Here is a 72,089-nt window from a genome sequence, read left to right on the forward strand (position 1 = left end):
TACTGTCTCAAGGACCGATATACCATCCTGCTTTACAGTCGCTGGCTTTGACGGCCTGGCTGTTGAGACCGAGGTCCTGAAGGAGAGTGGTCTCTCTCCGGAGGTCGTTCATACTTTAATCAATGCGAGGAAATCTTCCTCGGGGAAGGTTTATTACCGTACTTGGAAGGCCTATTTTGCCTGGTGTGAGTCCAGGGGGTTTTCACCCCGCACGTACTCGGTGTCCCGTGTGCTGTCTTTCCTTCAAACGGGTGTTGATCAGCGTTTGGCGCTGGCTACGATAAAGGGTCAGGTGTCTGCTCTGGCCGTTCTGTTTCAACGTCCCGTGGCTTCCAACCCATTGGTTGGCACCTTTGTTCAGGGTGTGCGGCATCTGGTTCCCCCGAGGCGGGATCCTCTGCCCCCTTGGGACTTGAATCTCGTTCTATCTGTGTTACAACGTGCTCCTTTTGAACAGATCAGGGAGATCTCGTTGTCTATGTTGTCCAAAAAGGTCGCCTTTTTGGTGGCGATCACTTCGGCTCGCAGAGTGTCGGAGCTGGCGGCTTTGTCCTGCAAGTCTCCGTACCTGGTTATTCATTTGGATAAGGTGGTCTTGCGACCTAATCCTTCTTTTCTTCCGAAACGAGTTTCGGACTTCCATCTTAATGAGGATATTGTCTTGCCTTCGTTGTGCACGAAGCCTAAACATCCAAAGGAGGTGAGATTGCACTCTCTGGATGTTGTTCGGGCGATAAGGGTTTACCTTAAATCGACTGAGTCTTTTCGAAAGACGGACTCCTTGTTTGTTCTTCCAGAGGGTCCTCGGAAGGGCATGGCGGCTTCGGCCTCTACCATCGCCAAATGGATCAGGCAGACCATTGAACAGGCCTATGCTTTGCAGGGGAAGGTTCCCCCTGTGCCTGTGAAGGCGCACTCTACTAGATCTCTGAGTACGTCTTGGGCCTGTCGTCATGGGGCTTCTGTAGCCCAGGTGTGTAAGGCGGCGACTTGGTCGACCGTGCACACTTTCACAAAATTCTACAAAGTAGATGTTCAGGCATCGGCGGATGCTTCCTTTGGCCGCAAGGTTCTTAGTGCGGCTGTTCCCTAGGGTCCCTTGTTGGGGACTCCTGGCTGTTGGGATAAGTTTTGTATCCCCTGGTTTTTTGTCTTTTCCTGGGTTGTTGCTCCTGTTGAGCACTTGTTTTTTGCTGTTGCCCAGCTGGTTTCCTTCCTTTGGTAAGGTTCCTTCTTTGATGCGGAGACTGCGTTGCCTTTCGGCGCGGATGCGTTTCCCACCCCTCATGTTTGCACTGCTTTGGGACGTCCCCATATGTGACGAATATGAAGAGGCGGCGACTGTCGGAGGACGTAAGAGAAAACGGAATTTTTGTAAAATCTTACCTGTAAAATTCCTTTCTCTGAGTCCTCCGACAGTCGCCGCCCCCGCCCCTCTTTTGGGGTTTGATTGTATACTCTACTGCTATTCCACTAAAACTGAGATATGGTTGCAGGAAGTAGGAGGGTATTGACTGAGGGGACCACCCCTTGAGGGTGGGATATGTTAAAGCTTTATTGTTAACATATTCTGTTGCCTAGCTACTCCTTCGGAGCAAAGTCTAATACCCCATATGTGACGAATATGAAGAGGCGGCGACTGTCGGAGGACTCAGAGAAAGGAATTTTACAGGTAAGATTTTACAAAAATTCTGTTTTTTCACACAAAGTTGTCCATTTAGAAGATATTTCTAAGACACAGCATGTACATATCAAAAATGACACCCCAAAATACATTCTGCTACTCCTCCTGAGTATGATGATACCACATGTGTGAGACTTTTACACAGCCTGGCCATAAACAGAGACCCAACATCCAAGTAGACACCGTCAGATGTTCTAGGAGCATGCATTTTACATGTAATTTCCTGAAACCTATCACATTTTTGAAGGCCCTTCATATTTCTAACACATAGCATGTACATGCCAATTACACCCCAAAATATATTCTGCTGAGCAAAGGGTAAACAAAAGATTACCTGTGGTTTTAGTAGTGGAGTTAGTAGAGGAGAGCATCCAGGTAGAAGGCAGGGATGAGGTCAGTGACAGCAAAAGCAATGGAACAGGCAGCAGGCAGAAATACTATCCATAGTCATTACAGGCAGCAGGCAGGGATACTAACAGCACAGCCAAAGCATTGATCCAGGTAGCAGGCAGAGGTGTGGTCTATAAAGTCCTGGTTCATTACATGCAGCGATATGGTCAGCACAGCCAAAATATTGATCCAGGGAGCAGGAAGGACCATCAAGCTTAAGGCCTCTGTCAAGAAAGAATCGGGACAGGGGTATAGGCTTCTCACACCCAAATCTCTTTGAAGCCTCCGGACTCCAGACCCTGTTCTGGGACCACAGAAAACCAAAAACGTTTTTTCCTATACTCCAAACACTATTCTGAAGCCCCTTACGTATGTGAGACCCCTGTGTACCAAAGTAGAAGGGCAAAAGATCAGTCCAAGTGGCAGGCAAAAAGCGTTGTCGATTAGCAGGCCGAGGTCAGTGCACTTGGAAGTCAGAAACTTGGTTTAAAACGGCAGGCAAAGGCATCATCAAAAAACAGACTGAGGTCGGTACACATGAAAGTCAGAAACTTGGTTTTTAAAACAGCAGGCAAAGGCATCGTCGGTAAACAGGCTGAGGTTGGTGCACGTGGATGTCAGAAACGTGGTTTTTAAAAAGACAGGCAAATGCATCCTCGGTAAACAGGCCAGGGTCAGTTGACGTGGAAGGTAGAAACATGGTAGCAGGCAAATGATCCGCACAGTTATTTGAAAATGTGAAATGGCAGTCTGTTAAAAATAAGGGGAACTAAAATGTTAAAGCTGTATGGTAAATTTTGAAGCAATCTCTGATCCATAGGCCAGGTTGGGAGGGACATTGGGGACAATGATAACTAGTTTCTCTTCTAACGCCTCATCTGCTGCACACACGACATTTCTTTTGGCGCCTTCTTCCTGATTCTGTGGGAAAATATTGCTCATGAAGTCGATTTACACAATCAGAGCGAATGCTTCCTGGGGCCAGTCCTTGCTGGTAAATTAGGGCAGTGATAATGTCTTCAATATAATTGAGGTAGATGCTGGGTTCGTTTTCTGGTGACTTTTGATAGCAGACAAATCAATTATACATGGCCATATGAAACAGGTGAAATGCAAATGTTTTATACCAGTAACGGGGCTTTCAAGTTGATAAATATGGTTGCACCATCTGGTCATTTAAATCCACCCCCTCCCCCCCTCCCCATGACCTGATTATATTCGTGGACACATTCAGGCTTTGTAATGTGGCCTTGTCTTCTGGGAATCTCCACCAAGGTGTCATTGTGGATGGTGGACATGATGTAAACATCTTTCTTGTCCCTCCACTTCATGGCCAACACTTCCTCGTTCCTCAGAAATGCGGATTCCCCCCTGTTGTAGCCTTTTTGTTACCAAATTTGGTGGGAATCCCTTCCTATTTTTTCTGGTGGCTTCACAGGCCAGGGTTTTTTCATGGAACAAATGACGAAAAAGGGGCAAGCTGGTGTAGTAATTGTCAACATAGATATGGTAGCCTTTTTTGAATAGGGGTTATGCAAGGTCCCAGACATTTTCCCCTGGTTCCGATGTATGTTGGGCATTCAGGGGGCTGGAGCCTTTACCTTCATACACGCGGAAGGCATGTACATACCCAGTGGCTCTCTCGCAGATTTTATTCAGTTTCAACCCATACCTGGCTCTCTTACTTGGGATATATTGTTTGAAGTGCAGCCGGCTAGTAAAGTGGATAAGGGATTCGTCCACACAGATATTTTTGTCTGGGACATACACTTCTGTAAATCGCTTTAAAAAAGAATTTATTAGAGGGCCTAATTTGTATAATTTGTTGTGGTTGGGATGATCTCGGGGAGGGCACTGCGAATTGTCATTAAAATGTAGAAAGTGCATTATCATGTCATACCGTGTCCTGGACATGACAGAAGAAAAAATTGGCATGTGGTGGATGGGGTGGCTGTATCAGTAAGCATGGACTTCACTTTTCTTTGTAAGCCCCATATTAAATGTAAGGTCCAAAAATATTTTGAATTTGTCTAGTGTGAGACGGCGCCAATGGAACATATGGGCGTAGGAAGAATTGGGGTTGGAGGCAATAAATTGATCTGAATAAAGATTTGTTTGGTCCACCATATATTGCAGCAAATCTTGTGGGAAAAACAAAAAAAAATCTAATAGTGAAAAATTTGTAGTGTTGGGCTGCACACCTGGCTGTGCGATGAAAGGGGGGATTATAGCTGATTCTGAGCTGCCAGGTAACCATAAGGGGTTTCCCAGGGCATTGAGAAGGTAGGTTTGGCCCCGGATTCTTCGGGTTGGATTTGTTAGTCCAGTGCTGGTACTGGGATCCTGTTCCTGGGGTGCCATTGGGGTGTATAGTGCTGCTGGTTGTAGACAGGTCTTCTGGTCTTGTTCTCCTTATTCTTTTAGGAGAGACTGTTTCCTCCTCTGATTCAATCTCCGATCCACTACCCTCTACTGACTCGAACTTTGAACCAGAATCAGATGATGAGAGCTCCCTGCTGCTCTCATCATCCGTCAGAGTAAGTATTGCATATGCCTCCTTGGCTGTAAAAAAACTTTTGGACATGATGGCGGTACTGATGGGCTGTTGGACAGGTCACAGATGGGGGTACTGAATGATGGAGGTACTGGTGGCGGGTCTGTGTGACAGGTCACTGATGGCAGTACTGTTGGCGGTACTGTGTGACAGGTCACTGATAGCAGTACTATGTGACAGGTCGCTGATGGCGGGCCTGTGTGACAGATCCAGATGTGGTCACTGATGGCGGGCCTGTGTGACAGATTTTGACAGATCCAGATGTGCTGTGACAGATCCAGATGTGCTGTGACAGATCCAGATGTGCTGTGACAGATCCAGATGTGACAGATCTAGATGGTGACAGGTTCTCTTTATTGGGGGGGGGGGGGGGGCTGTGTGGTGCACAGTAATGTGGAAAAACAGTAAAAAAGTCACTCACTCGCTGATCCTAGCTCTTCTCCTCACACAAACGGTGTGTGAGGAGAAGAAGCCGGATCAGTAGTAACAGCTGTCTTTTATTTTGATTTGTGACCGGCTGTGATTGGACGTTGCAAACAGACAATTTCATTGGCTGTTTACCCTGATCGGGGATGCGCTGTGTCCGAGGGACACGCGTCATGCCCGATCGCCGCGATGCACACTCCTGGAGTGCGCGTTACCTGCTCTTCTTGCTGGACATCATATGACGGCCAATCAGGATAGTTTAACCACTTTGCAGCCGTCATTCTTTTATATGGCAGGCGGGAAGTGGTTAAGTGAAAAAAGAAAATGTAATCTTTTCAGAAATTCAGAGCTGTCCTGTGTCCTCTGAACACTTCCTGTGCTATCTCAAGATTCTACTTAGGGTACTTTCACATGGGATTTCCGCCCCTGCAGACTCCGTTTTGCTCAGCGGGGGGTTGGATCCGCCAATCTCTGCTGAGCAGGCGGATGACAGGTCCGTCTCTGCTTACTTTGCAGAGGCAGACGTGTCAGAGCCCCACACTCCTCTATGGGAGATCGGATGAGAACGGATCGCCTGTCCTTTTTCATCCGATCCGATCTGATCCGATGTAAAATAGAGTTTCCATCCATCTGGATTTCACGGACAGGATCGGAGACCAGCGGGTGTCAGTGGAGATGTCACCGCTGACATCCGCTGCCCCATAGAGGTACATGGAGCATCCAATCAGGTCCGCCTAAAAAAAAACTGACAAGCAGACCTGATTGGAAAGCCTGTGTGAAAGGGGCCTTAGCCCTCCTTGTACTTAACATAGGACTACAAATCAATTAGTGCTGTAATTTTGAAATTAAGTGAATAAAGGGGTTTAGCAGAAGATAATTGCTCAAGGCTGACACCGGCCAGTCCACAAAAACGTTGTAAGTTGCCATTCCACAACAGGAAATTCAGAGCTGGATGTATTTCTGCCATATTGAGGGTTTTTTTCTATACAGTACTTGCTTGCACTTTGCTGTTTAAAGGAAAAACCTGGAAATGTGTTTGTATTGCAGAGATATACTGTAAAATTTTATTTTTTTATTTTGTCATGAAACTTTAAGTTGGTGAAAGGAATGAGAGCGACAAGAGAGACCAAAGACTTTTTACTAAAACAAAATGAAATGTAAATTATTTTCCTAAGATTTTTATTTTAACTTGAAAATTGTTTATTTGAAAACCTAAAGGGTCAGCCCACCAAATTATTATTTCACTTTTAGGTACATGATAACAAATTGGAACACTCAGTGACTTAATACATCTTTTGAGGAATCTAGCAGCTAGATTTTCGGTTACAGTTCTGGGCTCTGTCCTTCTTTTAACATGTAGTCTCATACCTTCAAAGGGAAATATGGACCTTGTCATAATGTCGTTAAAAAGAATATAACAAGTTAGTTGATGATTCAACATCCCAACATCTACCCAAATATAAAATATCTGCTTTGATTGGCCTGAATAAAACACATTTAAATTTAGAAATAAAAGGCTTGGCTCTTCTCCTTCATATCCTCATAAAAGCTGAAGGTCGAATTAAAAACAGGAAGGAGTGTTATCTACTGGGACTCCAAAGACTTGGACTTCACAGAGCTGGAGGTAAGTCTGCTTCCCAGGCAGGACGATGTTCACGTATCGGCCAACCATGCCGTTACACTGGAAGGATTGAGTGGCACCGTTCGGTATGTAGGTGATTTCTGAGCAGCTGTATAAAAAATATTAAAATATTAAATATAAGTGACAAGACATACAGTAACGCTAATAATGCTGTACTGATTACATTTAGCAGTCTTGTCCTCAAGTCCTCAATGTGCGGGAACTAGAGAAAGTCCAGAGAAGAGCAACAAAGCTATCAAGGGACTAGAGGATCTCAGCTATGAGGAGCGACTAGAAGTATTAAACGTATATATGATAGCGATGAACAAATACCTTACTGGTTACCTTAGCATAAGGAAAAAACTTTTCAGTGGGAGGGAGTTTAAAAAGACATGCGGCCATTCATTGAAACTGGAAGAGAAGTAGTTCAACCTTAAACTGCAAAGAGGGTAATTTACTGTCTTTATTTAACCTTACCAACTATGGTACTATGTAAAAAATACGATGGAAAGTAGAGCTGCGCTCTAACACAAACATAAATTGTGATAATTGCTCATTTGCCGTGAACCTAGGAGGTCGTTCAGCCACACTATCTTGCTGTCTGTGAGTCCCTATAAGCTATTATTCCGCTTGGGGTGATTCGCTTAATGATCCAGAGGCAACGGTACGATCAGTGTATCCTTGATACCAGTCAGCCCAGCAGTGGATTGAGCATTCCGGTTATCAACTAGCCTAGCAGAGGATGGGATTTATATTATGCTCAATATTCTTTGAGCTCTGGTAAGCCTGGTGTGAGCTCTTTGCATGTGACACCGAGGGTTGGTTTAGACACGCAGAGGTGGTGACTGAATTCCTTTTCACAACGGACACCCTTCTACGCCTTTTTCATCTGGTCTTTTTCATTTTGACTTTTGTTTGATGGACTGTATGTCTCACTATGATTGCATGATATCCAGTTGTATGATTATAGGTCCTTGATTGTGCAACACATGCTGATTTATTCTAGTCTGGATTTATGTTATTCATTTATGCTGGTTTACTCTAGCCTGTGTTTATCAATTCTATTAGTCTAGCGCAGCTCTCTCTTTACATAAATTGTGATAAACTAAATCAAACTAAACAGGATAATTGTTTTATGGTGAAGATAGATAGTGCCGCAGGACGACATCAGAGTGTGATGAAACATGTCAGCCGGAGGGACGTGCTGACGTCACTATGCTGTATGTGATCCAGGAAAGACGGGCGTTCTTGTTGTAGCTGGCCGGCCTGGTTCCATTTTATGCATAACATACTGTATGTGTAATTGATATAAGTGCAATATATATTTAAGGTGTATTAAAGTTTATGGTTTTACATTTATGGCGAGTATTATCTCTCTTTTTTGAGGGACCTCTATGAGCAAACCAAGTTGAGGGAGGATTTGGTACCTTTAACCCCTTTGGAACGCTCCTGATGAGTCATTATTGCAAGTGCTGCTTTGCCTGTGGCTTGTCCTTTTTCGGTAGGAGTTTCTATCTGCCTATCCAAATTTGTTCGATAAAGGGTCCTGGCTGGGTATTAGCTACAAGCGATTAAGACCTCCCGTAATAGGAGATCCGCTTAAGCTGGTGGAGGATGCACTTCATTGGTAGTGTTGAATCTTAATCTCACTGGAAAGGATACTTTAACAATATACTGGGACTCTTTATATTATATTATATTTTAGTATTGACTGCACTGGTGGTCAACACTAATTTACTGTATGATCTTCAACTAAGGATGGTTATCTGCTATTGGGATATCTGTCTTCACCATAAAACAATTATCATGTTTAGTTAGATTTAATTTATCACAATTTATGTTTGTGTTAGAGCGCAGCTCTACTTACCATCGCATTCTTTACTGTGTATATCTCACAGCAGAGTTGTTGCTTATAGGGATTGCTGAAGACCATAGCTCAGTTTTTATTCCTTTTTATGTAACTATGTAGCAGTCTAATATGCCCCATTCACAGGGGAGCATGGATTTTGTTGATTGGAGTACTATGTAGAAGCCACGCTGGACTGCTGTAGACTCCAACCAATGCATAATGTGTGAAGCAGCAGTCCAGCTCCTCAGCCTGCGCTGCACAAGGCAACTTAGTACAACGTTAAGCAGGAGCTCAAAAAAAAATGCTTTATTTACTTGTAATGCAGCCTGACTGCATAATAAGCATAGGTGTGCGCACAGGGTGTGACGGTTGTGCCTGGGCACACCCTAATCACCTAGTGCGCATTAGCAGTATCGTTCTGTGTAGCAGCGGGGAGATGGGGAAGGGTTTCCTCTTACCGGCTCTGCCATAAGAAGTGCTTACGCACTCTTCTTTCACTGTGCTGGCAGGGAGATCAATGCGCTAGGGCCATATACGGTATCTCACAAAAGTGAGTACACCCCTCATATTTTTGTAAATATTTTATTATATCTTTTCACGTGACAATACTGAAGAAATGCCACTTTGCTACAAGGAAGAGTAGCGAGTGTAGTGTACAGCTTGTATAACAGTGTAAATTTGCTTTCCCCTCAAAATAACTCAACACACAGCCATTAATGTCCAAACCACTGGCAACAAAAGTGAGTACACCCCTAAGTGAAAATGTCCAAATTGGGCCCAATTAGCTATTTTCCCTCCCCGGTGTTATGTGACTCGTTAGTGTTACAAGGTCTCAGGTGTGAATGGGGAGCAGGTGTGTTAAATTTGGTGTTATCACTCTCACTCTCTCATACTGGTGACTGGAAGTTCAACATGGCACCTCATGGCAAAGAACTCTCTGAGGATCTGAAAAAAAGAATTGTTGCTCTACATAAAGATGGCCTAGGCTGTAAGAAGATTGCCAAGACCCTGAAACTGAGCTGCAGCACGGTGGTCAAGACCATACAGTGGTTTAACAGGACAGGTTTCACTCAGAACAGGTCTCGTCATGGTCGACCAAAGAAGTTGAGTGCACATGCTCAGCATCATATCCAGAGGTTGTCTTTGGGAAATAGACGTATAGTGCTGGCAGCATTACTGCAGAGGTTGAAGGGGTGGGGGGTCAGCCTGTCAGTGCTCAGACCATACGCCGCGCACTGCATCAAATTGGTCTGCATGGCTGTCGTCCCAGAAGGAAGCCTCTTCTAAAGATGATACACAAGAAAGCCTGCAAACAGGTTACTGAAGACAAGCAGACTAAGGACATGGATTACTGGAACCATGTCCTGTGGTCTGATGAGACTAAGATAAATCTATTTGGTTCAAATGGTGTCAAGCATGTGTGGCGGCAACCAGGTGAGGAGTACAAAGACAAGTGTGTCTTGCCTACAGTCAAGCATGGTGGTGGGAGTGTCATGGTCTGGGGCTGCATGACTGCTGCCAGTACTGGGGAGCTACAGTTCATTGAGGGAACCATGAATGCCAACATGTACTGTGACATACTGAAGCAGAGCATGATCCCTGCCCTTCGGAGACTGGGCCGCAGAGCAGTATTCCAACATAACGACCCCAAACACACATCCAAGATGACTACTGGCTTGCTAAAGAAGCTGAGGGTTAAAGTGATATACTGACCAAGCATGTCTCCAGATCTAAACCATATTGAGCATCTGTGGGGCATCCTCAAATGGAAGGTGGGGGAGTGCAAGGTCTCTGACATCCACAAGCTCTGTAATGTCATCTTGGATGAATGGAAGAGGACTCCAGTGGCAAGCTGTGAAGCTCTGGTGAACTCAATGCCCAAGAGGGTTAAGGCAGTGCTGGAAAATAATGATGGCCACACAAAATATTGACACTTTGGGCCCAATATTGACATTTTCACTTAAGGGTGTACTCACTTTTGTTGCCAGTAGTTTAAACATTAATGGCTGTGTTTTGAGCTATTTTGAGGGGACAGCAAATTTACACTGTTATACAAGCTGTACACTTACTACATTACATTGTAGCAAAGTTTAATTTCTTCAGTGTTGTCACATGAAAAAGATAGAATAAAATATTTACAAAAATGTGAGGGGTGTACTCACTTTTGTGAGATACTGTATATATAGACACAAGCGCATGTGTGTTTGAGCTTTGGGGTGATAACAAGTAAAAAATAAAAAGCAAGACTTCGATGGGCCTTTTAGTAAAAATTAAAAAGTAGTGACCTTGGATTGTTGTTTCCATTGTTTTGCAAGGAGTTTCCAACCAGAATGACGGCTCCGTTCAGTCTCTCTCCGCAACAGTCTCCTCTGTTGGTGATGACGATTTGGGAAATTTTATGCGGCCTCAGTAGGTCCACCCTCCACCAAGGGGACACGTCAGGGTTTGTACAGGAGCACGAACCATGGTAAAAGTTGGTGTCCAAATTCCCATCAATGGCATTAATGGCGTTAGTGATCCCGCTGTACGTCGATGATTGTGTTGCTCGACCTCGAAGGGCAAGATTATGACCTGCGTGTATGAAATATAACCATATAATAAATGTGATAATGATAGACTCCCTTTACAAAGTTCAAAGATTTAGATAAAAGTCACAGTCATCATATCCAGAAATGTTTTTTCATTCTGTGCACCTCAAACAATTATGACTAAAGGCATTTGGAGCCACACTGTTTTGCATTTCTTTTAATGTTAAAGCTGAACTCTGGGATAATTTCAAAGCTACACTTGCAGTGGGGCCTCCCTGCAATGCAAAGGTAAATACTCATTTTTTTATAGGGTACCATTGAAAGCCATTTTACCACAAGTGCCCCTTGTTCCCCCAGCAGCTGGCGCTTTTCTTTTTTCTTGAACACTCCAGGTTGTAGGTGAGCCCTTAGTGACTTCACTTACAATGCAGGACTACTGGTCCTGCATTTTACATGATGATATGAGAGTGCAACCAACAGATAGAGGGCTAAAGAAAAGTGGCTTAAGGGTAATGGTCACACAGAAGAGGAAGCCTGTGGGAGTGATAAGGTAAGTTAAATTGCTTTTAAATGGTACCTTAAAAATAAATGAGCATTTAAAGTGGTTGTACCCCCCCTCTGGAAGTTGTTCCTATTGGTAAGCCTATAATAATGCTTAACTATAGGTACTGTAAATATCTTCTAAACTTGCACCATTTAGGAGATATTTACTGTATAGTGTGCCGATGTAGTAATCGGCCCAATGCGCTCTGAAGGAATGGCCGTTTCTTCAGAGCCCTGTGCCATAACAGGCGCGAGGGTGACGTCACACGGCTCCGGCCAGTAGCAAATCCGGAGTACGCAGACCTGGAAGGAAGATGGGTGAATATGGATGCGGCCTCCAGTAGGGATGGCGAGGGCTTAGTTTGGAGGTAAGTGTCACATAATGTGCTAATATGCGATGCATACTAGCACATTACGCCTTTACTTTTCAGGGGAACAAAAAAAAAAAAATCACTGGCTAACTTGCTCTTTAACATTTGATTTGCAAGAACCCTTATTGAATCGGTAGTTTTGAAATTTCCCTAAGTTCAGTTTGTGCTAGGTATCAACTAACTCAGGGTTTTTCAACCAGGAATCCATGTAACCCTAGGGTTCTTCCAGAGGTTGCAATTTCTGCCTCTCCGTGTAAGTTCCCACTGATGCAATTGATCTTTTTAGCTTTTCTGTAAGGGGGTAATTCTTCCTAATGACCACAAGTGTAAGGAGCATTTTACACACTGACCATCACACTAATGTTTCATGAGTTGAAGATATAGATATTTTTTGCAGGGGTTCCCAGAGAAGTGGAAAGTTATTTCAATGGTCCCTCTGTGTTGATAAGGTTGAGAAAGGCTGAAATAAGTGACTAAAGCCTAATGCTGTATAGCATAAATAGGCGTTCCTGGAGTTGAAGATCTCATTAGCATTTTAACAGTTACAAGCAGGTTAAAAAATCAGTTACAGGTTTGATAAATTATTAAAAATATTTTATTTAATTATGAAACCAATAAAATATTTTAACAGTTATGGCATAACTATTTTTAAACTGTATGTCCAACCTAAACTTTTTTTTGGATTAGAACCACTGTTAGGTTTATACTGTTAGCCGAAGCCTCCTTACAGAGATTTCCCTTCACTTGACATGATCACATTGACAATTATTTCGGACATAAAAAATAAAAGCTCTGTGAGTCTCCTCCAAAAAAGTTTCTCTGTGTCTGTTCTCAGAATTCCCCTCACTATTGAAGAATGTAGAAGGTCCATGTCTCCCTATCTAATAAAAAAAAAGGGTGAACAAAAGTCAGGGCCACTCCATATTTTATTCCTAAAGGAATTCATCAGCTGAGACCAGTGATCAATCCACACATATATCCAATAACGATTAAAAAAAACACCCCCACCACTTGTACACACGGCAATATACAACACCCAGCAAAGAGAAACACCACTTACTAAAACCAAATGACCTTTATGGCTGAACATCAGCAATACACAAAGTTGGAAGACAAATGATAACTGATATTTTGTTTATTACAGGTACTTATAGAGCGCCGTCAATTTACATAGCTTTTCACACATATTTTGTACATTCACATCAGTCCCTGCCCTCAAGAAGCTTACAATCTAAGTTCCTTAACTCACATTCATACATTTATTAGGGCCAATTTACCTACCAGCACTTCTTTGGAGTGTGGGAGGAAATCCACGGAGGCAGAGGGACATCATGCAAACTCAAGGCCGGTAGTGCCACGATTCAGATTTTTACTAAGGACCTTAGTGCTGCAAGGTTCAAGAGCTAACTAATTAGCCACTGTTCTATACCTGTTGAAGGTTTTTGCATTTCTGCTATCCGGTTCCTAAATTGCCACAGTCAGGCTGTTGACCTGACTTTTCACTTTTACAGTTAGGTAATACCGCTTGGTCATCTCTCTGCCCCAAAACTGTGATTCCTACTTTGTTTTTTTTTCAATGCACAGCACTTTGCGCCATGCTTTGTAGAGTCATTCATTTAGAATGCTACCCCAAACTCATAGTACAGTAGGTGCCAACATAGCTGCACTACATTAACGCTCAAAACACTGCATGTTAATGGCCATGTGGTCAGTGTTAATTTCGTTGGCTAAAATATTTGCGGCTAAAATATATTCAGGTCTCCCCTCAAGTGCTGCGGTGGGAGATCCCAGTGGATAGCTGAGCGGATTACTTTGAGGTTAGTATCCAGGTTCTGTCGGTGTGGATCGGGTTGGAATTTATCTGAGCGCAATATTTAATCTATTGAGGTGAGCACACACCCTTAAGGGGAATCATAAGAAGAAAGGGAGAACGCCACTATTACCCCCTTATATGATTGCAGTAGCAGAACATCTAGGACAGGGTTAACAGAACATTGGTGGTTGGAATGCAGTAACATCAAGGACTTTGATATTTATTTGAAACTGTGTTGCTTATTGTCTTGAATGTATTATAAGTGCCGGTTCACACTAACGCGGCACGACTTCGGGGGCAACTTGTGAAGTCGCGCGCACCGCGACTTCGGCGCGACTTGCGGGGACTTCATATAATGAATGTCTATGCAAGGCGCTCCGATGTCATCCCGAAGTAGTCGCCGAACAAGTCGCGGTAGTGTGAATGGGGTCTAATACCACAACGTATGAAAGTTTACAAAGGGTTTTCTTCCATTTAGTTTATTTCACTAGGTTCATTATTTAATATGTTTTGATACATATGTGTTGTTTATTGGGAATATCAGCACGATACACGGAGAGGTGTATATCACAACTTTTGAAATTTATGCTTTAAAATTATTTAACAGCACAAGCACATGAACACATTTAGGCTATATGCCTGGTATATTTCAGCTATCACGTTTCTATATATTTATTTCTCTACACATTTTTAATATTTTTTAATATTTTTTGGTCACTGTATTGTAATATTTATTTGTTAAAAGGATATATACCCACATTTATAATTTGAAAGCGCAGCACTTTTAATACAATTTTTAAGGAGCACTAGATATATATATATATACACACACACACGCAGTATATACACTGCCTGGTCAAAATAAAAGTCGCTGCCTGGAATTAACTAAGCAACTAACTAAACTAAGCATGCAGTAACTATCCTATTGGATAGTTACTGCATGTGCCCAAAGAATGAGGTCAGCTGACTACCTGAATATACTGAATGACCAGGTTATTCCATCAGTGGATTTTTTCTTCCCTGATGGCACGGGCATATTCCAAGATGATAATGCCAGGATTCATCAAGCTCAAACTGTGAAATAGTGGTTCAGGGAGCATGAGACATTTTCACACATGGATTGGCCACCATAGAGTCCAGAACTTTACCCCATTGAGAATCTTTGGGATGTGCTGGAGAAGGGCTTGCGCAGTGGTCCGACTCTCCAATCATCAATACAAGATCTTGGTGAAAAATGAATGCAACACTGGACGGAAATAAATCTTGTGACATTGCAGAAGCTTATCGAAACAATGCCACAGCCAATGTGTGCTGTAATTAAAGCATGCAGTATATTAAATTAATATATATATATATATATATATATATATACTGTATGCATATATACTATACACTGCTCAAAAAAATGAAAGGAACACTTTTTAATCAGAGTATAGCATCAAGTCAATTAAACTCCAGGGATATTGATTTGGTCAGTTAAGTAGCAGAGGGGGTTGTTAACCACTTAAACCCAGGAGGATTTGGCTGCTAAAAGACCAGGGGGTATTTTGCGATTCGGCACTGCGTGACTTTAACGGACAATTGCGCGGTCGTGCGATGCTGTACCTAAACGAATTTGACGTCCTTTTTTTCCCATAAACAGAGCTTTCTTTTGGTGGTATTTGATCACCTGTGCGATTTTTTGATCACGCGCTATAAACAAAAAAAGAGCGTAAATTTTGCAAAAATAACAATATTTTTCACATTTTTTTTATATGAAATTCCCCAAAAAAAAAAGTAAAAATCAAATTTTTTTAACATTTTCGGCCAATTTGTTTTATGCTACATATGTTTGGTAAAAAAAATCGCAAAAAGCGTATTTTGATTGGTTTGCGCAAAAGTTATTGCGTTTACTAACAAAGGGAAAGATTTTTGTCATTTTTGTTGTTTTTTTTTTTAACGCGTAATGGCGGCGATCTGCGTTTTTTTTTTTTGCGGTACTGCGACATTGGGGCGGACAGATCGGACCCTTGACTGACAATTTTGACACTTTTGGGGTTACCAGTGACATTTCTACAGTAATCAGTGCTATATATATTCACTGTTACTGTAAAATTACACTGGCAGTGAAGGGGTTAACTTTATTTGAGAGGGAGGGGCTGTGTGTGGCCCTAGGGGCGTGAGTCTAACTGTGATTGGCTGTGGCTTGAGCTGTAGGAACACTGATCAACGGTCCTACATAGTAGAACCGTATGATCAGTGTTTCTACACAGGGGAGAATGACAGGCAGCTTGTTTACACAAGCTGCCTGCCTTTCTCCCTCTCCCCCGATGATCGCAGAGTGAGCGGCGGACATCGGGTCCGCCGGTCACACGCGCAGGGGGGTCCGTGACCGGCGCGCGATCGCTACCCAGAGCTTCACAGGCTAGTGACGTATATTTACGTCACTTTGCCTGTGAGGGGCTGACCGCCGAAGTATATCTACTTGCGGCGGTCGGCAAGCAGTTAATCAGTTTCAGCTGCGTTGATGTTAATTAAATTCACAACAGCTGCACTAGATGGGCAACAATGAGACAACCTCCAAAACAGCAATGGTTTTACAGGTGGAGGGCACTGACATTTATTTTCCTACTTATCTTTTCTGACTGTTTTTCACTAGTTTTGCATTTGGCTAGGGTCAGTGTCACTACTGGTAGCATGATGCGATACCTGGACCCTATAGAGGTTGCACAGGCAGTCTAACTGTTCCAGGGTGGCACATCAATACGTGCCATTGCCGGAAGGTTTGCTGTATCTCCCATCACAGTCTCAAGAGCATGAAGGGGATTCAAGGAGACAGGCAGTTACTCTAGGAGAGCTGGACAGGACCGTAAAAGGTCCTTAGCCCATCAGCAGGACCAGTATCTGCTCCTTTGTGCAAGGAGGAACAGGATGAGCACTGCCAGAGCCCTACAAAATGACTTCCAGCAGGCCACTGGTGTGAATGTCTCTGACTAAACAATCAGAAGCATACTTCATGAGGGTGGCTTGAGGGCCCAACGTCCTCTAATGGGCCCTTTGCTCACTGCCCGACACCGTGGAACTTGATTGGCATTTGCCATTGAACATCAGAATTGGCAGGCCTGCCACCGGCGCCCTGTGCTTTTCACAAATGAGAGCAGGTTCACCCTGAGCACATGTGACAGGTGTGAAATGGTCTGGAGAAGCCGTGGAGAACATTATGCTGCCTTTAAATTCTTTCAGCATGACTAGTTTGGTGGTGGGTCAGTGAGGGTCTAGGGAGGCATATCCATGGAGGGACGCACAGACCTCTACAGGCTAGACAATGGCACCCTGACTGCCATTAGATATTGGGATGAAATCCTTGGCCCCATTGTCAGATCCTACGCTGGTGCAGTTGGTCCTGGGTTCCTCCTGGTGCAAGACAATGCGCGGCCTCATGTGGCGAGAGTATGCAGCCAGTTCCTGGAGGATAAAAGAATTGATACCTTTGAATGGCCCCCACGCTCGCCTGACCTAAATCCAACAGAACACATCTGGGACATTATGTTTCGGTCCATTTGATGCTGCCAGGTTGTACCTCAGTCTGTTCAGTGATGCCCTGGTCCAGATCTGGGAGGATATACCCCAGGGCACCATCCGAGTTCCATTTTGAGTTGCTGCAATGAAATTTCAGCAAAATGGACTAGCTTGCTGCATCATTTTTTCACTTTAATTTTTGGGGTGTCTTTGATTTCAGCCCTATGTAGATTGATAATTTTCATTTCCATCAAACGATGTGGCATCCTTTCATTCCTAGCACATTACCCAGCCTATATCAGTATAGATATCCAGCATGATATTTTCCCCATTGAGATCTGATGTGTTTTCAAAGTCTTCCTTTAATTTTTTTGAATAGTGTATATAGTATACACTATAGCTCAGGTATATACTATAGCTCAGGTGGTATAGATGAAAAGTATAAGCCAGCAAAAACATGCCAGTAATAAACTAATCAAGTACGGTAAATAAATAATAAAACTTACTGGGAGGAGGGGGAGGGAAGAGAGGGTTCTGAGCACAAGCTGCAGACAGGAGGCCAAAAAGAATTGCCAGGTGCAGAAATGCCATTCTTATGAGTTCCACCTAGTGAAAAACATGAAAACATTAATTGCACACAGTTGTTAATAAGTCTGGCGAGGTAATATGATTTAGACAACAACTTTAAGGAAAGGGCTGTATGCTGTTCTCATCAGTATCTTTAAAATCATTGTGTAGTTTATGTAGATTCCCATACATGTGAATCATCATTTCTCTTCATTTTTATGACAACACAAACTGACCTACAACAAAGGTAGTAAACATGGTTAGGCCCCCTGACCCCATAGACTATTTGCCCCCTATAAAGCTTCTGTAACCATTCCTTTGCCTTTACATCTTTACCTACTAGAAACCCAGTTGAGCTTCTGGATCATAAAACAAGGTTAGCCAAGGGGACCTATCACACCACTGGCTCAAGGAAATGCAGTGCAGAAAAAAAGAACATCTATTCCGTGTTGAATATGTTGAGTGCAGTGCCATCCATTTTCATGGAGGTGTCAGAGGATAAATCTGCATTCTCTAATGTTCTCTAATGTTTCTTCTATCTCGCTTTTACTCCATAAGCTATATGCAAGGGGAGCCATCTTTGCAGACACAACTTTTTACACTCTGCTGTGCTGTCCCCTTGATGTCTTTTTTAAATAGCTCCAATGTCATGGATTGGAGATGCAGAGTTTGTGTACCCTAAAAATATAATTTCTTACCTGTTATGTCTGCTTGGCAGTTTTTTGGTGCTCTGAGTCTGCACGACTGACCAGCAGAATCAGGGAGCCTACATGGCTATAAGTATGCAGCTAAACATGATACGTCACATTATTATCAAAAGCAGAATTCCTGTGGACAATAGGCAGAGCTGTTCCTTGATAATGGTTAGACATTGCATATATATAAATTGCAGAATAATCTGTTTCTGACCCAGCCTACGCAATGAGGCAAATATTTAAACTGGGGGTTCCCAACCTATATTGATAGTAAGAATGCCTATAGCTTCAAGCTGTTCAATTGTCACGACACAAGTTAAAGAGTCATTCCAGACAAAAGGGCTTTTCAGTTGAGTCTGGTGGGCTGAGTCAGCTATTGGCTCCTTATATTTCTTGGATGCTCCAACAGTAAATTATCCTTGAAGTGTAGTATATCTTCTTATCAGTTCTCCACAACAGAACACAAGTTCCCTCTCCCAGCTGGGGGCGCCAGTATGTAATTATTGTTCTAATAAGGTGGATACAGTAGGAGGGTCCTTTTCTTCCCAAGTTGATTGTGGCCAGGTTTACCAGTAGAGTTGGCCCAAGCATGAGTTCGGGCCGAACATTGGCTGTTTGCTGAACACCAGAATTATCAAGGTGTTCAATCATTTGTTCAGCCCGCTGAACGACCTCAATACACTGCACCGTCAAATTGAGATGGGCCGAAAGACCCCCTGTTCGGTTCGCGGCAGAACTCTCAAACATCGCAAACCCCCAATGAAGTCGTTAGGAAAAAACAAAAAAGTCCCTTTTGAAGGCTTATATGCAAGTAATTGGGCATACAAAGGGTATGGAGGTCCGGATACTGCCCTGGGGGACATGTATCAATAAAATAAAAAGTTTGTAAAAAACACATTTTTTAAATTAGCAGTGATTTACTGATGCTTAAAGTGAAACCGTAAAAATGAAAAATAACAATAAAAATAAAAAAATCCTTCAAATATAGTGCCTGGGGGTTTCCCTTAGTCTGTCTGTAAAGTGGCACATCTGTACCGTATATAGAACATGATGCAGCAATAATGACATTTATAAAGCCCAAAAAATGACATTTTCCATTCAAGCTTTCTTTATTTTATAAACAAAGGCTTGGGGAGCCAGTCTGCATGATAAGACCACAATTTTGTGCACTCGAAATAAGATTATATATTTTCTGGATAAATTCTGTTCTCGCTTTTGCAGACTTTAGATAGAAGTAACAGGTGTGGAAAAATTCGGCTTTGGGTGTTGGCGGTGCCTTCACGCTGTACCCCTACAGAGGTACTCTTGATGAAAGCCTTGCTGCCAAAAATGAAAGTTAAACGTGCAGTAACGCAATGAATTATACAGCTATAAACGTGCAGTAATGCACTGAACTATACTGTATTAAACATGCAGTAATGCACTGAAATATACAACGATAAACGTGCAGTAACATACTGAGATATACAGCGTTAAATGTGCAGTAACACACTGAAATATACTTTGTTAAAGGTGCACTAACACACTGAACTATACTGCGTTAAACATTCAGAAATGCACTGAAATATACAGCATGAAACGTGCAGTAAGGCATTGAAATATACTTAATTAAGTTACAGTAACGCACTGACATTTACAGCTTTAAATGTGCAGTAATGCACTGAAATATATTGCGTTAAATGCGCAGTAACGTGTTGATATATACTTCATATACTTCATTAAGGGCACTTACACAAATGGGCACTTTTGATTTTTCCAGTTCAGGTCCCATAGACTTCAATGGGATTCGTTATTCGGTTCCGAACGTTTGCAATGTTCGAAAGTTCTGCTGCGAACAAAACAGGAGGTCATTCGGCCCATCTTTATTTACCAGGCTTGTCCCTGTTTGAAGTCAGAGCTCTCCCTAAGAACTAATGCCTTTCTGATGGGAATGGTGCTGCATTTGCCTAGCCATGAGCTGGGCTGAAAAAACCTGCAGTGCTTGTGCCCCTGGAGTGGCAGTCCAGGGGCACCGAAAAAATTCACCGTGGGATAATTCACTGCATTTTTAGTATGGCACCTTGGTCACCACACACATGCATGTTTTTTTCCATACCTGCCTCCTGGGCTGGCCCGTTTGGCTAGGACAGGAGGAATTTGTATACTCACCACAAGGCTGGCCACTGTCTAGCACTTTGGCACCCAAAGTCACTTATTTATTTTGCACTTTTTTGCACAGCACATATGCACCTTTAATTACTAGAGTGTAGGTACTCGAAATTCCCCTGAAAGTCTTAGGGAGAGGACAGGTGCCATGGCATGTTATCCTTGATACATCTATTTTGGGATGGTGTTTTTTTTTTTTGTGCTTTTACCTCCCCTTGTTTTGGGATATGTAAGTTTGGATTTTGGCCAAGTATATATATATATATATATATATATATATATATATACACACACAGTATATAGATTGAAGTTTATTATATTTTTTTAATATATTTGTGACTTAAAGATTTTTCTTTTAGACATGGTTTCCCCACTGGCACACCAAATTTGGCCAACTCCTGATGAAGAGGGCGCTGTCCCATGAAACTTGAGTTTGAGATTCCAGTCCAAACGTACATTCTCTGAAATATGTCTGTAACATTGTTCATATCCTTTTTATGTATATCAACATATGTACATCATGTCTGTGCTATGACACATGTATTGTCCATGTTTTCTACACAATTTGATTTTAACTTCAATATGGATTAAAATATTTTGTACATTTTAACCACTTGCCGACCGTGCTATAGCCGAATGATGGCTACAGCAAGAGCGACTAGTTCTGGGAGGCTGGCATTTGACAGCCTTCCGTGCTTGTGCTTCTCCAGCGCTCCCTGGGATGCTCAGCCAGAAGTGTCTGTGATGGCTGGACCCTCGGGACCCAGCGCCTCAGGGTAAAGGGCCAGTCACAGCAGCCCTTTACCACGTGATCGCTCAATCCAATGAAGAAGCAATCACTTATCAACAAACCGGCATCATGGCCTCATTCTCATCAGCACCCCTACAGTGCCAACAGTGCTCATCAGTGCCATATCATTGCTAAAGTGCACATCAGTGCCCATAAAGTGCCAACAGTGCTCATCAGTGCCCCTACAGTGCCACATCAGTGCCCCTACAGTGTCAACAGTGCTCATCAGTGCCACATCATTGCTAACAGTGCTCATCAATGCCCCTACAGGGCCCTCAGTGCTCATTAGTGCCACATCATTGCCAACAGTGCCCCTACAACAGGGCTCATTAGTGCCCCATCAGTGCTCCTGCAGTGCCAATACACTCATCAGTGCAACATCAGTGCCCCTACAGTGCCAACAGTGCTCATCAGTGCCACATCATTGCCAACAGTGCTCATCAGTGCCATCAGTGCCCCTACAATGCTATCAGTGCCTGCAGTGCTCATTAGTGTCACTACAGTGCTTATCTGTGACATCAGTGCCACTGCAGTGCTCATCGTTGCCCTACAGTGTCACTACAGTGCTTTTCAGTGCCACTACAGTGCTCATCAGTGCAACTACGGTGCCATTACAGTGCTTATAAGTGCTCCAAAATGACATGTTCCAAAGACTCATAATGCCTCATAGAATATATGTTGGGGTAGCTTCCTAAAATGGGGTAATTTTGTAATTTTGTGGGCGTTTCCATTCTCTGGTGCTCCAGGGCCTTCAAAAGTGTGATAGGTAGTCAGGAAATTAGATGTGTAATTTATGCTCCCAGAATGTCTGAAGGTGTTCCTTGAATGTTGGGCCTCTCTATGTGGCCAGGCTGTGGAAAAATCTCACACATGTAGTATTGCCATACTCAGAAAGAGTAGCAGAATGTATTTTGGGGTGTAATTTTTGCTATGTACATGCTATGTGTTAGAAATATCGTACAAATGGACAACTTTGCGTAAAGAAAATGTGTTTTCATTTTCTTTCCACATTTTCCAAAAACTTGTGAAAAAAATGACATGCTCAAAAAACTAATTATGCCTCATAGAATTTCCATTGGGGTGTTTTCTTTCCAAAATGGGGTCATTTTGTGGGCATTTCCATTGTTATGGTTCTCCAGGGCCTTCAAAAGTGTAATAGGTAATCCAGAAGTTGGATGTGTCATTTAGAGTATGCTCCTAGAACACCTGACAACATACTCCCTGCATGTTGGGCCTCTCTATGTGGCTAGGCTGTTAAAAAGTCTCACACATGTGGTATCACCATACTCAGGAGGAGTAACAGAATGTGTTTTGGGGTGTAGTTGCAAGTATGCATATGCCATTTGAGAGAAATAACCTGTTAATATGACAATTTTGATATAATTGTGGGAAAAAAAGTAAAGCTTAAAAAAACTCACAATGCCTCTTACTAAATACACTAGAATGTCTACTTTTCAAAAAGGGGTAATTTGGGGGTTATTTGTACTTTCCTGGCTTGTTAGTGTCTAAAGAGATGAGATAGGCCGTCAGTATATCAGGTGTAATCAATTTTTTTATAATTGGCACCATAGTTTGTAGACTCTATAACCTTCACAAAGACCAAATAGTATACACTAATTTGGGTTAGTTTTACCCATGTTTCTCTATAAATTTTGGTCAGAAATTTTGAAGAAAAATTACTAATTTGCAAAATTATAACAGAAATGAGGAAAAATCAATATTTTTTACAATATTTTTGGTCTTTTTTTTAATTATAGCACAAGAAAATAAAAAATAAACAGTGGTGATTAAATACCGCCAAAAGAAAGCTCTATTTGTGTGAAAAAGGACAAAAATGTCATATAGGTACAGTGTTTCATGACTGAGTAATTGTCATTCAAAGTGTGAGAGCACTGAAAACTGAAAATTGGCCTGGTTAGGAAGGGGGTATAAGTGGCAGGTGGGCAAATGGTTAAGGAAATGTTACTCTATATTATTGGCACAACTCAGTAATGTCCCAAGGGCAAAAACTTTTTCAGGTTTGTGTATGGTTTAAGGGATTGAGTCCTGCCGTTGTCTCAGCACTTACAGCCTTTTCTAATTAGTACTTGCGTGGACCTTGCCTATGCAGGTCCCCTGAAGAATGGGGTCCACCTTGTTTTCAGCCAGGTAGACCACGATTACTCCAGGCCCATAAGGTGTCTTGCCCCTTGAGGATCAGGGCCAGAGTTCTTTATCTTTAGAGGAGGACCATGTGTACAGCCTGTGCACTTCTTTGTACGCTCACTTTTATTTGCTCCTGGTGTTAATTTTAAAATGTGTATACTAGGTCAAATTCAGGTTCCTAGACTGCTTTTATTTAAAAAAAAAAAAAAAATACATTTAGTAATATCTGCCTGGAATTCAGCTTTAACATCTCTAAACCACCAAGCTATACTGTGTATAGACTGGGTGTTTAGCATGAAACGTGAGGACAAACACAGATTGAAGAATAAATTTCTGCAGAATTGTTTGAAAATCATGTCCAATATTTGCCTACACTTCACCTCCCCTGCGTCTCAGTATCAGGGATTTGTTTAATCAAAACTGATAAGGAAAAAAAAAGCTGTAACGTGATAAAACACGGGTGTTCACCAGAGCTCTGATCAATATGTAGGTGTAGGCACATATGTAAATACAGTATAGTACAAAAGGTCATTAACAGACCACTATGGTGGAGTCAGTACCATAGCACCAACATAGGACAAAGTACTGTACATTAAACCTCGGAGGGTTTTTGTCATGCTGCTTGTCCAATCAAACATTGCCCACACTTAATTTCTAGGGTTAAAATGATATGAACCTGTGAAGTTACCTGGAGACCTATTAACTTAAAGAGTTAGTTCACTTTTAGGGCTGGGGGGGAGCTGAAAACACGTGGCTGAGCTGTTGATTTACCAACCCCCAGCTAGCTGATAGAATTCTAATATTACAGCCTGACAGAGCTGTACACATGCAATGGCTGGTACATTATTGTCCCATACTGCAGATGGCACCACCTGTCAAACTTGCTCACTGAGATCAATGTTGCTGCACCATAACTGCGAGCCACAAAGTAACATTTCCATTAGGCAATAACAAAAAAAAACACAAAAACAGGTGTCTAGAGGCAGCAGTAGTGCCTCCTGCCACCTGCTACTCTACCACCCTTTAAAAAGTTAACCATGCATTGCTTTCCAGAGGTTGATAAGCATTACTGCATGTCAATGTCCTATGCAGGTAATAAACATCATTCCACATTCCATAACCGTAAACTCAACAGATTTAAAAAATAGGCATTTAAAAATAGGCATTTGTGCTCATTCCATACCTAGAGGTCATTTACACAATGAGTGAAGCCAGTTTTCATATCTCTCTTAAACAATGAAGCCGGCTACTCGGTATGGTAACATCCATTGCAACAATTCTTTATTAACTACATGGCTGGATTCAGCAATAACACACTAACACACTGCAGCCAAAGCTCATAAGTAAGACTTTGGCCAAAACACGTTAGGGTGTTCTTGCTGTATCCTGACACGTAGCCAATAAAGAATTGTTGCAATGGATGTTACTAGGGCTTTTTTTCAGTTGGAACTTGGGGGAACTTATTCCACCACCTTTGACTCAGGCCCTTGGCTCCCTGCTAATGACTATCACTTGTAAACACAGAAACCTGGCTTCTGTATTTACAATTGACAGCTTGTCTCACAATGACTTCCATAGATCTGATCTCCTGAGTGGCCCCCACTAAGTGCAGGATGGGGACAAGGAACATGCAGGTGCCCAGGGTGCAGTGAGGATGTGGATGCAGACTAATGGATGATCTCCCTGCAAGAGAGAGCGGCGGAGCCACCCACAGTGTGCAGAGAGGTACTAGAGAAGAAGAGGGGTGAAAGTGAGATGTGGATGGGAATACAGAGGTAAGTAGCTATGGAAGAAGGCTGAGGTCTGCACTATGTGTGTAGCACACCCCTGAACTCTGCACTCTGTGTGTAGCGACTAAGCGGACGTTTTCCATGAAACGCGTCAACCGCTGTGTACCCCCCCCTGTGTCTCTGGCTATTATGGATGTACTTTGAGATGTTTTTATCATTTTTTTGGATACAAATAAACAGATTTTTATTCATCTTCATCTTGAACTCGGAGTGCGGCTTTTTCTCCTTACACACAACTATTGTCTGGATTGCAGATCCTTGCCTGCACCTGTTCTTGGTTGTTTTTGGGATTACTGCATCACCGGAGCGGTTTTCTTTGCCCTTGATCTGTGAGGATGTGGATGCAGACTAATGGATGATCTCCCTGCAAGAGAGAGCGGCGGAGCCACCCACAGTGTGCTGAGAGGTACTAGAGAAGAAGAGGGGTGAATGTGAGATGTGGATGGGAATACAGAGGTAAGTAGCTATGGAAGAAGGCTGAGGTCTGCACTATGTGTGTAGCACACCCCTGAACTTTGCACTCTATGTGTAGCGCACCCCTGAACTCTGCACTCTGTGTGTAGCTCACTCCCGAACTCTGCATTCTGTACATAAAGCACACCTGGTATTTAATGCCACTTTAAGACCCTCCCACTGTTATTGAAATTTGACCATACCCACTATTTGATGCAGTTTGGAAGGTGTATGCAACGGGGGGGAGGGGGTTTTGGGAGCTCGTCGTTAAGTCCCTGTACTTATTTTCTGAGAAAAAAAGTCCTGGATGTTGCCAAGAAGCCAGCTTCATTGTATTATACCATTATTGCTACAATACAAAGCATCTAGCCCAGAGCACCCAGAGCACTTTCAGAATCAACATTTTCTATGTTAATTGCAACCAAGATTTGTTAATTTGCACACACAAAAAAGTATTTTTCTAACAAATTTATTCAAGACCATGTTGTAAAAATGAATACACCTGTCAGTTTTTTTTGGCAGATCTGAACGGATGCCCCATGCATCTCTATGGGGCATCGGATGTCAGCGGAGACATGTCCGCTGACATCCGTCAAATCTGTACGGATGGAAAATAGGATTTCCAACCGTCCAGCGGATCGGATCAGATCAGATGAGAATGGACAGATGGTCCATTCTCATCCGATTCCCCCATAGAGAACAGCGGGGACCTGACAGCTCTGTCTCTGCACAAAGCGCGGAGACAGAGCTGCCACCCGTCTGCTCAGTAGGGGATTGATGGGTCGATTCCCGCTGAGAAAAACGTAGTCTGCCGTCGGACTCCTATGTGTGAAAGGGGCCTTAGAAACAAAGCTAAAGTTTAGACACCAAAATCCGAATGAACAAGAATCCAACTACAGGTGAGTCTAATTATTCATTAAACAGGTTAAGTTGACATTAAGCATTAAGCAGACAGTTGATTATAAAAGGGCATTACTTAACAAAGAAATTCCCTTCCCATTTCATGCTGTCAGCAATGGCACCACATGGAAGAGAAATGTCACAAGGCCTGAGAAAGAAAATAATTTCTTTACAAAAAGATCAGCAAAGCTTTACTTATCAGTCAGAATACTGTATGAAAAGTGATACAAAAACCTAACAAAGATGGAACTGCAACCATCTTACAGAGATGTCCTGGCCATTGACGGAAGTTAACACCTCGACAGGAGAGTCTTCTGATGAGAAGGGTTGAAGAAAATTACCATGCAAGTTCACTGCAGCTAACTAAAGAAGTAGAAAGCCAATGGTGTACACTGCAGAGGAATGGCAAGCATGGGTGACATCCATGAAGGAAGACTCTCCTAATGCCCTACTAATGGGCTGTCGCAAAGGTGAGGAGTACAAAGAAAAATGCATGGTGCCTACAGTGGAACATGGTGGTGGCAGTGTCCTTCTGTGGGGCTACATGAGTGTTGCTGGTGTCGGGGAGCTGCATTTCATTGATGGTATCATGAATTCACAGATGTACGGCTCTACTTTGAAACAGAAGATGCTACCATCAATCCGTGCCCTTGGTCGTTGTACACTTTTCTAACATGACAATGATCCAAAACACACATCTAAGGCCACTGTTGCATTTCTGAAGAAGAACAGAGTGAAAGTGATTCAGTGGCCAAGTATGTCTCTGATCTGAACCCAATCCAACACCTATGGGGAACAAGTTGAGCATCACTCTCCATTCAGCATCCAGGCTCTAAAAGAGGTCCTTCTTGAAGAATGGAAAAACATAGATGTTACAATATGTCACCAACTTGTTAATTCCATGCCTAGAAGACTTGGTGCTGTCCTTACATATCATGCAGGTCATACAAAATACTAGATGTAGTGGTTTTTGTTGTGGGGTGTATTCATTTTTGCATCCACTAATTATATTCTTATGTGAACTATGTGACGGCACCTACTCCTAACTCAATACAAATTGCAAATATAAATTGCTACCCCCCTTTAAATGTGATGAACTCATACATAAATAGGTGAAAAAATAAATAAAGGTAAAGGAGGCGCTGTTTCAAACACTAAATCTGTGATAGATATACAGTATATCACTAGCAACCTATATTCTATATAGATGAGTGCACATAAATTCACATAAGTGAATTACATCAATAAGTGAATCCAATCAATATGAATATTAAATGTTAAACAATTCAAAATACATATACGTGATAAATCATTCTTCCAAAGTTTAATAAAAAATATTGACTAAGTCCTTAGTGCATGCTAGGTGAATAAAAACAGTCCACCTGAAAGAACGTTGCAAATTAAGGTGAATATAGTCCTATAGCCATAAGATAGGAATCAATATTTGCTAAAACACTCACACCGTGCCTGTAGAGAGATGGTGGAACACTTTTCACCCAGTGGGTAAAATAAAACAATATATGCTCACCAAAAGACTTTAGGCCACAAGGACCTATATCACTTTGGAAATTAAATGGGTGTCAAGTCTCCAATCACACCCTCTCTGGCGGCTTCCAGGTTTGGTACACTCGGGCGTCCAGCTCTCAACGTGGAGTTGGTTCTGATGTATCATATCGCAGCATGTGCAGGCTGGAACGCAGAGCACGTAAGCGGGAGGAGGTACAAGGCTCCAACCCACCCGGAACATCATGACCACATGTCCTGGATTGTGCGTAACAATCCCACAATTGGCAGGTCTGTCCTGGTTCCTGAGCTACTTCATTCCGGGACAATACAGTGTCCCGGAATTGCCCCCTGGCCCTGAGCTGACCTAAAATAGCCTTTGCATAGTTGCTCTCACTCATTGTCAGCCTGTGGTGGACTGCTGGCTGGTGGAGACCCATTTTACATTGTTCATCACTGGCTCACTGCCCAAACTGTTTGCTAGTCGCGGCCTCTCTGGCATCTAGCAACCAGTGAGGTCACGGGGAGGAGAGAGAGGCCTGAGGTCCCAGCATTCAGAGTGGGGGAGGATTTATCTTTCACCACCTCCATGCCTACTGCTTAGCTCCACCCACCTCCTCCCTGTATCTTCTCCTGTAGCATGCAGAAAAAACACTGCTGCAGTGCACAAAGGGAGAGATGAGTTTAGGTAAAAAGGCAAGTAAAATCAAAGCACTCACAGATGAGGGATCAGGCTTAAAATCATCAGTCAGGTCACCCCTAGCAGCGAGCGCTCTGTGCTGAACTGTCAGCACTTCATAGCAGAGCTCAGAGTGTGTGTGTATCAGCCTGGAGCCACTAGCAAGCCTCTAAGTGCAGGCTACAGAGAGGATGGTCGGCAGATGTGTATGCTGATAGAAGAGGAAAGGACCGATAACATGAATTCCTCAGAAAAATGGAAGGAGTAACATCCTTAGTTATCATGCTGGGACTTGTGGTCCTTCGCTTTTGGGGAATATGACCCCCTCAAAAGTAAAGGACTACAGGTCCCCCCATGGACCCCTCAGAGCTGAAGATGTGACACCTCCCCTGGCCCCAGTGCGGGAGGAGTCTCATCAGCAACAAGCGGCAGGAGGAGGCGTTCACCTTTGCGAGCACCGGGGTGTTGGACTGGTGGCAGGCAATGGTTGCAAGTGGCACACTGCATCTGGTGGCAGGCTATGAGTGGCAAGTGGCACACTGTATCTTGTGGCAGGCTATGGGTGGCAAGTGGCACACTGCATCTGGTGACAGGCTATCAGTCGCAAGTGGCACACTGCATCTGGTGGCAGGCTATGAGTGGCAAGTGGCACACTGCATCTGGTGGCAGGCTATGAGTGGCAAGTGACACACTGCATCTGGTGGCAGGCTATGAGTGGCAAGTGGCACACTGCATCTGGTGGCAGGCTATGAGTGGCAGGTGACACGCTGCATCTGATGATAGCCTATGAGTGGCAAGTGGCACACTGCATCTGGTGGTAGGCTATGGGTAGCAAATGGCACACTGCATCTGGTGGCAGGCTACGTGTGTCAAGTAGCATGGCTGTGGGTGGCAAGTGGTACACTGCATCTGATGGCAGACTATGGGTGGCAAGTAGCATGGCTGTGGGTGGCAAGTGGTACACTGCATCTGATGGCAAGCTATGGGTGGCAAGTAGCACGACTGTGAGTGGCAAGTAGCACACTGCATATGATGGCAGGCTATGGGTGGCAAGTTACACACCGCATCTGGTGGTAGGCTATGAGTGGCAAGTGGCACACTGCATCTGGTTGCAGGCTATGAGTGTCAAGTGGCACACTGCATCTGGTGGCAGGCTATGAGTGGCAAGTGACACACTGCATCTGGTGGTGGCCTATGAGTGGCGAGTGGCAGATGGCACACTGCATCTGGTGGCAGGCTATAAGTGGCATGTGACACGCTGCATCTGGTGGCAGGCTATGAGTGTCAAGTGGCACACTGCATCTGGTGGCAGGCTATGAGTGGCAAGTGACACACTGCTTCTGGTTGTAGCCTATGAGTGGCAAGTGGCACACTGCATCTGGTGGCAGGCTATGAGTGGCAAGTGGCACACTGCATCTGGTGGTGGGCTATGGGTGGCAAGTGGCACACTGCATCTGATGGCAGGCTATGGGTGGCAAGTAGCACAGCTGTGGGTGGCAAGAGGCACACTGCATCTGATGACAAGACTATGGGTGGCAAGTGACACACCACATCTGGTGGTAGGCTATGAGTGGCAAGTGGCACACTGCAACTGCTGGCAGGCTAAGGGTGGCAAGTGACACACTGCATCTGGTGGCAGGCTATGAGTGGCAAGTGGCACACTGCATCTGGCACCAGGCTACAGATGAAAAGTGATACACTGCATCTGGCACCAGGCTATGGGTGGCAAATGGCACACTACATCTGATGGCAGGAGACGGTGGCAAGTGATACACTGCATCTGGTGGCAGGCAACAGTGGCAAGTGACAAGCTGCATCTGGTGGCAGGTGAGGGTGGCACGCTGCATCTCGTAGCAAGTAACAAGCTCAGGGTTCCCACTGATTCTGCATCATTGTGAATTGAACTATTTCATTATATATTACAATGTAGTAATAGAAATAATGTGATTTGATCATCTGGACGCTATATCAAGCATGGTGTCGGGATGATTTAAGTGCTAATTCGCCCAACTCTCCTGCCGCCGAATTTTCCGTCAACCCCGAGACCTCATCTTTTTTTTTTGGGGGGGGGGGTGTCCCTGAATTGCAGTTGGGAAATGTGGTCACCCTACTTACAACCCCTTTTTAAATGTTTCCGCTAGGGCTGCACAGAAAGTGCACAAAGGCCATATGTGGTTCTTGGGCTGCAAGTTATCCACCAGGATTCTAAACCTTCTTACTCTGTCCAAAACTAAGAAAAAATATTTTGGGTGGAGTTCACCAAATTTGCCTCTTTATTTACACTGCGTTTGCTGCTTAATGTTGACTCATTACATTGGAAACGTGTTATCACTGGGTTTTGATCAATATTGATAATTGTACAAATGTTTACTATATATTTATACCTCCGGCAGTGCTTTCCAGAGCAGAGGAGAGAAAGGCCAGTCAACTGAGAAATTCAGACCCTCGCTCAGAGACAGGTAACTTCAACCATAATTTTATAGCATTGTATTATAAATCTTCTAATACACTGTACTGTAAATCTACCTAATTACAAGATTAGCTTTTTGAAGATTTACATAGTTGCTGTATTATGTGTCTACCATTTTTTAAGTTAACGGTCAGTATAAGGGGTCTATTAATAAAAACTACTTGTAATGTATCTAATATGTGTATCTCCTATCATCATCAGCTTCATCTGGTGACCATAATGAGGTATTTTCCTGATTGCTGTACTTCAGGAAAATACTGCATTACTGCCACTAGAAGGAGCTGGTGATCATAGGAAATACACATATTGGCCTTTTTATGGAAATTATTTAAGACAGCTTTGTATATGCTGAGGCATTTACACAGCAAATATTTTAAATTAGACCTCTATGTGCTTTAGCCATTTTCTCCACCAAAAGAAGCAAAAAAAAACATCTTTGTCACATAAATAAAATTTCTAGTTAAATAACAACAAACATCAGTAGGGAGTTAAACCACTTCAGTACCAGGCACTTTCACCTCCTTCCTGCCCAGGCCAATTTTCAGTACTGTCACACTCTAAATGACAGTTGCGCAGTCATGCAACACTGTACCCAAAATACATTTTTATCATTTTTTTTTTGAGACAGATAGAGCTTTCTTTTGATGGCATTTAATCACCACTGGGTTTTTTTTTAATTTTTTGCTAAACAAAGAAAAAAAGATCTAAAATTATTTCTTCTTCACTGATGGGCGCTGATAGGGTGCACTGATTAACTGCCCTATAAAGAGGTCAGTGTCTGCATTCATTTTTTTTTTCTGTTTTTTTTTCACTTATTTTCACCTGGTGATCTTGCCAGTAACACACTTCCTGTCCTAGGGTGACAACGTTCACCCTACTGAATCACTGAAAGAAGCTGATCCTATACAACCTTGGCCCTCTTCTAGTTCACATTCCCATCCACACTGAGCTACATCACCAACCTTTACCCAAAATATGACCCAAAGGGGTTTCATTTAATAAATCTGGAGAGTGCACATGGTAGTCAATCAGCATGTAACCTCAGCTTGTTCAATTAAGCGTTGACAAAAAAAAAACCTGGAAGATGATTGGTTTGTATGCAGAGCTGCACCAGATTTTTCACTCTTAAAGCGGAGTTCCACCCAAAAGTGGAACTTCCGCTTTAAATAGTCCTAACCCCCTGACATGCCACGTTTGGCATGTCATTTTTTGGGGGGGGGAGCGGGTACCTAGATTTGACATGTACCCGCTCCCACTTCCGCTCGGAGCTCCGCGGCGCCCTGAGCGGAAGTTCTCCTCTCTCCCTCCCTCCCTGCAATCTTCTGGGACATGTCAGAGGTCCCAGAAGATTGCCGGCCAATCACGACGCATAGCACAACTCGCGCATGCGCAGTGCGTACCCGGCTGTGAAGCCGCAAACTGTCACCGCCGGGTGCCCACATCAGTGATGCCGGCGCCGCGTAGCAGAGAGGGAGAAGACGGCGCATCGCTGGACCGTGGGACAGGTGAGTGTGCAGTTAGGCTGGAACTCCGCTTTAAGTTTTAGTAAATCAACCCCGTATTGTCTTCTTCTTCTAAGACCTCATGCTCACTAGCTCCCTCATCACCTCCTGCCCTGCTTGTCTCTAGGACTTCTGTAGAGCCTCTCCATTCCTTTGGAACTCTTTATCTCAATCTGTACAGCTATCAACTACTCTGTCTCCCTTTAGATGATTCCTATCTCGCCTCTACCTAACAGCTGAACTTTACATACTTCATCAACTCATCCCAACACAGTATTTACCTGTTCTATCATTTGCCCCACCCTTTTAGATTTTAGGCTGTCATGAGCAGGGCTCTTCTAAACTTCTTGTCTTGTTTTGTTACTATACTGTCTCCCTTGATATTGTAAAGCGGTGTGCAAACTGTTGGTGCTACATAAGTCCTGTATGACAATAATAAAAATAATATTTTAAATTGGCCTTTCTCAGGGAGGGTTTCCATAGGACCCTAGGGTTGTTGTTGGTTTCTTGAGCAGTGATTAATGACTACCTACATGGATCACCTATGGAAAGGAACACTTCTCCACCGACCACTAACAGTTGTTATTATTATTCATTTAAATTCAAGGCTATAACTTAAAATTTTGTTGTGCAAGGGAAGGGAGTAGAAATTTTCTGCCCAGGGTGTCAAATTTGCTAGATATGCTCTACAGTTTAATGATAATGCCAATGCACTACCAACTGTAGGCATAAACATGTTTAGCAAGGGTTCCCCAAGACCTGAACAATATTTTAAAGGTTCCTCCAGGGTAAAACGTTTGGGAAAGGCTGGTCTACATATTAACATAGTGAGACATGTGTGGTCCTCAGATATCAATGTAATTGCTAACAATTAGCAAAGGAGGTTATCAGCTAACACAATTTCTGGCAGAATCACTAAGTATCCTTTTGAACTTATCATATGATAGCAAATCACTTTCAATACTATATATCAAGGGTCTCCAAACTTTTCAGTACAAAAGCGTATATTTTACAAATATTTGTGGGCTAAAAAAATTCCCCGTCAGAGTCGCTCTTATTACAGAGCCTTCATCAGAGCCCCCCTTACATTTGAATTAGCTCTTACATCAGGATCCCTATCAGAGTTACCCCTTACATCAGGTTCCCCCCTTACATCTGGGTCCTCACCAGAGTCCCCCCCTTACATAAGGTTCCCCATCATAGTCCCTATTACACCAGAGTTCCAATCAGAGTCCCATTTACATCAGAGTCCCCCCTTACATCATGGTCCCCATCAGAGTCTGTGCTATCTAGGAAAATTGAGGATATGCCTGTAGGCAGGTATAGTTCCCACTCCACCCAGCAAGTGGTGCCTTGCCACCTCCAAAGGTGTCATGGGGAAGCCACCACTTATAATAAAAAAAACTGAACAACATTCTATTATGAGAATCATTACTAAATACTCCACAAAACATAGGGAGGTCAAAGGGATCCTTAATAGATATTGGTATCTATTGACATCGGACCCCTCAGTTGGCCTATTTGTTCCCCCCACCCCATTGGTCACCTACAGATGAGTTTCTTCAGTGGGTGACCAATTGACACAAAGTCAGTCAAAGTAACGAGGGGACCAAAGGGGTGATAGATGTAAACTCCTTGGCACTTTTCCATGTGGTGCATGCTCTTACTGCCAGTTCCTTGACAGAAGAGACATAATAAACTTGCTTAATGGCTGGCCATTCCATGCTAGACACCTCACCATTTGTCAAACTACAGGAGTTGTCTATTTATTAAGCTGTGAATGTGGCTGTTTCTGTATAAGAAAGACTGTCCAAAAATTCTGGAAACGCATGTATCGACACATTCTGAGCATGCGTAAAAGTGATCTGGAACTTCCCCTGGGCATGCATGTGGCATCTGCCCATACGGGTCGGTTCCCATCAATTCCCATTTTAGTGTTGGACCGAATCCACCCTAGCTCCCGAGAAGCCGACTTTAACAAGTCTCTACTTCAGAGCAAGCTACGTTGGATTTCGGACCTTAATGCCACCTCACCCCCAGTTTGAATGAAGCCTTCAACTTCAAGCCGTTCCTCCAAGGATTCACCTCTGGGGGATTTGAGTTGGATTTCTAAATCCACCGTGTATTTACTCAACACAATTGCCTGCTATGTCCCAGGACTTTTTTACTTTTTTGTGGACTGTATTCTTGTCTATGCCCATTTTTCTCTCTGCCATATACACTTCATTTGTGAAGTGGTGGGATTTTCTGCGCTAATCAAGAAAATGTGATGGCATTTATTATAGTGAGCTGCTGCACAAAGGAAACATAGAAGTACCGACAAAATATGCAATCAAAAAATGTGCTGCGCTACAAAAGAAATCTCCCAAATAAATGGAAAAGTGCTGATCTATCAAATACTTAATATATGATACAATCTAGAATGAAAAGCAAAAATGTGCACACAAATTATGAATTATCAGTGTGAAGAAAAAAGGGTGTTTTAAGTCCCAATAAAGTCCGTAGCTTTAGAACGTGAAAATGGTGTTCAGAAGAAATCAACCAAAAAAAGGTCCCAGAGGCTGAATCCAGATGACACTTTTTAAGAAGATAGGGGAGACACCGACGTGCAGATCACCAGATACAAAAAACAAGATGGCTGCTTACCAGAGCTATATGGTCTCTCAACCTAATGAGCTGACCAAAACGAGCTTATGTGTAAAACCAGGGATAGTCACCGGATATTTCCTTATGGATCCAGATACAGCATCTATCCTCTATATCCAGGCAATGGAATTTGTTGGTAATACCGCAATAAGCCACAAGGTGTCTCTCTATGCACTCACACACGATATCCACATCATAAAGTCAGAAAAAACTCAAGTGTCTGACTCCAATAATCTTCAGAGATCTTCCCCGGACACAGTAGCGCAGCACATTTTTTGATTGCATATACACTTCATTATGCTTCATTTTGGCCTCCCCTTTTCTCTTTTTCTTATTCTTTTTCTTTCCCTTTTTTCCTCCTGTATTTTCCCCCTTTTTTTGTCTCCTTTCCCTTTCTTGGTAATTTACATTTATGTAAGTTATGTATTACAATTACTGATGGTGACTTACTCGTCACCCATATACAATGTTATTGTATGCATTATTTGATTTTTGTGTATCTATTTTTACAGTGTGCATTTCCCTCTTTGGTCACTGGGTGTCACTGTGGCCTGTTCTAGCAATCCTCAGCAGGGTAAGGCCCTTGGCGTTTTTAAACGCTTCAGGCCTACGTCCGAGGTCTGCGAGGTGAGCCCAGCCATCAGGTTCCTCTGGTGTGTGCATGTGCACCTCGTCCCTTTCCATTGGACGTCTCCTGGCCTCCTCACTTCCATGTCGGTGGTCCCTGTGACGTCGGACTCAGCTGCACGGCGCATGTGAGGCTGCGCCGGATGCCCAGAGCACCGGGGGATCCTTCCAGCGCATACTAGTCTGTGGACAGATGTCCACGAATGGTGGAGGCCTATCACTGTGCGACAGGTCCTCTGGCCATCACAGTGATTATGCCCGGGCCCTATGTAATCCATACACCCCACTCCTTCGAAAAATCTCCTCCTGGCTAACCCGATCCACCTCCTGTCCTGATTGGCCAGGAGGAGAAGCTGGAAGACAATAGCGAATATTGATGTCACAAGTGAGTGAGTTCGGGGTGCAGAGCCCAAACCTTTTCAACCCAATTAGAGCCTCAGGCTCTAATCATGTGGCTTAAAAAAAACTCATAGAACTCTATGAGTCCCAGCATCCCTGTCTTCAAACTAGGGGGGCCCTGTGCCCCTTATAGAATTGCCGCTCCTGCTGAACCTGTTACTAAAGTGTTACTGATAAATGAACAAGATCCCTCTAGAGAAAACTAGTTAGGACTTTTTTTTTTTTGATGGAACGCTAACACACCTTGCACAGTGGGCCACACTTGTGTGTATCGTTCCATTTGTAGTATGTGTCCTGCCGATACGAGGACAGTAGTTAGGACTTTTAGGCCTCATGCAGACAGGGTGGTTTTACAGCTGCTTTTAGGAGCGTCAGGCATTTGTTTTTTGCAGCTTTAACACGTCCCTCCATGTTTATCTATGGCCTCATTTACACACAGCCTTTTAGGAGCTGTAAGTGGCATAAGCGTATTTAAGCTGTAAAAAAAAACCCAGGGCCAGTGCGTTCTAGTGCTGTAAAAATGCCTGACACTGCTTAAAGGCTGCATACAGCGTTAGACCACGTCAGACGTTTTTAAGTTGTAGTTTGATTTGAGGTTGTAAAATAGAAGAGGGCAGCTAAATGCTAAAGCTGCTAAACGTGGCTAAAACGTGCATTGACGCCAATACAAAACACTTCTAAAAGCGCGTTTTTACAGCTGCTTTTTCCTGGTGCCAGAATTGGCTTTGCAGCCCGTTTTTTCAAACGTCCTGTGTGCATGAGGCCTTAAGGAACCACAAGTTTTTCACATGATGTATAAAGCATTCAAACTTTATTGTTCTAACAATTAAAACTCAACAATAAAATCCATCAAACATATTGTCCGTGTTACAGTTTACATAATACATAAATGCATATCTTGATGTGGTGTACAAAAGCCACTCAAAGATTTTATCACAAAGGAAGAAGTAAAGATTAAATATTCACATTCATCACGTTTCAAAGGTCAAAGCCAACTTCTTCAGGTTTTTAATTGTTACAACAATAAACGTTCGATGCTTTATATTAAATGTGAAAAACTTATGGCACCTTAAAGTCCTAGCTAGTCTTCTCTGGACCTGTTCTTAATTATTATTTGGAGGATGTGGTATACCTACTAATAAGGGAATTGAAAAAGTTTACTACTCCAATCTTTTGCTTTTTTGTTTTTGGTTTAAAGTGTTGCTGAGCCTCTTACTGCAAAATATACTGTGCCTGTGTTAAGCAATACTGCTAGTGCTGACATCTGTGCTCTGCAAGCTACAGTGTTATTCCTGGATTTGCACTACTCCACTAAATACAATATCGATAAACTACCTTGGACTCTGAGTGTGCTACTTCCTGAAGTTGGGTACCATACAACTGGCCCTTCTTATAGGCCACGCAATCTAGTTGTGGGCCAGGTAAAATGTAGAGGGCCATACTGTATGTGTTTCCTCTGGCTGTAGGTTGGAGACCCCAACTCCAACTCTGTAGGTTGGGGACCAAATAAGAGAAGTTTATTGTTAGGGTTTACATACACTTTGAGTTATGCTGTGGAATCAGTAGAAGTTCCAAAAAACCAAAAGATTTTAGGGGAAATGTATCCGGAGAGATCACAAATCTTTTCCCATTTTTTTGCAGATTGCTCGAAGTATCTGATTTTGTCTCTCACATCTACGTATTTCTATCTCAGAATGGCATCCCTGCACTTTTCTTCTCTCTTGTGGATCTTGTCTGTTGTTGCAGCTCAGAATTCTCAGTTCCCACCTCTTGGTAAGTTTCTTCTTTTACTTAAAAAAAAAAAAAAAAGGGTTAAACACAAAATAAATAATTTTTACACCGGTCTAGCATACCTGTATTGTTTTCAAACTCAGAACCAGATGAAGTGATTTTTCAGATAAAAAATATTCTTTTTAAATTTATTACAGGTATTTATATAATATAATGCCAACAATGTACGTCACAGTTACATACTGTACATTCACATTAGTCCCTGCCTTCAAGAAGCTTACACTCTAAGGTCCCTATCTCACATACTAGAATCAGTCTGGACAGAAGCCAATTAACCTACTAGCAGAGCCTTTCTCAACCAGGGTTCTGTGATACCCTAGGGTATTTCCCCAGAGGTTGCCAGGGGTTCCTTAACCAATTTCCGCTCGAGGCATTGCAGAATGACGCTGGTGGAAACCTCTCCTGCCTCCAGGTGGACATCATATGATGTCCTCCCAGTCTTGTCACTTGTGCGTGCCGATCAGGGATGAGGTGTGTCCCCCAGACACAGCCCATCCCTGATCAGGGTGAAGAGCCAATTAAAATGGCTCTTTACCACATGACCGGCTGTGTCCAATCACAGCCTGTCACATGTGATGTCCTCGTCCATGCAATGCCGCGATCGGGGATGAGGCATGTCCATCAGACACAGCCTATCCTCGATCAGGGAAAAGAGCCAATAAAATTGGCTCTTTACCACGTGACCGGCTATGTCCAATCACAGCCGGTCACAAAAATATCAACATACCGCATTAACTCGCTGTTTCTTTGGTTCTCCTCCTCACACACCAATCCAGTGGGAGGAGGAGATTGAGGTAGCAATGAGTTACCATTTGCAGTGTAAAGTACTGGCCCCAGATTGCCCCAGTAAAAAAAGCACCTGTCTGTAAGTCCATCAGAGTACTTGAGCACCTGTCTCCAGCCTATCTGAGTACCTGTCTCCAGCCCAGAGTACCCGAGTACCTATCTGCAGCCCATCAGAGTACCTGTCTCCAGCCCATTAGAGTACCCAAATACCTATTTGCAGCCCATCAGAGTACTCGAGTACCTGTCTCCAGTCCATCAGAGTACCTGAGTACCTGTCTCCAGCCCATCAGAGTAACCAAATACCTGTCTCCAGCCCATCAGAGTACATGAGTACCTGTCTCCAGCCCATCAGAGTACCCAAAAACCTATCTACAGCCCATCAGAGTACCTGTCTCCAGCCCATTAGAGTACCCAGATACCGATTTTCAGCCCAGCAGAGTACCTGAGTACCTGTCTTTAGCCCATCAGAGTACCCGAGTACCTATCTGCAGCCCATGAGAGTACCCGAGTACCTATCTGCCACCCTTCAGAGTACCCGAGTACCTATCTTCAGCCCATCAGACTACCCGAGTACCTAATTCCAGCCCATGAGAGTTCCCGAGTACCTATCTGCAGCCTATCAGAGTACCTGGGTACGTATCTGCAGCCCATCAGAGTACCTGAATACCTATCTCCAGCCTATCCCTCATAGAATATATTTTGGGGTGTTTGCTTTCCAAAATGGGGTCATTTTTTGGGGGCGTTTCCATTGTCCTGGTGCTCCAAGGCCTTCAAAGGTGTAATAGGTAGTCAGGAAATTAGATGTGTAATTTATGCTACTAGAACACCTGGAGGTGCTACTTGCATGTTGGGCCTCTCCATGTGGCCAGGCTGTGTAAAAGTCTGACATGTGGTATTGCCATACTCAGGATGAGGAGCAGAATGTATTTTGAGGTATAATTTTTGCTTTGTACATGCTACATGTTAGAAATATTTTTTAAATTGACAATTTTGCGTAAAAAAAAATACATTTTCATTTTCTTTCCACATTGTTCCAAAAACTTGTGGAAAAAAATAACATGTTCAAAGACTCATAATGCCTCATAGAATATACATTTGGGTGTTTGCTTTGCAAAATGGGGTCATTTTATGGGTAATTCCACTGTCCTGGTGCTCCAGGGCCTTCAAAAATGTGATAGGTAGTATATAGGAAATTAGATGTGTAACTTATGCTCCTAGAACACCTAAAGATGCTACTTGGATGTTGGGCCTCTGTATGAAGGTCAGGCTGTGCAAAAGTCCCACACAAGTGGTATTGCCATACTCAGAGCGAGTAGCACAATGTGCTTTGGGGTGTAATTGCAAGTATGCATATGCTGTGTGTGAGACATAACTTGTTAATATGACAATTTTGTAAAAAAAAAACAAATTCTTCATTTTCCCAAGAACTGTGGAAAAAATTACAACTTCAAAAAACTCACCACCCCTCTTAGTAAATACCTTGGACTGTCTACTTTCCAAAAAGGGGTCATTTAAGGGATAGTTGTACTGTCCTGACATGTCAGGGCCTCAAAAAATGAGAGAGGCCGTCAGTACATCAGGTGTGATCAATTTTTAATGATTGGCATCATAGCTTGTAGACTCTATAACCTTCACACAGACTAGAATAAATAATATACACCAATTTTGTTTTTGTTTTTTACCAAAGATATGTAGCAGTATAAATTTTGGCTCAAATTTATGAACAAAAATTACTTTTTTGCTAATTTTTATAAATGAAACGAAAAAACTTTTTTTTTTTTCAAAATATTCGCTCTTTTTTCACTTATATCGCAAAAAATAAAAACCTAGTGGTGAATAAATACCACCAAAAGAAAGCTATATTTGTGTGAAACAAATGATAAAAATGTTGTTTGGATACAGTGTTGCATGACTGAGTAATTGTCATTCAAAGTGTGAGAGCGCTGAAAGCTAAAATTTGGTCTGGGCAGGAAGGGGGTAAAAGTGCCCAGTATTGAAGTGGTTAAGCAATGGGAAATCCCTGTATAAGTAACACTGACATCAGTGATCTTTTTAGCTGTCTGTAAGGGGGCAATTGTTCCCAATGACCACAAATGTAAAGAGCATTCTTCCCAGTGACCCTCAAGCCAGTGTACCGAAGAAATAGTAATTAATTAATGGGGGTTGAATGTTATTCCAAGGGTTTCTCCAAGTTAAAAGGTTTGAGAAAGGCTGTACTTGCATGTCTTTGGAATGTGAAAATGGAGTCCCCAGGGGAAACCCAAACAGGCACAGGAAGAACATGCAAATTCCATGCAGATAGTGTCCTGGTTGGGAATCGAACCAAGGACCCCAGTACTGCAAGGCAGAAGTTATAACCAATAAGATATAATCAAAGGGAACACATAATTGGCTCAAATATAGGCAATGAGTCTTGAAGCATAGGGAAAGGGGTTGAATGTGGGAACAACAATAATTAGGACATATTAGTAAAGTCCATAAATGTCCATAAAAGTCCATGTAAAGCTGAACAGACTGGCAGCAGTGTGTGGAGCAAGAAGGCAACTCTTGGGGAAACACTGGAATGAAACACAAGCACCCACTAAGTGTATCTTTATAAACTTTAATATGAATAAAACCAAAGAATGTTACTCACAAAAGTGAAAACATCTGAAATTTTCATAATGCGATTTGTAATTTTAGCAGAACGTTTTAAAATCACGGGCAGAATCACGGCAATTCTGCCCACAATAATAAATGCCCAGGTGTGAATGCAGTCTTAGCCTCTGTTGGAGAAAGCCGAGTCTCAATACCCACACAACAAACGGCCAGGCAGAGAGGTACAATGGATGTAAATAGCCATGTAAAAGAAATCTCTATTGAGGAAAAGCTGCCATTATCGCCGTCTTCTTCCTAAAGTGCTTGTCCCCCAACATTCATGCTGGTTTTGTGTCCTCTGTACTTTCTAAGTATTTGACTGGCTCTCTATTATCTAAGTATGCCAAGTGGTGTCTGTTACTCCCAATGATTTTGTTGTTTGTTACATTTTACATAGAAGAGGATATTGCCCTTCGAGGCCGAGCAACACAATCTTCTACTTTTATTGGGATCACCAACGCTATAAATGCCATTGACGGGAACTTGGACACCAACCTCTACCATGGTTCATGTTCCACTACAAACCTTGATATGTCCCCATGGTGGAGGGTGGACCTACTGAGGCCATATAAGATTTCCCAAATCGTCATCACCAACAGAGGAGACTGCTGCTCAGAGAGACTGAATGGGGCAAGCATCCTTATTGGAAACTCTCTTGAGAACAATGGGAATAACAATCCAAGGTAACTACTGGTTCTCTTGAATTTTATTTTTTTTATAAGGTCTTGTTACTCTGATGTAGCTGGGAACAAGCTAGTTTATTGCAGTAGTGTATTAGCTATTCATTTGTACAAGAAAAATATTTTCCAGTGTCACAATATTTTAGGTACACTGAAGTCCTCATAAATATGGCCAGCACAATATAGTCACCCTTAGCCCATTTTAGGGACCCTGCCCTAATTTCTTCTGTCTATGGCCTAGTAAAAATGTAGATTGATCATGAAGAACCTTATGGCTAGATGTCTGGGCTTAAGTTGACTTCTTGTTTTGCATCAGGATATTCACAATGCAAAAGCACCTCCTGTGCCAACAACATATTATCAGCTTCCAGCATTGGCACTAAGGTAATACAGGTGTGACACAAATCAGCCTGGCAAAATCCACAGTGAGAGATTGGATTGGTCTGCATCTATTGACAGTTGGGTGGATGGGATACCTGAGTACTGGTCAGCAGACAGTAAATTCCTTGAGGGCAAGCGCAACTTTGTAGCATACTGTAGTTGGAATCAAATTTTGCAGAATTAAGAGGCTCCACTGCAGTTTACTTTTTTCTCAACAGAAAAGCTCTATTTGCTGCTACGTTTTCTTTATTGAGGGCAGTCCTTAAAGCACACCTGTTCCTTCCATTTAACTATTGCTATGTCACCTTCTAGGCATTCTAAAATAAACTGCTCTAACCTTCCTCTCCAACTACTTACCTTAGTTTCAGAGACCTGATCCTTGATATCCTCAGTGGAAAAAATTCTCTTTCCATTGACTTGAATGAGGTTATTTACCAAGGATTCCATCTCAATATACAGTATATGGCCACATTCAAGTCTATAGAAATTAGGTGCGCAGGTGCTGCCAGTGCCGAATGGGAATTTTGTCATGCAAATACAGGTAATTAAACTGACGGGGTGGTGTTAGTGCAGTTGAGCGCAGGATGGGTACAAGGGTGGTTTAATGAAGTTAATGAAAAGGTATAGTTATACTTAAAGGTTACTAAACAATACAAAAAAGTGCGCTCAGCTGCAAATATGTGAAATCAAAAAACTGCTGCAATCAAACACTCCTTGAATAGTGAGGTGAAAAAAAAGTTGTAAAATAAATATGATGTGCTGTTTGTGACTGAGATAATATCCTAAAAGTGATTAGATAACAGATGCAATAAACAATGTGCAATAGGCAAAATCAAACAATAGTGAATGTTCAAATGGCAAAGTGTCACTAGATAGGTAAAACTCTTGTTGCCTAGAATGGCGTAACAAGTCAATTACATCAAAAATATTTTTTTTGTGAATAAGTAGCCACGACCTGTTGACAAAAAATGACAAATCATAAATGGTGCAAAAAGTTCATAAATAGCCCAGTGCTCCACAATTCAATGTGTTTAGTGAAAAGATGACGCTCCAACTTTCCCACATGCAAATACAACAAACTGTTTGTAGTGCAGCTGAAATAATCCACTATGGGAAGCGTGTTACCGCTGTGCTCTATATGTGAAAATTGGCCGCTTACCGAATCAAAAGATCCCACCAAGAGATCATATGAGTGTGAGTGGAAGCGCCTCTGAGGACAAGTGGTCAGCCAGCTCCAGGGAATGTATCCAGGCTTATGGTACTATGGCAATCTCCTAAATCACATCATGTGGTTATAAAATATAATGGAAGACGCTCATAGTGCATTAATGTGTATAAAGCTAGTTTATTAAATACAAATTGCACTTACATCAAGGACAATGAATTTGATCGATATGGGATCAAATCTTGCACTGCCCCCCTGCAGTGTGGTCCGCGCTAGATGACGTCACTTTGCTAGCTCCAATATGACGTGTTTCCTCTCAGAAGGCATCGACTGGGATGAAGGCAAGCAAGCAACGGAAAATGATCAGCTTCCCTTCATCTGAAATCAGGTTTCTGTTCCTGCTGTGTGTCAGATTAGTAACACAGATAAAACTGCTTGCCGTTTTCAACCATTAAAGGAGCAATGTGTGTGTGTTGAAACTATCACATTTTTTAAAACTAAAAATCCGTATATTAATCTATCACAACCAGTTAAAAAATAATTCATTGATTTAAACGTTGATTATATCTGGTGCAATGACAATGCAAAATGAAAAAGGGGGAGGAAAAAATAAATCAAGTAATGTAGAAAAAAAACAAAATGTAAATAAAATTAAAATTTTTTTAATTAAAATATTTAAAAAAATATATATATACACGCACACAAACAAAAATAAAAGTGATAATGAAATGACAAAAAATTTAATTAAAACAAGTGAATAAAAATTTGCAAAAATACAACAAAACCAAATACAGCAAGACCCAGCGCGTCAGTATAGTGTAGGAAATGTAAACAAAAAATCTTACATAGATTGAGAACTGACTGCTAAAGTTTGAACACATTAAATCTATATAACATATGTTTGTCCTCAATAGTTAATTATCATAGTCCAAAGCATAAAAAGTGGACAAGACAAAAATATCAACTTGTAACAAGCACAATTAGGGTTAGCAGACAATATGTTTAGATCTCAGGCTCCTTACATATAAGTATCTTCCCATTCCGTTACAAACAGCTTATCTATACATTCATTCTCATGATGAACTTCCATTTGGTATAAAGCTGTATATAAGACCTAGACTTATGCCAATATAAAACTTGCTAGTAAACTGGCCAGGAGAGAGACTGAAAAACGTATAGGGGTCAGTGGTCGATAGCTGCTCTAAATGCTACAAACAATACTTCTAGATGAAAATTTCATACTCGGAAGTGGTGAATCACATGTTCTGACATCAACTCCCTCAAGAGTTATTAATTAAGGAGTTGATGTCCCACTCCACATTAAGTCCCCAGGGTCAGTAACACTTTAGGTAAAATATCCACTGGGTCTCGCAGCGAGAAATCTGTCTTTTCATATTACTCTTAAAGCGGAGTTCCGGGCACAGAAATCATTTTTCAACTAACATACCCCCGGGACAGTCAGGGCTAGTACATTCCACAATGGCTAGCCTCTGATCTGTCCCGGTTCGCACTTACCTTTTGGAAGAAATACTAACTTATAAAATTTCTTCCACAGCGTTTCCATCTCTCTTGTGGGCAGCTGAAGCCGGCGCGGTCTTCGGCGTCTTCTTCCGCGTCTTCTTCTCCCAGAATGCGCCTGCACGGGCCCCTCTCGTCACTTCCGGTGCCGCGCCGCATTCCTCCACAGCTTCTGGGCATGCCCAGAAGCTGTTTAGCAGGGGAATGCGGCGTCGCCCGGAAGTGACGAGCGGGGCTGGTGCCGTCGCATTGATTCCTGGGAGCAATGACATTCAGCTCACAGGAATCAGTGCAAGCCCGGAAGTGACGGCGGAGCCGCGGCAAAGAGGGAGGAAGTGAAGACTAGGTGAGTATATTCGATCTCCAATTACAAGGTGAGTAAATAAAAAAAAAAACCTAACTATCCAATTCCTTTTCAGGTGAAGGGGAACTAGCGGACGGGCACAAAAAAAAAATATCGATTTTGTGCCTGGAACTCCGCTTTAAATGTTCGCCTACTCTGATGGCCAAAGTTCTGCCCACATATTGGTAACCACATTTACAATGGAGGAGGTAAACCAGCCCCTTTGTATGGAAAGTAATGAAGTCTTTAATATCATATTTCTTAGATGTTACATTTGAGAAGAAAGACGATGTTCTGACAGTTATATATATTTTATACATAAATGGGTCAAGAAAATCTTAATGAAACACTGGAAAATCTTGAAAGACGATAATGTTTTGGGCCCTTCTCTTCCCGATAAGGCAAGAGTGATTTGTAGAAAAACTTGCACACTAAAAGATCTAGTGGCCCCCTAATCCCGTTGAAAAGCCCAGTAATCCTATAATGTTTGGAAATCTAAAGGGTTTCTACCTCTGCAGGAGATGTAAAGTCTGTACCAATTCTAAAACTGTCAGAACATCTTCTTTCTCCTCAAATGTAACATCTAAGAAATTTGATATTAAAGACTTTATTACTTGCCATACAAAGGGGGTAGTTTACCTCCTCCGTTGTAAATCTGGTTACCAATATGTGGGCTGAACCACACGCACTTTGGCCATCAGAGTAGGTGAACATTTAACCAAGATCAAAAAAGGATTTAGTGGACACAGTCTATCCAAGCATTTCTCCCGGTGCCATCATGAAAATCTGTCAACTTTGGAGGTGATTGTGATGGAGAAATACACCCCACATTGGCAAGGGAGTAATATGAAAAGGCAGATTTCTCGCTGCGAGACCCAGTGGATAATTGACCTAAAGTTTAACTGACCCCTGGGGACTCAATGTGGAGTGGGACATCAACTCCTTCATTAAAAACTCTTGACGGAGTTGATGTCAGAACATTTGATCAACCACTTCCGAGTATGAAATTTTCATCTAGAAGTGTTTGCAGCATTTAAGGTAGCTATGGGTCACTGGCCCCTATACATTTTTCAGTCTCTCTCCTGGCCAGTTTACTAGCAAGTTATATATTAACATAAGTCTAGGTCTTATATATAGGTATCCAGCTTTATACCAAATGTAGGTTCATCATGAGAACTAATGCATAGATAAGCTGTTGGAAAAGAATGGGAGGAGACTCATATGTAAGGAGCCTGGGATCTAATCATATTATCTGCTATCCCTAATTGTGCTTGTTACAAATTGATATTTTTGTCTTGTCCACTTTTTATGCTTTGGACTATGATGAATACCTATTGAGGACAAACATTTGTTTTGTAGGTTTAATGTTTTCAAACTTTTTCTAGCAGTCAGTACTCAATCTATACAAGATTGTTTCTGAAATTTTCCTACACTATACTTAGGGGCCGGGTCTTTACAGTTTGTTATTGCTGTATTATTTGCAAATTTTGTATATGCTTGTTTTAATTGTATTTTTTGTCATTTCATTATCACTTTTATTTTAATTTATTTATTTTTTCTTCATTACTTGATTTATTTTAATAAATCACTGTTTAACACTACCTCCCATCCGGCAATAGTATATATACGTCCTGCAGTTTAAAGCTAAATACCGGTGTTATGGCAGCAGATAGCTGCCATAACCCTGGTATTTTTTTAAACTGCAGGCGATCGGCTTTCCGATAAGGGTGGTCCCAGCGGCGGATTCGCCCCCCCCCCCCTCCCGCCGCGTCCCGGTCCTTTTCCCCCGCTTACCGGACCCGCCGGCAGCGGGGAAAACGATCGGGTCCCGGATCCTCACAGACAGGATGTCGAGTGAGGGCAAGCTTGCCCTCACTCGACTCTATTGTCTTGGAGGACCGGAGCGACGGCAAACGTCGTTGCCGAGCAACCGGCTTAAAGGTCCCTTTTTTTTTTTTGTCTTTTTTTTTTTTTTTCTTTCTATCTTTATTAGTGTACCCCAGATCTAACAAAAAAGAGGTCCTGTCGTGCCTATTTCTATTACAAGGAATGTTTACATTCCTTGTATTAGAAATAAAAATGATCAATTTTTTTTTTTTTTAAAAACGGTGTAAAAATAAAAAATAATAAATAAAATAAATAGTAAAAAAAAAAAAAATTAAAGCGCCCTGTCCCCGTTAGCTCGCGCGCAGAAGCGAACGCACACGGAAACCCCGCCCACATATGTAAACAGTGTTCAAACCACACATATGAGGTATCGCCGTGATCGTTAGAGCGAGAGCAATAATTTGAGCCCTAGACCTCCTCTGTAACTCTAAGATGGCAACCTGTAGAAATTTTTAAAGTGTCGCCTATGGGGATTTTTAAGTACCAAAGTTCGTCGCCATTCCGTGAGCGTGCGCAATTTTGAAGCATGACATGTTGGGTATCTATTTACTCGGTGTAACATTATCTTTCACATTATGGAAACAAATTGGGCTAACCTTACTGGATTCTTATTTTTTTATTAAAAACAGTGCATTTTTTCCAAAACAATTGCGTTTGGAAGACCGCTGCGGTTCTAAGTAGTTTTTCTGTCAAAAATAGGCCTAGAAGGCAAGTGGTTAAAGTCAATTCATTTAGACAGACCATGGCTACTTATTCACATAAAAATATTTTTGATGTAATTCACTTTTTACACCATTCTAGGCAACAAGAGTTTCACTTATCTAGTGACACTTTGCCATTTGAACATACATTATTATTTGATTTTGCTTACTGCACATTGTTTATTGCATTTGTTACCTAATCACTTAGGATAATATCTCAGTCAAAAACAGCACATCGTATTTATTTTACATACTTAAAGATTGTCATCAGACAATTTTATCAGTATTATGTTAATTAACTTCAATACTGGGCACTTTTACCCTCTTCCTGCCAAGGCTAGTTTTCACTTTTCGGCGCTGTCACATTTTGAATGGCAATTGTGTGGTCATGCAACACTGCACACATATGAAATTTTTATAATTTTTTTTTTACACAAATAGTTTTCTTTTGGTGGTATTTATCACCGCTGGGTTTTTTATTCTTTGCTAAATAAACTAAAAAAGGCTAAAAATTTTGAAACAAAAAAAAACTGGAAAATAAATCATCTTTTTTCATAAGTTTAGGCCAAACTGTATTCTGCTACATTTCTTTGTTAAAATTACTGTAACCCAAATCAGTGTATGTTATTTAGTCTGTAGTCCACAAACTATGATATATATGATACATATCTGAAAATTGATCAGTCCTCTACTGACAGCCTATATCATTTCTTCAGGTCCAAAAACGTCAGGACAGTACAAATATCCCCTAATATACCCCTTTTTTGGATGTAGACAGTCCAAGGTATTTACTAAAAGGAATAGCCAGTTTTTTTAAATGTTTTTTTTTTTTTTTTTCTCAATTTTTTATGTATATAAAAAAAGTAATTTTTTTACATTTTTTTTTCTCTTTTTCATTACATTTTTGTTCTCTATAACACTGTACTACTCTAGGGAAGTGATCAGGATTTTTTTTTACACATTACGAGATTGCTTATACCAGTGAATACCAGTGAATTTCACTGGTATAAGCAACTTTTTTTTACTGAAAGAAACTGATTTATTTAGTGTGAATTGTTGTGATTAGCTGTAATTGGCTACAGCTAATCACATGGTACAAATGGGCTGTGATTGGCCCTGTCTGTACCATGTGATTATTGTGACAAATCACTGTTAGCAACACAAAAGCATGAATCAAAACCATTTATTGCTTACAATTGTCATGTGATCTGTTTTGATTAGTCACAGCGATCACATGGTACTGGCAGCAGGCCAGTTCACTGAGCAGTCATCAGCTGAGCCCGGGGGACATGGCCGGTGACAGATCGCGCTGCAGAGCGGCCCATAGGGGGGTGCACGAGGTGCGTTCCGGGAGGGCGTCATTGGACATCCATCCGCAACGACAAATGTCCCACCTCAAGTAGTTAAAGGATATCTAAACTTAAGAACAAAAATATAATGTATTGCAACTTATTGGCCCTAAGATGTGGTGATTTATTTTACAGGTTAGGAAATTTTTCAGCAAGAACAGAAAATACCAGTTGATCTTGCCAGATAAATGGTTTCTTTATCATACAATTGCAGAGTTTTGCCCATTGGGACTTTAGATGAGGCGCCACACAACCAGTAATAAAAACATGGTACAAGTTTATTAAATATATGCCAGCAATGAAACAGGGAAGAGGTGTCATAATGGCAAACAGTTGGCTGAAGTATACAAATCCATTACATTAGTACATACAGCAATCGAATAGTACATAGTACATGTGTCGTAGCATCTCTAGTAAACCGACACGTTTCGTGAGTTCAGTCTCACTTTTTAGGGGTAAATGCATAGACATAATCTATAAAGTAAAATGATTAAAAAAAAATATAACATAGTAATGAACATGGAAATGTATCAGCTAGATTGGAATGTGGGAATCAGACTACGGGGTCCATACTCACAAAAATGCAGGATGCTGCATGCCAAAATCGCACCGGCAGCTACCGGAGACGTCTAACCTGGGAGCTGTGGGTAAAGGTTCCAAAATTGGCCGGCAGCGCAAAACAGGACAGATGGAAAAACGGGCAAACAGAACCGTCCAACATAACCTGCCAGGATGGTGGCTACAAAAAAAGGAGTGTAAATAGGTGGTGATGTGCACAATAAAAATAAATAAAATGAAAAATTATGAAAAGGTAAAAAATCAATAAGAAAAATAAAATGATGATTGAATAGCCAAGGACAACCACATGGTACAATTAGGAGTAGTGGAAGTGACCTGCACAGCTGAATTAGACAAATCCACATGTGAGACTAAGGCCCCTTTCACACACGGAGTCCGTCCGCCGGACTCCGTTTTTCTCAGCGGGGGATCGATCCTCTGATCCCCCCCTGAGCAGGCGGATGACAGCTGTGCGGAAACACAGCTGTCAGGTCCCCATTCTTCTCTATGGGGGAATCAGATGGGAACAGACCGTCTGTCCGTTCTCATCCGATCCAATCCGCCAGACCGATGGAAAATAGGGTCTTTATCTGTCCGGTTTTGACAGAATTTATCGGACCAGATTGGATCGGATGTCAGCGGACATATCTCCGCTGATATTTAATGCCCCATAGAGATGCATGGGGCGTCCGTTCAGATCCGCCAAAAAAACTGACAGGCCAATCTGAACGGACTCTCTGTGTGAAAGGGGCCTAAGTGTATTGGTTATAAAGTATAAATGCAACTTGCTAAGGCAGTGACACCAGTGCATGGGATTACCCAGGTTTCCTTTAAAATTAATTGGTATATAAATTTTATAAACTTCCTTCTGTAAACTACTAATCCTCCCACCTTTCATGTAATGGAGATGAAGAGAGGGTGATGTGTTTGTAATTGAGGCTCGATGACAATGCTGTTTCTCCATAGATACAGTACAGTATTGGGGCTTTTCCACTGCATGGAACCGAACGGTTTGGCACGCTTTTGTGCTTTTCCAACTGCTGGTACCGCATGGTATAGTGTAGGAACGGTTCGGTACGGTACGGCGGCGCTTTTCCACTGCATGGAACCGAACGGTACGGTACGGTTCGGCTCTGAAAAAACAGTACCTACTCGATTGTGGTTCCAACAGGTACCAAACTGGTACCATATCCCACAATCCTTTGCATGCAGTCACTACTAGCCTCTGATTGGTCAGAGAATCCCACCCACCCCGTTGTTATCCCACCCACTTTACTTTAGTGGAAAAGCAAACCATACCGTACCGTACCGAACCGTTCCAACACCGTACCATGCGGTACCAGCAGTGGAAAAGCAAACCGGGCCAAGCAGGGCCGAGTAGAGCCGAGCCAGTACTTGCAGTGGAAAAGTGCCATTAGTGAGCATTGTCACCCCAGGACAGTAGCAGGTGTTACTGGCAGGATCACCAGGTCAGAAAAGCCTGAAAAAAAAAAAAAAGTAATGCAGCAACCACATTTTAGGCTGGTAAGCTTCAATACATTACATTTTTTTTGTATACATTTTAATGATAGGCGTAACATCATGATGCTCATTTATTATTGTATTGCTTCTACACAGCTGTTCAGAAATCAACTTCATCCCAAGTGGTGGCACTCAGAGCTTCCAGTGTAACAACATGGTCGGCCGATACGTAAACATCATCATACCCGGGCAACTGACGTATCTCTCTCTTTGTGAAGTTCAGGTGTTTGGAGTTGCAGAAGACAACACTCATACTTGTCTTTAATGTAAACTTTGGCTGTGATGGGGGAGTAAATATAGACTTCCTACTGCAATCTGTGGCAGAAAGAATGCATATTTGAGGATCTCCAGTAGTGCTTTAGTGTGATTATAAAATAAAAATGATCTTCTTTTCAAATCACATTAATAAAGTTTACCATGACATTGCTTGATTTTCTTACTCATAGTGTGCGAATACTATATTGTAGCCTTTCTCAACCATTTCACCCCAGAGAAAGCCTTAAAAGTATTTCCTGACAGGCTTCCATGGCAGCTTACATTTAGGTAGTCCCGTCCTTGCTCCTACCCCACAGGACCCAACTCCCATAAATTTTGAGGCTGAGCCAGAGATCGCGTTCTTTTTTGACCTCCTCACTCACTCAGACCATTTTGTATCATGTTTCCTACATTTTGGAAGGCATGGCGCTTGGGGTCTCACGCGGGAGAGCCGTGCAGATATTGGGAGCATCCTGTGATCCAGAAGTTCCAGGATGGCTCTAGTAGTCACCAAATGCCCGGCTAACAGCAGGGTTGTGAACAGAGATGTATAGTAACTAAGTAGAGCTACTTCACTACTGTACTTAAGTACCGAAAGGCGGTATCTGTACTTTCCTGGAGTAGAATTTTTTTCTCCTACTTCCACTTTTACTTCACTACATTGTTTCGATGATTTCAATACTTCTACTCCGATATTTTTTTTTTGTGCTGCATAGTTACTCGTTACAATTATAAAAATGACCACTGCCAGAACAGTAGATGGCAGGTTTCATGAAGCTCAAAACATGTGTGTTATCAGCACATACGAAAATAAATGCTACTGTATGTATAAATAAAAGCTGCATTTGAAATAATAAAAAACAATATAATGTTCAAATTTTTGACTTCTTTCTTTAACTACCTCAATACTGGGCACTTAAACCCCCTTCCTTCCCAGACCAATTTTCAGCTTTTAGCGCTGTTGCATTTTGAATGACAATTGCGCGGTCATGCAACACTGTACCTAAACCAAATTTATGTCATTTTTTCCCCACAAATAGAGCTTTCTTTTGGTGGTATTTGATCACCGCCAGGTTTTTTCTTTTTTGGTGCACAAATAAAAAATGACCGAAAAGTTTGAAAAAAAAAAAAAAGTTTTTTTGTTTAGGTTATAAACTTTTGTAAATAGATAAGTTTTTTCCTGCACTGATGAGCACTGATGACGCCGCACTGACAGGCACTGATGAGCACTGATGGGTGGCACTGATGGGCACTGATAGGCGGCACTGATGGGCACTGATGGGTGGCACTGATGGGTGGCACTGATCAGCACTGATGGTGGGCACTGATAGGCAGCACTGGTGGGCAATAATGGGCACTGGTGGGCGGCACTGATAGATGGCAATAACGGGCACTGGTGGGCAGCACTGATAGATGGCATTGGTGGGCAGCACTGATAGGGGGCAACACTGGCAGGCTCTCTGAGCCCTGTTTGCCTTCCCTGGTGGTCATTGGTGGGCATCCCTGGTGGCTCTAGTGGCATCCCCTCCCCCCAGGGCTGCACTGGTAATCAATCATCTGATTACCAGCACAGACCCCCCCTGTGATCAGTGAGTAATTAGAAATACTCACTGATCACCCCGGCTGCAGAATCGATCCTCTCCTTTTCCTCACATTGACAGGATCTGTCAGGAGGAGAAGAGATCGAAGCCGTTGATTGGTCACAGCCGTCATGTTATCAGGAGGGCCAATCACAGAGCCCTCCTGCCGAGTGATGTTGCTCTGTGTCCTAGGGACACAGGCACATCGAGATCGCGCCGCTGCGCGTGCCCGCGGCGGCGCGATCTCTCTCCTTCTGAAGGACGTTCCGGAACGTCCATTCAGAAGGACGAGACTCCCACCCGGCCGTATATGTACTATGGCCTGGGTGGGAGGTGGTTAATAACTACATAACACAGTACTTGTACTTTTACTTTCTGTTCTTGAGTAGCAATTTTTTTTTCAAAACTATTGGTACTTTTACTTTCAGTACTTGAGTAGCAAATTTAAAAAAAAAACTACTTGAAATACTTAAGTACAGAAAATGTTGAATACTTTAGTACTTCTACTCAAGTCACTTTTTGATCGAGCACTTCCACTTCTACCCAAGTCACTTTTTGATCGAGCACTTGTACTTTTACTCAAGTATGGGTTTCAAGTACTTTATACAACTCTGGTTGTGAATGGCAAACACGCGCAGAAGATTGACACCTGTAATGACGAAAGCTCTGCCAATGGCGAGCAGTTGCGCTAGGTTGGATGCCGTGCTAAAAGCGGATGACCTCTAAAGTGTGCCAAGCATGACGGTGTGCTCTGGGATCTGGGTCACCCTGCGGATGCATCGTTTGCTCTGTGGACAAGGTCCAGGATACATGAGTATGTTTGGCTTGAGGTCAGCAGAAGGGACCAGATGCCACGCGGGCTGCTAGGGACTAGTGACTCCACTTGTGTTAGAAAAGAAAAATAAATAAATAACTAAAATGAAAACGTATAGAGATGTCTATGCTCGTATGTGCATTGTAGCATTTTTATCAAAGTTTGGTGCAGTTGCTTTCTGTCCTGAACAGATCTCTGTTTGTTTTAGCAAGGTTTTTCTTTCTGTGTTGGAGGCTCTGTCTAATGAAATCACGTTGTGTAGAGAAGTCTGCTGTGGTAGTATTCCTTTAGCAGTGGGTAACCCCTTAGGCCCCTTTCACACTTGCAGACCGTTCAGATCCGCCTGTCAGTTTTTCAGGCTGATCTGAACGGATGCCCCATGCATCTCTATGGGGCATCGGATGTCAGCGGAGACATGTCCACTGACATCCGATCCGATCCTGTCCGTCAAATCCGGACGGATAGAAACCCTATTTTCCATCCGTCTGGCGGATGGGATCGGATGAGAACGGACAGGTGGTCCGTTCTCATCAGTATTCATTTCGTCGACGTAAATGTTTTCGTCGACTAAATTAACACAATTTTACTAAAATACGACTAAAATTAAAACACTTCAGATGACTAAAACTAAAATGGCATTTTATTCATAAGACTAAAATATGACTAAAACTAAAATGGCATTTTAGTCATAAGATTATAACTAAAACTAAATTAAAATTGACAATCAAAATGAACACTACTCTGCTGGCCATTTCTAAATCGGCAACACAATTCCATCCAGAGCCTGTAATAATAGACCATTAAAGTTTAAACATGTATTGAACTACCGCTTAAGCATAAGTAAGGGGCATCTACTAAGCTGCTGAAGAAAAAATTAAGAAAAAGCCTTTTCTTATAGTTTTTCTTAATATTTCATGTTGGTAATATATTCAGGTAATATGTGCAATGACATTACAGCCAACAGAGTTTACAGTTTTTTGTATTTTTTTGTATTTTAAAGTTGCACTTCTGTTTGTCAAAAAGCAAATTTTTTCTTTGTTTATGAAACTCGGTTTTATTTAAAAGGATCTTATATACAACAATTGCTAAATCTGTGTCCGTAGTGAGTGTTAAAACATTAATACCGTAAATAATTATTATTATTCGATTTTTACTCTAGTATATAATTTGTTTGGAAATTCTAGAGAAATGTTTAAATAATGCATTACAATTAACCTAAACCTATTCGATATGTAGTGGACAAAAATGCATGAAATTTTAATCAACTAAAATGTACTGGAGATTTTAGTAGACTAAAATATGACTAAAACTAAAATAGCATCTTAGTCAAAAGACTAAAATACGACTAAAACTAAAATGGCATTTTAGTCATAAGACTATAACTAAAACTAAATTGAAATTTTCTGCCAAAATTAACACTGGTTCTCATCCGATTCCCCCATAGAGAATAGCGGGACCTGACAGCTCTGTCTCTGCACACAGCACGGAGACAGAGCTGCCATCCGCCTGCTCAGCGGGGGATCGGCCGATCGATCCTCCTCTGAAAAAAAGGGAGAACGTCAAGTGTGAAGGGGCCTTAGAGGTTTTCTCTCACCTAGCAAACAACTGCTACTTTGTCTCTCTGAACAGCTCAAACAGCCTAAGAAACTTCAGCAGCTGTAGTTTGTATTAGGAAGGGTGTTTAATAAATTACTGCACTGCGTTTTTCTTAAACTTACTGAGATTTGTTTATTTCTGCAACGAGTCCTCTGCAGCCTTATACCTCCTATGCCTGTCTGCTCTATGCAGGTTATAGCAGGTTGGCAGTGTCTCCCTACTGATACTGTTCATGGATTGGCAGCCCTTCTGTGGGTCTCTTAAAGCTAGTGTATGGAAAGCTGACTAATGGACACTTGCTATTAAGCATCTCCAGATCTACTTGTATTATCCACACCGTAAACTGGGCCTTTGCTGCTTATGCCTTGGCTGGTAAACCCTGTACGAATTTCCTGCCTTGTTCAGGCATCCAGGGAGCAAGATGACAGCGACCATCAGGTTGCCATGGGTAGTCAGGACACTCTAAAGGAGTCTGTTACAACTCTCCCTGTGCAAGGTTTCTATACTCTGACAGTGCCAAGCTTTTCCTTGCAGGACCAGTCAATTGGCCAATTTTACGCTCTTCAAAAAATTCCTAAAACGAATATGCAGCTGAGGAAGATCTTTGAGCAGGTTTTTTGTACCTCCTTGCTAGGATGCCTAAAATGGCAGAGGTACCTGCAATGCAAGTATTTAGCACTTCCAAAGGAGTGCATTGCCTTTTTTCCTATGATGTTTAAGCTAGAAGATCATTCTTCAAGAGGGGTGCAAATTGAACAGAAGGACAGAGCAGCAGATAGTCTTAAGCCTCGTACACACGCAACGATTATCGGCCGACCGATCGGCCGTCTTTTGTCCAGTGTTGTTGTGTTGGTTGAAATGTGCTCTAGACTGCACACGAATTTTCTCGGCCAACAAAAACCAACTTCAGAAGTGATGTCATGTGCTGTTTTACTTTCTGTGTGTTTTTTCTTCTCTGAGCATGCCCAGTCTTGCTCATCAGATTTTTGTCTGCCGAAATCTGTACTGACTGACGTAAAATCGGCCGTTCTGTTGACGGCCAACAAAAATTTTATAGCCTGCACACCAGATTTTGTTTGGCCGAAAAGTTGGAGTCGGTTGTCGAAAGCATCATACTAACAAGCCGAAAATTGGCCGATCGGACGTTGGCCGAAAATTCATGGCCAACTATCGATGCGTGTGTACGAGGCTTTAGTATGTCAGCACCTTGCAGTACTGGGTTGCTCAACTTCAAACCCCAAACAGGACACTCCTACCTGCACTGGATGTCAGATTAAGGCACTTATGGGGAATAGGTTTTCCAGCATAATGAGTCACCTGTTTGGCTGATGTGACCTTATCAGCTTAGCCGTATACATGGAGTTGTCATTGGAGGATGCTGTGTTCTTCAGGGGTTTACTCGATCAGGATGATTGGGTGTGTCCTTATTCTGCTCCTTCAAGGGCTATCCTTATCTCGATGGCAAATAGCTGAAGATGATTCTACAAGTAGAACATTCTTGTCTGCATTGTGATAGTCTAAACAATCTCCTTAAAGGGCTAGCTTCATTTTATAGCAAATAGCTGGGAATAATTCTACAAGTGGGACAATCTTGTCTGCATTATGTGAGATTGTCAGTCCCCTTAAAGGGCTAGCTTAATTTTATAGCAAATAGCTGAGAATAATTCTCGAAGTGGGGACAATCGTGTCGGCATTACAAGAGTCTAAACAGTCCCTTTCAAGGGCTAGCCTCATTTGACAGCTAAGAGCTGTGTTTAGCCTGGCCTCCTTCCCTCAGAGTACATGTCTGCTGAATGAAAGAGGACTGCAGTTCAAGAGTCAGTGTCTTACTCCAAAAAGGTTTGCTCCTGCAGTTGCCGCCTGGAGACAAGAAAGAATTGAAGAGAGAAAGAGCCCTCAACCAAGTAGTCAGCAAAGAGCTCCACTTCTGGGGGAGAGGTTGCTTACTGGCCTTTTTCATATTTGTGCCACCCATACGTATCTTATGGGTACCTGGTTGCTTCTCTTCTGCTAGGAAGATACAGCTTTGGTCTCGGACAGTTGGACCTTCAGGTAAAGCACTTCAGGTCATGTTGGTCAATCAGCCACCTTCAAGCCTCTGACTGTGCCAGGAGCAACAATAAGCAAGTTCTGCTAGCCAAAGTGGTTCTTACTGTCTCTAGGGATGGCCATTCCAATTCCAGCAGATGTGATTTTAGGAGGAGTACTATTGTTGCTCAGAGGGATGCCTATTTCCAATCACCAGAGCTGTCTTATAACATACCTCTGTTTCGACATGGATTAGGACGTCATGCAGCATATATTGCCAGTGGAACTCCCCTGTCGGAAATTGTTTTGCCTGTAGAACTCCCCGGTTGGGACGTTAGTTTGAACAGTCTGGTTTTGTGGCCAGCTCTTTCATGCTCCCTTAGCCTTTTGTCACCTGACAGCATGCTTTTTAGTGTTTAGTGAGGCGGAACAACTCCACAGTGGTTTACTACATCAGAGGGCAGGTCAGAACCTGCAGGGTCAGTCTACTGAGAAGAGACAGAGATGACTGTGGAGTAGAATCTTCCTTATCTCTTTTAAATCTACATGGATTTTCTGGGAAGAATCCATATTCTGTGGCCCAATTGGACAATAGGTCTATCTAAGGTCTATCTCTTCAGCCAGGAAGTTTGCCAAGATCACAGCTTTAAGCTAGGAAGGATCCTTTGGTGACTTACAGCTCCAGATGGGAGCCCCTCCAGTCCAGTTGGAGTAAGGATTGAGCTATGATGTCAATCTCTCTAGGTCTACGTCCTCAGGCAGGAAGCTTGGCCAGAATCAAGGCTCTTAAGGCCCCTTGACAGCTTGCTGCTCCAGGTGGAATCTTCCAGTTCAATTTTGAAGAAGTCTCAGTCATAAAGGCAGCCTTTATATGGGTTATTTTGCTCAGTCAGGAGATTGCCGGGATCTGGGCCTTGTGCCAAGGGGGATCCTTGTAGCTTTCTGCCTAGTACGGGTAGTATTTATATCCATACTGGGCAGCAATCTGAGGTGGCTTTGGCATTCTGTGAGAACAAAGGATTTGTTCCTCCCATATGCAGGACCACCAAGAAAAACTGGTTTCTGCCATGGATTTTGGGAGTTTTCAAGCATGCTCTCAAGCTCTGTTTTGCTCAGAGTTTTAGGACATATTTGTCACTCTCTCTAGCAGAATCAGTCAGACAGTGAAGTCATCTGGAATTTTTGCTGGATGGGTCATTCCAGCTAGTCACTAGGCTTATAAAGCTTAGGGATTGGTTCCTATGGAAGCAGTCACCACACACTCGCCCAGGAGTGTGTAGGCTTTGTGGTCTCCCATAAAGCTGTTCTGGCTCTTTGTGGGGTGTAGCTAACTTCCTTATGCTGTCAATATCTATCCATAGGGTTTGTTAGCTATGATTGAAACCCTACTTTTCCAACATCCCATCCTTGTTTTTTTGGGCTAGTTAGTTCCCAAACGTATGCTGCCATGGAAGTCTTTCAGGAAAATTGAAAATTTACTATCAAATACTTACCGTAATTTAGCTTTCCTGATGGACTCCATGGCAGCAGGAGTTCCCTCCCAGAGTCACGAGTAGGCTAGTTAAAGAATGTGGCCTCTGGCTCAGCGTGAAAATTTATGGGAGTGGGGTCCTATGGGGTAGGAGCGAGGGCGAGGCTACCCAAACGTATGCTGCCATGGAGTCCATCAGGAAAGGAAAATGACGGTAAGTATTTGATAGTACATTTTCAGTTTTCTAGATCTTGGGGAACCCCTGCTAAAACCAGTTCTTTGGGGTTGGTGGGAAAATACTTCTTACACTAGTGACCAGTGAGAAGAATAGCCTTCCTATGATGAAAGATAGAATGCTACCCTTACAGACACCTAAAAATATATCAAATATAATACTTCTGGCTCTGCCAAGTGACTTTGGATTGGAAACTATGTGGTCTCCATCAAATGTGAGGTTAGTTGGTCAAAACCCAAGAAACCCCTAGCAACCTATGAAGGAACCCTGGTTGAGAATGGCTATTATATCGCAAATTTTAATCTAAAATAAATTTAATGGGGATTTCTGGCAAAAGCTTTTTTGGAGCTGAGACTTCTGTTATGTTTTACAGATGCTGATTGATTAATCAACTTTCTCCTCATTTTCTGTTGGCTGGTAGATGCTTGATTCCAACTACTACCGCTAAAGGTTAATGCAACATTTTCAAGTTATGAGCTCACTTTAAACATGCCATTTTAACATAATTGTTAAAAAATTGACAAGTGTCTGGAATCCCTAATAGGAGCCACTGTCAGTTACGTTCTGCAAGGGTGGGCAGAGGTCATGTCATGACAGAGAGGAGGGGGCAGGGTCTCCTACTAGTGTTTGCCCAGAATCCCTGCTGGGCTGGGTAGGGGTGTGTTACTACAGGCAGAGGGGTGAGGCAAATTTTCCTACAGGAATCCCTGCTGTTATTAATGCAAGACCCTAGCAAAAGCTTTGCTGGACCCACCCCTTAGTATACCCATATAACCCTGCCCACTATGTGAGGCTCAAGTTTTGTAAGCAAGCAAATAAAGGATGACAGAAGAACAGGGAGGAACCTGTGTCCTGTACTGTACTGCAAGATATGGAATTTAGAGTTATGTCAAAATTCCACTTTTTTATAATATATTAAAGGAGACAGGTGTCAATTCAAAAACCATGTGACATTCCCAAGCTGTAATTGAGGATTGGGCTAAAAAACAGATAAACAGTAGCAAGTAGGATGGTCAACATTCAATGAAATAATCAAATAACCTAACATTCATTTTATTACTAGCTATAATACCAGAGATATATCTATAGAGAAAGTATTCAAGAAGAACTGACATATACTTGCATCATCTATAGCCTGCTTTAGCCACTGTGCTGTCCCGTTGCCAGTGCTCTTCCTAGAGCAGGGATATTGAGGAAACTCTGTAACCAAGAAACATACTGGCTTTAAATTATGAACATCCCAAACCCTAATGGCATCATCCTATGAACTCCAGTACCATTTATATTCCCCCTCTACATTAAAGTGGTTGTAAAGGCTCACAGATTTTTACCTACCTGCGCAGCAGCTCCCCCAGCCCCTCAATACTTACCTGAGCGCCATCATGATCCAGCTGAGTGCACAAAAGCCACGGCTCTCTATGGACTCTCACTCCTCATTGGCTGAGGCAGCGGCCATTGGCTCCTGTTGCTTTCAATTGCAGCCAGTGAGCCAATGAGGAGAGAGAAGGGGCGGGCCAAGCCACAGCTCTGTTTGTGAATGGACAAACAAAGCAGTGGCTCTGGAGAATGCTTGCTTGGGTGCCCCCACAGAAAGCTGCTTGCTCTGCGGACACTGGCCAGGAGGGAGGAGCCTGGAGCACCAGTGGGGGACCAAAGAAGAGGAACATCAGGGCTGCTCTGTGCTTTAAAAAAAAAAAAAATCAACAAGCATTTATTTTCACTTTAAAATTAAATTAGGCTTAAATCCCTGGCAATGCCATTCTTTACTGTCGTATTTTACAGCCGTTCTGTAAAATATTGCAAACATTTTAAAATATATATATATATATATATATATAAATAAAAATATACTGTATACTTTTTTTCAAATTACTGATATATTTTTATATAGATTTCTATTTTTTATAACATTTTTAAACACTTTTTTTCATTCAATGTATAATGAATTTATTCTTGTATAAAGCTAGTTTTTAAAACAAAAAGAAATGATACTTATTTTTATAACATAACTTGCAAGTAATGTATTTCTGCATGTTTTTTTAAAAAACCAGAAGCTGCCCAGAAGCTAGCGGCGGGCCATTTTGCTGTTACCCCAGAGTATGTTTACAAGCGCTTTTTATCTTCACAAATGTGAGTTTTTTTCACCTTTTAATAAAGCAACAACTTTAACCGGTTTACACTATAAAGAGCTTCTTGCATTTTTTTTTTTTTTTTTTGATATGTCAAATACCAGGATAAATATGTGATTGAGAAATTCCCCTAAGTGTCCCCTGAGATGCTTTTGGCACCTTTTACCTGTTGATGACTACATTGAAAAAGGAGACCCGCAGGATTTATGATGTTCAGAGTGTGCTCTGAGCTTTCTGTAATAAGAGGGTCATGTTGATCTGGTAAGCCTATCTAGTGATGGTAAACCTTAGCACCCCAAATGTTTTGGAACTACATTTCCTATGATGTTCAAGCAATCTCATGGGAAATGTAGTTTGAAAACATCTGGGGTGCCAAGGTTCACCATCACTGTACAGTGTTACCTGGTGGAGAATTTTGCACAACTTTTTGGATATCTTTTTTGAGAGTAGATGTGGTTATCATTCTCTTGGTTGCATACACCTTTTGCACATTTTTTATTTTTTGGGACTTCATTATTATCACTTAATTTCACTTGTGGACTCTGATATCTTTATAAGAGACGTTTTTTTATTTGCCGAGGAGAATCAGTGTCAAGGTCACAAGCTGGGGTCAGTTCAGGCACCAGAGAATCAATGTCAAGGTTACAAGCCAGGGTTGGTGTAGTTAGCAGAGAATCAGTGTCTGGGTCACAAGGGCAGGCCAGTAACATTTAGCAGTAAAGCTATTACAGGAAAGCAGGCAAGACTATGCGTGAAATAAACTGGCAAGGAGACAGGAAGGACATAAATAGTTGGCTACACCTCTCCTACCCCCCCCCCCCCCCGCTGGCTGTGATTGACAGCAGCAGGAGCCAATGGCTTCCACCGCTGCCTTGAGCTCTAGTGAGGGGAGAGAGAGCCGCTGGTCTAAGGCACAGCACTGGATCGAGATTGGGAACAGGTAAGTATAAGGAGGGTGCTGGAGGGAAAGCTGCACACAGAAGGTTTTTTTTACCTTAAAGTGATTGTAAAGTCTCATTTTTTTTTTGCTTAAAAATAACAAACATGTTATACTTACCTGCTCTGTGCAGTTGGTTTTGCACAGGGCAGCCCGGATCCTCCTCTTCTCAGATCCCTCTTCGGCTCTCCTGGCCCCTCCTGTTGAGTCCCCCCACAGCAAGCAGCTTGCTATGGGGGCATCCGAGCCAAGCTGCAGCTCCCTGTGTCCATTCAGACATGGAGCCGCTGTTCGCCCCCACTCCCTCTCTTTCCTGATTGGCTCACTGAATTTAATTGACAGCAGCGGGAGCCAATCGTGCCACGCTGCTGTGTCAGCCAATCAGGAGGGAGACACTACTGCAATATCGCTGGATAGAAATGGACTCAGCTAAGTATTGGGGGAACTGAGGGGGGGCTGCTATGCACAGAAGTCTTTTTATCTTAATGCATAGAATGCATTAAGTTAAAAAAAAAACCTTCTAACTTTACAGCCACTTTAAAGCAGAGAATGCATTAAGGTTAAAAAAAAAAAAAACAGAAAAAAAAAAAAAAAACCTTCTACCTTTAGAACCACTTTAAGATCAATATAAAACTGATCACTAGGACCACTTAAGAATTTTTGGGTCAACTGACCAGATCAACCTATGTACACCCTTTACACATTCCCTCTGAAGATGACATCTTTGCTGACCCTCTTTGTTACTGTGCTGAAGTAGTCCCATCCCAATCCCCAGTCCAAACCCCCACAAACCCCACCCACATAGATGCCCCCCACCCAAAATTACCCCATCACTACACACTAATAACTTTACCTGATCCTACTCTCCCCCCAAAACAACACCCTCCCAATGTTTTTCTCTTTTTTGCAACTGTTACACTATGTCAGAAAGCCATTATACTTGATCGGAGCCCTACCAGTTCAGTCTGTATCCCCCCTCCCACTACATCAAACCAGTAAAAATGTTTTGAACCATTCCTCAAACATAGCCTTTTATATAGCATTAATATTCCCCTTATTGAGACTAACACCTAATTATTGAAAGTAATATGTACAAAACTTTGTAACTAATAAACCATTAAAGTCAAAAGTCAAAAAGTTACAAGCATGCAATACTGTATATACGAGTGTATAAAATGTAATCCTGTAATTCCCCATGTTTGTGCACTGATGTCTCTCTATTTACTTTATTACAAAGACAACAGCTTACTTTCTCCTTAAACACCTTCTAAAATGTACAATTTTTCTATACCTATAAATTCTTTGATTTTGTAAGTTATTTCTAACCACTTGCCGACCGCCGCACAACTATTTGCTGCGATGGTCAGCCCCGTACAGGCAAAGTGATGTAGTACTACGTCGCTAGCCTGTGAGCCTCTAGGGGGCGAGCGCACACGGCCGGAGGCGCGCTCCCGGAGGCGCGCTCCCGCCCCCGCTCGTTCCCTAACATGTCCGCGCGTGTGACCGGCGGAACCGATGTCCGCCGGTCACTTGCGATCTCCCCGTGGAGAGGGAGAAAGGCAGGCGGCTAATGTAAACAAAGCTGCCTGTCATTCTCCCTGATCTAACTGCAGAGATCATACGATCGTGCTATGTAGGATCGTATGTCTCTGTGGTTACATCACTAGCCACACCCCTTTACAGTTAGAAGCACGCCCCTAGGGACACACTTAACCCCTGCATCACCAATAAAGTTAACCCCTTCCCTGCCAGTGTCATTTTTACAGTAACAGTGCATATGTATAGCACTGATTACTGTAGTAATGTCACTGGTACCCACAAAAGTGTCAAAAATGTCAGTCAAGGGTCCGATCTGTCCGCCGCAATGTCGCAGTCCCGCAAAAACAAAATTGCAGATCGCCGCCATTACTCGTTAAAAAAAAAAAAAAAACACCAAAAATGACAGAAATCTTTCCCTTAGTTAGTAAACGCAATAACTTTTGCGCAAACCAATCAAAATACGCTTATTGCGATTTTTTTTTACCAAACATATGTAGCAGAAAACAAATTGGCCAAAAATGTTAAAAAATTTTGATTTTTACATTTTTTTGGGGGAATTTCATATAAAAAAAATGTGAAAAATATTGCTATTTTTTCAAAATTTACGCTCTTTTTTTGTTTATAGCGCAAAAAGTAAAAATCGCACAGGTGATCAAATACCACCAAAAGAAAGCTCTGTTTGTAGGAAAAAAAGGACGTCAATTTCATTTGGGTACAGCACGACCGCGCAATTGTCCGTTAAATTCACGCAGTGCCGAATCGCAAAATAGGGCCTGGTAAGGAAGGGGGTAAAATCTTCCGGGGCTTAAGTGGTTAATATTGTTCACCAAAACCTTTCTAACAAGTTTGATAAGAGAAAAAAATAAACATTGTTGGTATTAGTAGGCCTATCCATAAGCCCTATCCACGGTGTCAGTTGGACAAAACAATTCCCATCATTGGTGTCAGGGGGATAAAATAGAACCCATTGATGGTGTGCAAGGAATAAAAAAAATTGGTATCAATGGGAGAAAAATAAACTCTGTTTGGATTGTGTCTATAGAATAAAATAGGCTCTAATAATGATGTCAGTGTGATAAAAATTACCCCATGGCCGGTGTCAGTGAAATACAATAAAATCTATATCATTGGTGTCAGTGGGATAAAATATGCCCCATCGTTGTTGGCTGTAGAATAAATATACCCTATCATACGTGTCTGTAAAATGAGTATAAAGCCCCATCATTGGTGTAAAAGAAGCTCTAAAGGGTCTTTGTATAAAGCGTTGGTTGGGCGTTTGTGGGGAAACATCCACACATTTAGAATAAAAAATCACAGTTTATTTCCAAATATAGGTAGTTCCTATATCATCAGCACCACCTAGTGGCTATATTGTGTTTTTTCCTGATTTGAAATATTTTATGAAAACAAGTAAAGGATTTATGGCTAATAGTTTGCACCGATGATAAAGGAACGACATATTTTGGCAATTTTAATTTTAAATGTGCAAATTTTTTGCACATGCGCACAATTAACATTTTAAACACAGACACCCATGTCATTGGGATAAGATTATTATTTTTATATAGTTGATGTTAGTGCGATAACATATGACCTATAACTATTGTCTGGAAAATAAAATAAGCCCCATTGTTGGTCTCTTTAGAATAAAACAGGTCCTATCATTGGTGTCAGCAGAATAAAATAAGCCCCCTCTTTGGTGTCAGTTGGATGACCTGCTCTCTATATAGTTGGTGTTACTGAGATAGAAATACGCCCAATCATTATTGCCTGTAGAAAACAATAAAAAAAAAAAGAAAAAAACATAGCGCTAAAGGTGAACTGGTATAAAACAGTGTCTACAGTATATTGGACCATGAACATAAAAGTCTTACAAAATCTTGTCAAACAGATAGGGAAATACTTGGGTATGTTTTGTCCTTTCATTCTATTGTGGGTCAACCATACATCAGATGCAGAATCCACTACACTCACCTTGGGAAGATCCAGCCACAGAACAGGAAAAATAAAAAGCAGAGCACAGAATAATGTCAGCACAACTTTGGACCAGAGCTGGGGGTGAGAGGCATAGCGTGCAGCTACACTGGACTATCAATGGTATGTAAAACAATGACTACGTGTTTATGGGCATCTACCCCCTTTCTCAAGCCTGGGGACAATCAAGGAAGATTATTTAAAAACTAAAGGGCAGGAAAATGTGAGAAAGGCAGCAGGCAGGTTATAGATAAAAACATGGAACTAAAAAAAAAAAAAAAAAAATTAAAAAAGTGGGCAGAAAAAACAAAGAATGGTAAGAAACTTCTAGAAAGTAATAACGCGTAATGTTCACTAACTATGTTTATCCTGGGTCTTTTTTTACAAAGATATTGTAAAACAATATTAACAGCATTACTAAAAAATAACCAGCAGAGGGAGTGTGAGTACAGTAAAAAGAGGTATACGTAGATGTAGATTTATTATATTATTATTATTATTACATAGGATTTATATAGCGCCGACAGTTTACGCAGCGATTTACAACTTGAGGGTAGACAGTACAAATACAATACACTTTAATACAGGAGGAATCAGAGGGCCCTGCTCGTTAGAGCTTACAATCTAAGAGGTTATCAATGAAACTTTTACACAAAAGGAACGTATACAATATATTATAACATAAAGTGCATAACACGAGAGGAGGTACAATAATTTATCCCATAGCAGGAACAATTTTTCTCGCTACACTATTTTCAAAGCATGAATCTGCATGTCACATAGGGCCATTTACTGAAGTGGGCTGCCATTTGTGTGGATATCACCGGAAAAGAAGCTCCTGCTCCTTTTTTGACAACAAATGTCATGCAATTGTTGAGGACGTGGTTTGCCATGTGATCCTGTCATGAGACAATCGTGGCAGAATCGCATTGTGTTTGGGGTGCCATAGAAGGACAATTGCACCCAAATGTGCGTCTCACATTTTGCAGGGATTGTCACGCAATTCTGCCCACAACTTCAAATTAGGAAATGTGAATGGGGTATAAGGCCTCATGCACACTAGGCATTTGCCCAGCTCTCTTGAACATCTTTCCTGGCAGGAGAAAAGCAACAGCAAGAATGTACCTAAAGCCGTATTTTTGCAATTGCGTTTAAGTGCGTTTACATGCATCAAGCACTTGGGTCTTAATTCATTTCATTGGCCAAAAAATACTTTATCCTGGCCATTTAAATTATTTACTGCTCAATCGGTGAATGCGCTTAGGGTTAACCCATGCTTACGTGTGTCAATCGTATTTTCTGCCAAAATGCTGCTGCCTCCAAACGCCTGTTAATGCTCATGCGTGCATGGACACAGACAAACATTGAGAAGAAAATTCCCCCTCAAAGTATCGTTATTAAGCCCAATGTGCTTGAGGCCTAAAAAAGGAAAGGGGGGGGGGGGGTGTTGATGACAAAGAGGGAGAAAAGCAAACTAAAATAAATTTATACAATATTACCATAAGTATTGGGACGCCTGCTTTTACACACACATGAACTTTAATGGCCTCCCAGTCTTAGTCCGTAGGGTTCAATATTGAGTTGGCCCACCATTTGCAGCTATAACAGCTTCAACTCTTCTGGGAAGGCTGTCCACAAGGTTTAGGAGTGTGTCTATGGGAATGTTTGACCAGCATTTGTGATGATGTTGGAGAGAAAGCTTGGCTCACAGTCTCTGCTCTAATTCATCCCAAAGGTGTTCTATCGGGTTAAGGTAAGGACTTTGTGCAGGCCGGTCAAGTTCCTCCACCCCAAACTCGCTCATCCATGTCTTTATGGACCTTGTTTTGTGCACTCATCCAAATCATTTTTAGTGTGGGGTTGTTTTTTAGGGGTTAGGCTTGGCCCCTTAGTTCCAGCAAAAACAAAAACAGATAAAATACCAGCGCACAGGATAAAAAATTAATAAAGGGCATAGAGATTAAAAAGAATAGTCCAATTAGTAAAGGAGTCTGTGGAGAAATGAAAACGCCTGTCCATTAGTAGGCATCGAGTGAAAAACACACACTTAGGACAAGCTCTTCTCTGGCAAATGATATTTAAAAGAAACAGAAAAGCGCCTCTAAGTGTAGTATTTATTTAGTGCATAGGGCAATCAGTCAAGTGAACACTCACATGAGGGAAGACGGATAAAAGAATCATCTTTAATCATTTGCCAACCGCCAGCAGTACATATACTGCGGCAGGTCGGCTCTATTGTGCAAAACAACATACCTGTACTTCATTTCTTGCAATAGCCAGCGGGGGGCACTCACGATCGCTCCCAATAGAGACAGAACGGCTGGCTGCTGATGTAAACATGGCAGACCGCCGTTCTGTCAGAGATGAACACAGGGATACTAATCAAAGTGCCAGACATGTTACCTTAGGAACACAAAGGTCATTTTGGCTTTTTTATTTTGCTGGGTACAATTTGGCCTTTTATACCTAGGGCCCTAAGATATAATAATATTCAGATCACCCAACAGAATAGGCCAATATTTATTGAGGACTCTTTCCATTTGTTTGTATGAACAAGATTTGAGGACTTCTATCTCTTAGTACAGCCAGGCTGTTGATCCACCTTGCCACTGAGGTGAATTTAGCTTTAAGTCTCTTTCTCAGATAATTTGATGAACTAAGTGTATCTTCAGGACACTCTCCTTAGTATCCTCTTTCTTCGCTGCTGACACCTGTCCACTGACTATCCTACTCCTGGGGTGGCTCCCCTCAGGTCAGGCCCCTTGACACAAGCCCCTGTACTCACAACTGTTTTTCTAGGGTCTCCCCTCAGTCAGCTCTCCTGGACCTCTGGGTTCAGCTCAGTTCCTCTGGCCCTCAGGACGACCTCCTGATGCCACTGCTACAGAGGAGGCAGCTGCCACCCCCCCCCCCCTCCTGGACTCCGCTCTCCAGCCAAAAAACCTGCAGCACATGTGCTCTTGGCTTTTATACAGTATCCCAGAATGCATTGAGGCGACCTGCCCCTGCCAATCACCAGGACTGTACCAAAGCCTATGCATTTATTTGTCAGGTTTCCTCCCACTGTCCTACATGCCTCCCTATTGGACAGTGGCGGCCTGTGCATAGGGGGCAACGGGGCGCCACCCCCCCCCCTAAAGAAAGGAAAGGAAAAAAATATTACAAAAAGAAAAAAAAGTAAAAAAAAAAATTCACGGTCGCCGGTCTCAGTGGTGGCTATGGGGGGGGTGGGGTTTACGACCCAGCAGAGGCGCCGATTGGCTGCCTTCTGGGGCGTAACCTGGGTGCAGGTCATAGCGATAGGACACCCCCACTTTCCTGATATCCTGGCTGTGATTGGTCCAGTCTCCAGCCTGGACCAATCATCACCCCGGACATCCAATTCCTGACCCTGCTGACGTCGCAATGGGGGCAGTGCTGGTGCGTGCGTCAGTCACGCACCGTCACCGCCCGATCTCCTTCTCGCCGTAAGGATCTGAAGAGCCAGAGAGCCCGCCGCCGTCAAAGAAGACAGAAGAGGAATCTCCAGGATGAGAGGAGCAGCGCCGTGTACGGTTCCCACCGGACCGGTTCCCGGAATCCCGCCGCCGTCAGAAGAAGAGGACTCGAGGAGAGGAGCAGCGCCGTGGATTTCTCGCAGGCAGCCCAGGAGAGCAGGTAACTGATTGAAGCCTGTGCCATGCCTATACCATCACCTGTGCAATGCCTGTACCATGCCTATACCATCACCTGTGCCATGCCTATACCATCACCTGTGCCATGCCTGTGCCATGCCTATACCATCACCTGTGCCATGCCTATACCATCACCTGTGCCATGCCTGTACCATCACCTGTGCCATGCCTATACCATCACCTGTGCCATGCCTGTACCATCAGCTGTGCCATGCCTGTGCCATCACCTGTGCCATGCCTATACCATCACCTGTGCCATGCCTATACCATGACCTCAAAGTCACGCAATTTTTTTACCGCGTTTTTTGCCGCAAAGCAACACCTATTACATTGTTTTTTTTGCACCCCCCCCCCCCCCAAAAAAAATTTTGAGCACCAGCCGCCACTGCTATTGGACCAGCGTGAAACACTCTCTAGACATAATGAATCACATACTGAGCACCATGAGCAGAACTCACTAACAGATCCTGCTCTCTAATAGGCAGAGATCAATATAGATTTGCCTGCTGCTCCTCTGATAGGCAGACAGAGCCAAAAACTATACTCACTCACGAGCACCTACCTAGGAGGGTGCTACATTAAAAATGACCTTTGCTTTTCAATCTGCAGCACTGTTGCATTCTGTAAAATGCAATATGGCTACTTGAAGAGTTATGTACAAAGATATCCAAAAGGAGCAAGTGAAAGGGACACAAGTGGGGACTAAAATTACTTACTCAACCGGCGCTATTACCAAGTACCTATATGTATATAGAGTGATATATAAAATGCTAAAACAAATAATATATCTAAAAGCTGCTGCTATAAATCTAACCACATAAAATGAAGGTGCATGATAGTGACAGTCAAATAGGAAGTACTAAAACACACTAGCAGCGCTAAAATTCATAAATGATAAATGAAGTGCAGTCCACTGGGATAATGTCCATATGTTCATATAATCATGCAATGTGCCCAGAAACCGTGAATGGATATATTGCACTGGACCCTCCACCGCACCAACGTGCTCCCCCTAATGAGAGACACTCACCAGAAATCTGGTCATACAAGGACTTGTAATGCCAGCCTATCTCAGGCTCAGAAAACGATATCCACAGGAATTTCCCAGGACAAACGGCCCTCGATCAGTCTCAATCGGATCAATTCTTGTGGCAGACCCACAGGAGATTCCAATTACATCAGGGGTAGTACATGTGAAAATAATAGCTCACATAGGGCAATATTGCATGGCTAAAATCAGACTTTATTACCCACAAAAGGATCCCCAGTAGCTGATGCACTTACAACATGTAAAACAAAGCAAGCTTGTCATATAAAAGATGAGGCATAAACCTGCGTGTAGAGGCCGATCCCCGTAGTGCCAGTTCGCCGCCGGTACCAGGCTGTAGCGAGCCTCGGGTTCAGCATCAGACGCTAGGTCCTACCTCGTGACCGCGGGGTCAGACGCGGTCACGAGGTAGGACCTAGCGTCTGATGCTGAACCCGAGGCTCGCTACAGCCTGGTACCGGCGGCGAACTGGCACTACGGGGATCGGCCTCTACACGCAGGTTTATGCCTCATCCTTTATATGACAAGCTTGCTTTGTTTTACATGTTGTAAGTGCATCAGCTACTGGGGATCCTTTTGTGGGTAATAAAGTCTGATTTTAGCCATGCAATATTGCCCTATGTGAGCTATTATTTTCACATGTACTACCCCTGATGTAATTGGAATCTCCTGTGGGTCTGCCACAAGAATTGATCCGATTGAGACTGATCGAGGGCCGTTTGTCCTGGGAAATTCCTGTGGATATCGTTTTCTGAGCCTGAGATAGGCTGGCATTACAAGTCCTTGTATGACCAGATTTCTGGTGAGTGTCTCTCATTAGGGGGAGCACGTTGGTGCGGTGGAGGGTCCAGTGCAATATATCCATTCACGGTTTCTGGGCACATTGCATGATTATATGAACATA

At 42.5% G+C, this 72,089-nt stretch overlaps 2 protein-coding genes across 2 annotated transcripts; one reads left to right on the top strand and one right to left on the bottom strand.

The window, feature by feature from the left end:
- Positions 1-6,615: 6,615 nt before the first annotated feature.
- Positions 6,616-17,868, bottom strand: LOC309549729 (fucolectin-like; the record flags this gene model as incomplete). The annotated part of the gene is made up of 3 exons (XM_082250222.1): positions 6,616-6,784; positions 10,810-11,095; positions 17,784-17,868. 3 exons carry the CDS (start codon positions 17,866-17,868, stop codon positions 6,616-6,618), a joined length of 540 nt encoding a protein of 179 aa, XP_082106348.1.
- An 8,871-nt stretch (positions 17,869-26,739) lies between these two features.
- LOC309550394 (fucolectin-4-like) lies at positions 26,740-52,170 on the top strand (the record flags this gene model as incomplete). The annotated part of the gene is made up of 4 exons (XM_082250785.1): positions 26,740-26,761; positions 38,230-38,361; positions 42,200-42,485; positions 52,002-52,170. The coding sequence occupies 4 exons, from the start codon at positions 26,740-26,742 to the stop codon at positions 52,168-52,170; spliced, it is 609 nt and encodes a 202-aa protein (XP_082106911.1).
- Positions 52,171-72,089: the final 19,919 nt, after the last annotated feature.

The sequence above is a fragment of the Pelophylax lessonae genome (assembly GCF_965119305.1).
Source record: "Pelophylax lessonae genome assembly, chromosome: 3".
Lineage (NCBI taxonomy): Eukaryota > Metazoa > Chordata > Amphibia > Anura > Ranidae > Pelophylax > Pelophylax lessonae.